The following is a 70,457-nucleotide window of genomic DNA, read 5'->3' on the forward strand; positions in this document are numbered from 1 at the left end:
AATGATAGTTTTTTAGAGACCCACACCTGCATGGACATCTCTGCCGGTCCCTGCAGGCTGGCACGATGGAGGTTAAAGGGAAATAAAGGATTAAATTCATGTTTTCCTCACTAATGGTTTTTACCCACCTGCAGCATAATCACTATTAATCAGAAATGCTCAATGTTATGACACGACTGCCTGGTGGATCAACCGCAGTAATGACTGCAGCATGTGCTTGACTCCAATTCAGCATCAGCACCCGCCGCTTTACATATTCAAAAAAGCATTCAAACTCAAACACACTCGCTGCCACGTTCCCCAACTGTCACAGGCCGAATCACTCGTGGTGTTGCACTCGTGAAGGGCACGGCTGCACGTCACATAAATAAGAGAGAGCTTGAGAGTTCAAACATCTTCTTGTCGGCTTCTGTTGGCGTCAGAAAAAACACAAACATCCTGATGCGGTCAAAGCAGCTGTACCGGGGGGACGGGGTGGGCTTTCATATGCTGTTAGATAACCACTCCACTTACAGCACCCTGAAACCTTTAGTGCAACAATGTCAAGTACCAACTCACAGCTCTCACGTTGCCTTGCACTCTGGGGGTGTGAGGACGAGCCAATGTCGCCCATTTCTTTGTTTGGTCTAGAGGGCGGCATTTCTCTGGGTTTTACTGGGGAGAGACACACACTGCTGTTGTGATTGACATGAATGGAAGCAGAATCAATGGAGAGCTGCAGGGTGACGTGCGGTTTTAGGCCAACCTGGAAGTTGGCATCATCCTGGTTCCCTCGACTAAAAAGGCTTTGGTGTTTTTCCACTGGATTTTGCATCATTGCAGAAACTAAGCAATTCGGCAAACATTTATCACTATCATGATTTCTTTCAAGCTTACATACAATCGTCAGTCAAAAGCAAACGCTGGGCTCCAAATTAACTACACAGTCGCATGATTTCAAGTCTCCATCACAAAGCGTCTGTGGAACCGTCTTCTGGTTCGGGAGGCAGACTGTTCCCACATTTACAGTTTTTTACGATTGTTTACACACTAAAATAAAAATTTCCACACAATTTGCGAAATTCTACTCCAAGGAGCAAAACACCTCCACAGATTTGCACAACATTACACACAATGTCTGCTTCACCCTTTTTGCAAAACATTACACAGGGATTTGTAAAACGCTACACACATTTTCACACCTTAGACACAGATAAGGGTTGTGAGGTTACTTCCTTGTCATTACAAAGCCCCGGATTGCCAACGACCACACTAATGAACACATTGGATAAACACATCCACCAAGTGTGGAAGCACACATGTGCTTATTTGAAAATGCAGCACTCAGGTGTGCTATAAAAGGCAGCCGGTGAGTTCACCTGTCTTCAACAAAAATGGAAGGAGCTAGAAGAAGAAGAAGAGTGGGAATGAGAGGGGGAGCTCAAAGAGGAGAAGAAGGAGATAGAGGAAGAGGAGAAGGAGGTAGAGGAGTCGGCCCAGGTAGAGGAAGAGGAGAAGAAGGAGATAGAGGAAGAGGTAGATAAAATAAACACTTGAAATATTCAGTCTGCAGCATCAGTGTTGTGCAGTGCTTGGTAAGTTTATAGTAGGCCTATTTGTGTACATTCTCCCTATATCTCAAACTAATCATGAAGAATGTTGTGGGTTTGACACTATTTTTTTGACATCTAAATTATCCCTTACATAACAATGTCTGGCCAAAAATCTAGCACATGCTATTTCCTAAAATGAGTTTTTTTACAAATGTGTTTTTTATTTATCACAGCAGTGTGAAACTGGCTGCAATAGTGTCTGATCATTGAGGACTGTGTTGGTTCAATGAAAACTAATAGCATTTTCACAAATATGTGTGTATGTTTTGACTGAAGTGTGTATGTTTTGCAAACAATCTAGGAATTATGCAAATTGAGTGTGGTGTTTGGATAATTGTGATTATATTTTGAAAAAAAGAACCCGGTTTTCAAAATTGCATGTAAACAATTGAAAAAAACTGTAAGAGTAGGCTTCAAACCTTCCTCTTTGACAACACTGGGAGGGAGGCCGGTCTCTCTCCCTCGACTCGACTGCTACTATTTTTAAGGCGGCTGACTATTGATTAAAGAAATTGACTACAATCTGCATCTGTACTGTTACCAACTTGACTACTCCTGGGAGTGTGGCTATGCTTTCTGGTCCAGCAGAGTCCACTGAGGTCCTGACCGATGCAGACTGCTAACTGGCCTGCTGGAAACTCCATATTGTTGCTCAACTACTGCTTTCTGGTCTACGGCGACATGGTTGGGATGGATCCATCTCAGGGTGCCTGCTGCCATGGACTGCTACTGTTAATACTACTACTAATGCTAATACTACTACTTCTTTCTGCCTAAATGCCTGTTAAGGCAGTTTTTTTCTCACCACTGGCGCTGTAATGCTTGCTCCTGGGTGATGAAGGGACTTTGAAAATGTATTGAGTCTGTTCTAGTCCTGCTCAGTGTGTTACGTGTCCTGAGATAACTTCTGTTGTGATACGACACTTAAATAAAATGGAACTGAATTAAAGGCAGACGAGTTCGGCGTGAGGACATTTTGCAGTCTCATTTAGCCACTTGTTACCAAACGCCTTTTTTAAGACGGATTAAAGTTTCAAATGAACGGACGTATTTTATGCCGTAGAACAAAATGTTAAAACCACAAACATATCAGGCAGCTCATCAAAACTGACGAGACGACGAGAGAACGGGAAGCAGAAAAGTGACGACTCATTTGCACTCGACCGACTCATTTCCAGGACACACTAAACAAAAATAGTCTGCTCTTCTGCGTCTCAGTCCACCGGTGCTGATCAGCCCACAGGTTTGCACTGAAACATCCGTTTGGACAGAAGTTACGTCTTTATAAGAGAGTCCACACAGGTAGAAGATCACCTGCAGGTGATTTTATGTTTGCTTGTAGTTGTGGGCATCTCATCGAGCCCTCCAATGTATCCAAAGGCCCGTTCAGTCAGGCTGCACAGCGAACAAGCGCACCCATCTCTTTGGAATACTCTGCACACTATGAGCCATGGGTGATGAATTAAACTACTCCTGTCCTGCTCTCTCACTATTCACTTCATTCATAAACCCAAAATATTGCTATGGCAGCCGATTGGCTGGGAACGTGGTACGCAAAAAGACGCCGTGCTCTCGGTAACCAATGAGAGGCGAGTAGTACGCTTTCCCTCCCTCTCTCTCGCTTTCATGCTCCCTCTTTAACCCTCTTTTTTTGTTCTCCCTCTCGCTCACTCCCTGCCTCCCTGCCTCCCAGCAGTCAAAACAACAGCCTGGCTGAAGACAGCAGCACAGGACCAAGTGATAGATTTTAAGGAGGGGGAACAGCTGGAAAAGACTATCAACCTCCAATTTCAGAGTGGATTGCACTTGCTCCAAGTCACTGGTAAACCCCCTCAGGGGACAGTCTTAAGTGGTGACTTTGTCCCGTCTCGCCTTTAAGCCCAGCCATCTGTAGATTTTTGTCCAGTGCTTTAAAACCTCCTACTGTACGTCATTTGCTTGTAGGCGACACGGAAAAGCACTCGAAAAATGAAACTTATTGAGCAATTGATTGTCTGATTGACAGCTATATTGACTGATCTTTAACTGAGTCCTCCTGAGACGGGACACGGCTGACGTCAGGCCTAATTCAATACGACTCAATTCAATATTCACTTAGGGGCTTCTTTTTTTTCCTCGTGCGCAAATCTTTGTGGCACATAGGACAGAAAAACAACAGGAAAACATATGAATCAATAATAGCAGCGATCCAGTGACTCTCCGTGAACTCAAAGTGTGACTGCTACCGTTTGTGGGGAACTGGGTTGACTGGGTTCAGGTAGGGGTTTTGAGGTGCAACACTGCCATCTATGGACGGGTCTGGACGCTGCAGGCTCCTGACAGATTACATCATCGTGTTGAGGGCACTGATGTGTTTTTCTAAGATGCTGTGGCTCAGACAAAGAGAGGCAGGGATGGAGATAGTTGTATTCTATGCAGGAATGATTTAAAGGAGAAATTAAAAATGTATATATACACAGAAAAAAAGAGTTTTAAATCCTGAATTGTTAACATCTGTCCAATAGTTCACATCTATAAGAGTTTAAAAAAATGATTTGGAACCATCATTAGGGGCAATACATGCCATCAGGGCTAACAAACACAACCAACCAGTGTTCTGATGATTAAAGGGTCATTTCTGTGTTATATAAATTCCTTCAGTGTGGACACCAGATCTAATATCTCAACACGGTTAATCAGCAGCAATACCTAAAAAAAGGTTCCTATTGAATGAGAGGATACGCTGGTAAAGATGTCTTTCCTGCTGATGCCCTACAAGCTTTGGAGCCGAGACCAAACTGCACACACTTTCTGCACTAATTCATTTTCACATGAAGCATTTCTATCACCGTGTTGTTATCTAGTGCAAGTAAGCAAGTCAGTCACTTTCACATGGAGGAGAGATTCATAATAGTAAATCCCAAGAAAGAGATGGACAACACTTGGTCAGAAAACATTACAGCAGTGCGAGTACGGCAGGGATTATGTGGGATCACACTGCCTCCTAGTGTCTCCATATATATTGCAAAAGAGTCGGACAGATTTGACAGCAGGTAAGTAAAGGTGGTAAAACTTCTACTCTATTATCGAGTCACATCAAATGCTTTGGACACCTTCATTTGGTAAAAGGTTCAACTGCATCTGTATCGATTTTGGAAGGTTGCACTTAAAAATAATTTAAAATGTAAATGCTGCTCATCCGTTATTGACTTAATAACATTAAATAATCATTTGCAAATAGGCAAGCGTGAAATAATTTTCCTATATGTAAAAACTATCACCATTATTATGAAAAACTAATTTAATAGTAACCGTAGACATCACTTTATTTCACTACCACTAACTAAACTAAACAATTGAAGTTATTGTAATGACTTGCATCATCTTTGTAGTGACAATATTGTTCAACAGCCAATGAATGTGACTAATGAAATAAGTCAATTAGTTCACACAAGTAAGCCAAATTATATTGTTCAATGTTTTATTTAATCATTACATTTGCCTGTTACGTGTTCATCTACTGGTTAAATAAACATTTCCGTTGCTTGGAGGACTCATTTGTTCTTTTCTGTCAAACTGACTTAAAACAGAACATTTGAGCAAGACCAAAGTTATCATCCATCAACCATCTTCCTCAGCCAGTCACTGTAAACAATTCTCAACCACATTCATGTTTTTTTTTTAGAAACGTGTTTTCTAAAGTTGGGAAATCTCGCCCTCCTCGCCTTGGCCTACCTATAGGACACATGAAGTCTGATGAGCAATAAAGTTTTCTGAATAACAATCTCACTATCAGAAAACAGCAGCGCACGCGGACATAAAGAAGCGATGACGTCATGACAAAGATGCATTCATGCTGCTTACTGCTAGATCGACCTGCGTCTCCATCAGCTGATTCATCAGGAACGTACGTGAGAACGTGAAAGTAGAGCCGACGATGAGATGAGGAGGGCGTAGCCATGGCAACGGGGACACAGCATCCCCAGGAGAACGGCAATGTGGTTGTTTTACTCTCTTCATTATTACTGATCTAGAAAGCTGTTGGTAATTCACATATTTATTGTAATGGTTTTGGAACGCCCTCTAGTGGACAGGAAGTAAAACAACCACATTGGTGATAATGACATTGGCAATGTATAAGCTTGTGTCGTGTAGTTTATATTAATAATAGGCTGAATTTGAGCATTAAATATTCAAATCTGGTTCAAATATTGCAAAAATATGGAATGGAATTTGAATAGTATTATGGAGGAACATTGACAGCTGTAGTGTGTTGTCAGTAGAAGAGTCCATGCCTCTAAACAGCGTCTACAAGAGTGAAGACAGTCATCAGCCTCCATGTTAAACAGGAAACTTAACAGGCACATGCAACTCGGGGTGGGCGATATGGCAAAAATACATCATCATTTTTTTTCAGGCAGGATCACGATCCACATCCACGATCTTATCCTTCCTTTTCATGTTGGGTTTTTTGACTATGACTTGCAAGTTAGTGAACAGTACAACCAAACTAATTTCCCTATTTAAAAAAATATAACCCTACAAGGTAACGCAACTGAAAGAACAACAGACCATTTAGTCCAAAGTACCTTTTTGAACTGATTTGAAACAAATGTGCAAGTGTAAATCTGCAAAGTATGAACATTCAACAAGAAGTGTGACATGGTTTGAACTTGTACATCACAACGTGTGACAACGCCTCGTTAAGGTCCTTAGGGTAACGGTTGTTGATGCCAAATTGTCATCACGAGTATTTATTGATCAGGCGTTCATAGCAACGGCAAACATCTGGTCAAGCAACATGTTTACTTCCTCGATGGCCGCTATAATAAAGTAGCACATTTGCTACTTTAAAACTAGCAAATCTGCGACTTTATAAACGTAACAAAATTGTTACTTTATACATTTGCGACTTTTTTCTCTGAATATTGGAACCTCTCTCGACTACGTTTTTTTTTTTTTTTTTAACTACAGTGGCCCTAATAAGCCATCGTACCTCTGCCACTACGCTGAGCTGAAAGGATTACGGACAGCTTGTATGCAGCTTTATACAAGCTTTCTGCACATGCTGCGTCTCTTCTCTGTTTTTGGTGTATTTTTGTAGTAGAAACAGCGCCACATAGGGGCCTGGAACATGCACTATTTATATTGTTTGAAGCTTTTCGTCATTGATGTTCTGTTCTGTTGTTTCTATTCTACTTTTCATGTTTATTAGAATGTTACATATTGCTACCTCAAAAAACAGAACGTGAATAGACTGGTTTTGCTGAGGATCTGTGTCTAATAAGCTACCTGACTATTATAATTCCTACCAATGTTAGATTTGTTTTAATGTTATGTAGCAAGAGTGCACTTTACTTGAGTGTTGTTTACCTTTTGAAACCAATGTTCATTTGGGAGTTATGCAAAAGTCTCTGATTGTACTTGAGTACAAGTCTAAACCATGTCAGACTTCTTGTTGAATGTTCATACTTTGCAGATTTACACTTGCACATTTGATTCAAATCAGTTCAAAAAGGTACTTTGGCCAAAATGGTCTGTTGTTCTTTCAGTTGTGTTACCTTGTAGGGTTATATTTTTTTAAATAGGGAAATTAGTTTGGTTGTACTGTTCACTAACTTGCAAAATAGTCTTAAAAACCCAACATGAAAAGGAAGGATAAGATAGTGGATCGTGATCCTGCCTCAAAAAAATTGTGATATGATATTTTTGCCATATCGCCCACCCCTAATATCAGCCATGACCTCATCTTTGTTAATGCTGCATTGTCATTATAAAATTCAGTGTAGCCAATGTCGGTTCATTCAGTCATGCCGGCCACAAAATAGTTTTTTAGGGCTACAGCTATCCATGGTTTCATGCTACCTTGCAAAATAATGTTTCCAACGTATTCCACACAGAGAGGTACATAGATTTTATATTTACAACAAAAAAAGAGCACCGGAATAGCATCAGTACTCAGTATCAGTCGAGACCTCAGGTTCAGGTGCTGAAATCAGTATCAGGGAAGAAAACGTTGGACTGAGCATCACTTTTAGCAGAGTCAAAACGACGCATGCAGATCTTTGCATTTTTTTAATGCTTTTAATCAACACTCCTTCACACTAAATGGGTGTCTAAATCAACAGGCTTTGTAGTGAAGACTCCTATCTGATCACAATACAAAACATCATCTTTCCAGTGACGCGGTCAAGAATAAGTCCTGTGTTGAGACAACACTGCACAGACCTTAAGAAGGACACTTAAGGACATCTAGCAATGCAGCAGATTAAAGCTCTGAAAAAAAGTGTCTCGTAGAACACCACGCATGTCCAAGTCCTAAAGATGATCAGGAAGTCAATATCTCACGCCTCCACATACCGTCAGTCCATTCCAGTCCCATCGTCCAGGACAGGCAAATGCAAATATAAATAACTCACATCAGCACTTTGTTCTTCTTGTATTTCCTTGATATCCTGTTTGTAGAAGGTGCAGAACTGCCTCCAAAATGTACTGAATGCACCTACGAGGTGCTGTTCAGAGAAGGGGCATATCTAGGGGCAACTGGTCCAGGTCAAAAGAAGAGAAGAGGTCAGTGATGCCCTCATCCTCAGCCAGGCTCAGGAGGTACTCCTCCCCACCAAGAGAGAAACCTAGAGGTGGAGTGAGGGTGACAAAGCTCTGTTGATCTTCAGAGGGGGGTTGGAGGGAGGTGTGCATGGGGGAGACGGGGGCGACAGTGGTGACAGTAACTGGTGATGAGAGTTGTGTCGGCTCGGACAACGGACTGGAGATACTATCAACTCCAGAAGTACGGGTAGCATTGTCTGGAAAGATAATGGGAGTGTGAGTAAGGAGACATGTGGGAAGAAAAAAAAAAAAAAAAAAAAAAGATATATATATATATATTATATATGAGTGGTGGAAACCCCAAAGCAAATGCGAGCCAACAGTCTGAAAGTAGGGTTTGAGCTAAACATCGTATCTTATAAGGATCCTGTGTTTGCATACGTCAGTGCCTCCTGTACAAGAGCAACCAGAATGACCATGGGATGTTTAGACTCACCTTTGGAAGACACCTGGACGAAAGATGAGCAAGGCACGAGTGGAGTGGAGTTGTTCTCGGTGGGGGAGGGGTGTAAGTGGCCGCCATTGGCCACAGAGTGGCCCCATGTGGCTTCCATCGGGAGGGGGTGATCAGAGCAGAGGAACGCTTCGATGGGCCCCTGGGTGCTGCTGAGATGGACCTGGAGGCTCTGAGAACAGCAGCAGAAGACAGAGTGCTTTTACTAAAAGGTCTCTGAATGTGAGCTGATGGCACACACAAAGTGAAAAGCGTCTTTGGAGGTTGTGTCAAGAACATGATTGAATTTTATCCAATGCTGCATCAGGAAAACCAAAGCTATTATCCACCCTGTATTGTTTAAAAAAAAGAAAAATATGTTATACATTAAATATCATGAAAAATGTACCTCTTCTGGGTGTGGCACCTCCAGTTTTGTCTCCACAGGAGCTTTGATCACAATTACAGTCTGTTCTCTCAAGCTGGGAATCCTTTGGACATCCTTGTAAGTCAAATAGGCAAATGTGATCCTCAGGGTTAAGGATCAGAATCAACCTGGATGACCAAACCTGACACAGTAGCAGTGGGTCGGAAGGAAAACTCTCATCCATCCGATGCACATTACATAAACATGCAGTCGGTTTGGATTAGTTTTCAGCAACAACACTAATTAAAACTGCAAACAGAAGATGCACGGGCCCTCGCACACACGCAAGTCAGGAGTGCTACAACCGCCTGCCAGTGTCGTGGCCTGAATATTCATCTGCCGATAACAATTAAGACATTTAAAGTCATCATGCCCGACTGGTGTACAAAACGACATTGGGACTGTAGCAACCCACTGGAAACATCACTTCCTCTTTTATGTCGAAAAAGCATGGCAGCATTTTGGTGATAATCGGATCTACGTTTTAGAGGGGGTAGCAAAAACGTGTTTTTCACAAAATTCAAAATGGTGGAAAATTTCAGTAGTATAGCCCCAATGTCCCAATGGCAACTCAATGACACTCATATGTGGCCAATGGCATGTGTGTGCAACATTTCGTGTCAATTGGAGTTAGGTGAGGGGCGTGGCCTAAAAGGTGCTAGGTGGTGCTAGCGAGCCACTTTTTTGTGGCCAATTACGAAACTAAAATCTCAACTTTTTCGCCAGTCCCCATGTGCACACCAATTTTTATGCTTATTTTAATGCTAAGAAAAAAATATCAATAGGATTACAATAAGCCTACGGGCCAATAATGCATTTCACATAATGCTTGTGGTACTGGTTTGATTTGACTGAATTGGGGTCACAGCAAGTGTACAAAACTGAAATGCTAATCTAAAAGGATATCTCTGGAGGTTTCTGTTGTCACACAGCTGGTGAACCTGCCGCGTACAGCTTTCGATCAACTCGTCCAGCTTGCTCTCCTCCTCCTCAAGAGCCTTCAGATCCTGATCCAAGTGTAGGCTCACGTGGCCCCCCCTGTGCACACACATCCACGAAGCAACACGGGATTAACATTAACAACGAAATTAAGGACAACCGAGAAAAACAATAATGTTATTTACAATTATAATAATTTTAATTATTTTAGATCTGAGTGCCGCCTTTGACACCGTAGATCACAACATTTAAATAGATTGTCTTAATCCCTGGGTTGGTATCAGGGACATTGCACTTGGTTGGTTTCATTCGTACCTTCTTAACGGAACCTGTGCGGTCACCATGGGCAACTACTGCTCTACAACTTAAATAGCCTATGGTGTACCGCATGGTATTATTTTAGGTCCACTTTTAATTTTCCATTTATATGCTTCCGCTCGGCCAGATTATCCAGCGGCACAAGGTTTCTTTTCATTGACGACACAGCTATACATCCCACTGAGACCCAACGACCCGAGAAGCATGGCTGCAGTCTCAGACTGCCACGATGACATAAACCGCTGGATTAGGGCTGGGACAACTCATCGACGTAATCGACTAGATACGTCAAACAACTAGATTAACTCTTGTCCCACACTCTAGTCCAGTGGTGGCGGTAATCGGGCCCGGACTGGACTAAGTTTTGTTTTTTCTTCAGTAATATTAACAGGTAATTGTAGAACTGAGCGGCGCTAACAAGCTATCATTAAATCCACACGGACTCCGGTCCGTCAGCGTCTCTGCTCGTCTGTCAGCAGAGACGCAGAGTGACCCGGGACAGCCCCCCTTCTCCCCTCTGTGAAACTCATCACGTCTGAGCAGCAAAGACGTTTTAAAAGTCTGTGTTCCGCTCTCAGGACGTTTGTAGCTTCTAACTGGAACTCTGTGGTCTGAAGTTTAGTTTCTCTGGTAGTACTTTCAGAAAACATCTATTTTATTTATTTTACCATTTTTGTGTTCTTTCAGCTGAATAGGACTCGTGTTAAGTTACCGCTCATGAAACCCGACATTTCCGGTTTCTGACACTTCACAATAAAAGCTTTAAAATAACAAAGTAAGGGGCACTTTTATATAATAATAATAATAATAATAATAATAATAATAATAATAATAGGGTAATAACAAAAAGAAGAAGTATCAGAACAAACTGTTGTGACGTCTCCCTCTTTAAGAAATGTTTAAATATTGAAATGTTAACAAGAAATGTTTTGATATTCATATTGTGTTAATACATAGATCAAGTAATGTGAAATAATTGATAACTGAAAAAAAAATCATTTGATTAATAGAAAAAAATTGTTAGATTAGTCAATTCATCGAAAAAATAATTGCTAGATTAATCGTTTGAAAATAATCGCTTGGGACAGCTCTACGCTGGATGGCTCTAAACATTCCACAACTAAATGCCTCCAAATCCAAAATAATACTGTTCAATCCCCCCCAACACCATCACCAGCCCCATCAGCCTTGGTCCACTATCCGTCAACCACAGGCCCACTGCCAGAAATGTAGGCATCATCTTTGATTCACATTCATCCCACATATTAATAAAGATGTTCAGTCCTGTTTCTTCCACATCGGAACAATTTAGTCTCAGCCAGATCTAGAAAAAATAATAATTCACGCATATTTTCCCATCTCGACTATTGTAACTCTTTTAACTGGCATCAAGCATAAATCCCTCTCCCGCTTCCAGCTGGTCCGGAACTCAGCAGCCAGGCTTCTCACCGGTTTTAACAGACGACATCACATCCCTCCAGTTTTAGCCTCACTTCACGGGCTCCCTGTTCCTTTTAGAATTCATTTCAAGTTTTTACGGATTACTTCTAAGGCTTGTCAGGGTCTCTCCCCCGACTTTATTTTAGAAATGTTGACCCCATACGATTCGCAGCCTCAGATCCTCGGGCTGGGCCCTTCTAACTGCCCCGAAGTCAAGGCTCAAAACCAGACGTGATCATGCCTTCTCCACCAGGGCCCCTCGGCTTTGGACCGACCTGCCCAACGAGCTACGGCTTGCTGAATCGGTGACTTCGTTTAAAGCACTTCTTAAAACACACTTTCATAGACTTGCTCTTTTGTGATGTCCCCTTTTTTCCTTTCCTGAAACCGGCTCATTCCCACTCTGACAAAGATACTTACAGCCACTCGACCAAGCTTTTAGACTTCTTTTTGATGAGTTGGATGCCTTCCAGGACATTTGTGACGTCGTAGACGCGTCTCTTTGGGGCATTGAGCTCCTGGGCGGCGAGGTTTAGGTCCACCACCCCGTCAGCAGAGCGGCTCAGCATGTCCGCAAACCTCTGCGTCAAGAAACCGAGCGAGGTGTCATAGCGTGACCTCTCGTACAGGGACTTGTGCGTTATGGTATTGGGGGTGGCAGCTGGAAAAAACATGTGAAGATTGAGAATTTTTCTTTATTTGTAATGACTCATTTCAAGATTATTTCATGATTCCTATATTTGCTCCAATGTGTCATCTTGCAGTGTGCTTATTCTGAGTTTCCACCTTCTAACATTCGAGTCTTCTGTTGCCACTGAGCAGAACACGGAGAGGGTTACACTACTATGTTCAATTCCATACGACATTTGACCCTGTTTTGTCATCATCCAGGACTCTGGCTGTGCTTTCTGGTCCAGCAGAGACCAGCAGAGTCCACTGAGGTCCAATGCAGACTGCTAGCTGGCCTGATGCTGGAAACACCATATAGTAGCTTGACCTGCCCGCTGTGTGACTGCTCAACAACTACTGCTGCTGCTGCTGCTTTTTGGTCTACGACACCAAGGTTGGGATGGACCCATCTCAGTTTGCATTCTGCACTATTGAAAACCTGCGTTTGACAAAAGTATAATAAGATTAGCAAAGTTTGTTGGACAGAATTTGGTTCTGATAAATTAACATGAGAACAATGGTTCAGCAGTGCATCGAGGATGCCAACGTTTCACTTGCAATATGGTGAGAGAAACTAGAAAAAGTGTATGGCAAACCTCTTTGAACTGATGGGGTTAAGAGAAAAACAAGTCGACTAGCAGCCACTTTGGACAAATCTAGACTACAAGTGATTCACAACCAACGCTAAAAAGCCATGCTGGTTAGTGCATATAGAGGATCTAGTGAGTTTTGAGCTACAATTAAACTCAACAGGTCATTTTATTTTCTTGCTCGCCTGTATTTTGGAGAATATATGCGAGACACCACTTGTTTATGTGCTTGCAGAGTGAACAAAGTAGTATGTGAACCGGTTACATCGTTGTTTGACGCGGGCTGGCATCTAGCCCTTCTGTTATCATGGTGAGCAATACAACATTGGCTATTACAAAAAAAACTTAGGAGTCTCACCCTTAACTGCTTTGTGGGACGGAGCGGCCATCGGCTTTTTGGTGGTCCAGCCACCATCCTGAAGGTCCTGGGGGTCACCGGCTTGCAGCTCCAGCCTTCTCTTTGCCTGCATGAAAAGAAAAGCAGCATGGAGGTTTTAAAGATTTTGCAGCACATCATCATGCAACTTAAGTTTGCCTCATTGAATTGAATCGTGTGGCTTACAGGGCAGCCATTTTGGCCAATAACACAATAATCTTAAATCATGAATTCATTGTGTTCACGTGTGACTTGAACCAGTGTGTAAGTAGAAAGCCACGGATCTGCCCTGCTTTAAATCAATGTCCTCTTTTCACCTCAAGCTGATTGTGACTGACTACCTGGGGTTGGGACAGCAGCTAGCTTCCCTCACCAGTGTTGAGCTACTTGGAACAACATCTCCCCATCCCCCTCCCACGCTCACCCAAGGCCTAGCCAGTAGCGTTAGTTTGCTACTGGCATTACTGAACAAAAGTGCAGTTGAGAGTTAACATCTTACCAGCACACAGAAACTCGGTCGTTAAACAGCGCTGTCAGCCTGTGCGGGACTCGGATACTGTGAAAGTGTGCCAAAAGTACGTTCCGACAAGGCGCGGTGTGTGATGCCTCCGCTCAAGGTAAAACAAGCGTAAAGTTACCGGAAACACACGAACGTAGCCGAAGATACAAACATTCACCTTAAAAAATAAAAGTGTGGAGTTAAAGCATATTTTGCCCCCTTTCACGCGGCCATAAAACAATCCTCACAGCGAAATTAAGGTAATTATATAATTATTATATTCATAGCATAAAAACACATTAGTGTGCAATCAACTATCACTATTGATCAGTGCGAACAGCAAACATTTAAATACTTTCCCTGGCTAAAGTCCAGGGAACGTTAGCAAGTTTGTTTTATTTTTTCCTCACTATCAAATTACCTACGCTTCTATTAAACGCTGTGTCACACATACCGGTACGTTGCATGCCCGCTGCTTTTATATGCTTATACGTTGGTTTCTTTTCGTTTACTTTAACATTTGGCCTTTCTTCTGAAGGCAGATTTAGCGCTTCCGTTAACAACCAGGGTAACCTTTGTGTGCTTGACGCAGCTCAGTAAAGTTGTCCAATGGTGTGAGTATCGCTGGAAATACAGTATCCTCGCGGTATGTTACTACCGGGTGGCTAGTTTGAGCTAAATACATGTTACCAAGCATACGACATCAGTATGAAAAAATACACATATCAAGTGAGTGAGGCTATGAAATGTTAAATACCATCACGTGCTGGCGTGTTATAATGGCTATAAATCTAGATTTAACGTAACATCAACGTTCATCTAATATAATCCAGGTGACATTGGCGGGTGTATGTGTTAAAAACAGTGTCGTAACCCAGCTAATATGGTATGGGACGTGTTATCACCCAGAAACAGCCGGGCATGTCAGCATTCCGTGTACGTTTACCATTCAAGTTGACCCAGCTTCTCTCAAAATGTTGCTGCCGGTTAATTCAAGCGTTACTGGAAGTCGCTGGTGCTGATATGTCGGCCGTGTCCCGGGCGGTTGAGGGTCCTTCGGGTGTAGCGGGAGTCGACTCGGAGAACGGGAGTTTTCACATTCACTGTCCGGCCGAAGAAGGAGGAAGGTACGGCCGAGCTATTCTCGGAACAACCCGCGTTACTATCGAAGGAGCCCTCCGAGACCGAGGAGAGCCCTCGTCTCGTTCTGTCCGGTAGCGGCTGCTGCCATCATTCTACCGCGTGCACAATATAAATAGAGCCATATTCTTGTCAATCTTATGTATTATCTCCATTAATGACGCAGATGAATATCATTTTAGGTGACTAGGAGCCCACCGCTGACGCCGATACGTCGAAACTGACTCCCCGGGACAATTTTAAACCTCATTTGCATGTCATATATGATTGGCTAACACTCGTTACGCAGCGCCGTGTACGTCTGACGCAACTAGAGCCGACCAATAGCTACAGAGCACTCCCACAAAGTGGATTAATAAATCAAATACATACCATGGTGGTGGATTTTAGATTGTATGACTAAAATAACAGTTTATGCTACATTTGATTTAGTTTTTCTTGGAATATAACCATTGCATGAATTGAATATTGTTTAACACATGTTGGCAAGAGAGGGACAAGAACCAAAACTATCTTAAACCAAAAATATGGAGAATATTTTTGGTTTAAGATACTGCTGCAAAATATAATATCATATAATTGATAATTTCATTTAATTAATTTCAGAGTGTACCATACAATAACTGGGCCCCAATTACCATTTGGTCAAAGCAGTAAAATTGTGTACAGGTTTATAAATACAAAAAAGAAAAACACTAAAAACGCAACAATCCAAATCCCCACCTAACAAAACTGCCATTCTTACAAATTGCTTGCTCCTTAAACTGCAGTTAACTGGTAAACCTATTTTATTAAAAATTACATGTTTCAGGTGATGCAATTCACAGTTTAGAATTAAATCGTTTTTAGAAATAAAAATATTTTAACAAAACTTTTCTCATGAGGTTTAATACTAAAATCTTCAGGTTTGTCGTATTTTACCAGCCCGTTTACATCCTGCAACACATTCGCCACTGAACTATACTGAGGTCATCGGCAATGGTGTTCACAACGTGTACAATTCACCAGTGTGCCAGGTAACAAGAATCACCCAAATATGGTATCGAAGCCAATCAAAGGAAAGCTATGTATTAGAATAAAACAAAAACAGTTTCAGTCATCCAAGTCAAACTTGATCTTCTTCCCCTGGAATGCCAAGATTTGTCCTTGCTGCTCCTTCCTTTTCTTACTTGCCTCCCAGGATGGATGCAGTGCCTGCTCTGGTGCCTTATGGGTAAAGACACCTCCACCGCCACGACCATTTTGCCTTATGACATCACCTCTGCCTCGCCCCCTCCCTCTGCCAAAAGAGGGAAAGCCCTTCTCCAGCTTTTGGAACTTGGATTGTTTACCGAACTCTCTATCGGGACCACTGCCACCCTTTGGTTTCCCTTGGCCCCTGAATCTATCCCCACCTCTCCCCCTGCCTGTACCTCTGCCCCCACCAGGCTTCGACGAAGAGAGGGAAGAACAAAAAACAGACTGAAGGGAGGTGGCTTTAGACTTCAGCCTGGACTCTAGCTCATTGAGTTCACTCTGGACCTGGTCTGAACTGCTCACTTCCCACCCCTTATCGGCCTTCTCTCCTTCTTCACTCTGCTGCTGCTTCTTCTTCTTCTTCTTGAATTTGCTCACTTTTCCGACAAAGAAGCCGCCATCGTCATCGCTCTCCTCAGACTGGGAGGACTGCTTGTGGAAACGCTCCTCTGTGCTGTCGTCAAAGTACTCTTTCTCTTCATCATCTGATGCCTCTAGATCACTCTCTACCTCATCCTTCTTTTTCTCAAGCACTTTACGTGGAGATTCTAGATCGGGTTTCCTTTCTGCATGTTTACTTTGAGGTTTATTTTTCACAATGTCTTTTATGTCACTACTTTTTGTTGACGCTGGTCTTACATTCTCAGCCTCTGGATTTTCTTTCGTTTGATCATCAGTGGTATCAGCTGTAGGACTTGTTTCCTGTTCAGGTTCAGCAACAGCTTTAGTGCCTTTTAGGCTACCGTCAGATTTCTCATCTTCTATGATTTCCTTTTGCTGCACTGTGATGTCCTCCTCATCTTTCTCACTCTTTCTTTCTACCATTTTGACTGGTGACTGTGGTGTCCCCTTCCCAGCTTTATTTTGCACTTTTTCCTTCCCTCCTTGCTTTCCAGCCTTCATCCGCTCCTCTTTGAAGGCTTTCACAGCTTTTTTGATGTCCTCAATCTTCTTGCTGAACTGAGGGTGGGTGGCGATGCGTGCCGTGGCCCGGTCAGATATAGTGGACTTGGGGTTTTTACACGCCTGTTCAAAGTTGATAATCTTCTGCAAGGCTGTCTTGGTTACCTGGTAACGGGGGAAAAGTTTCTTCAATTCAACATTTCACAAAGTGTCTCAGGATTTTGTAAAAGGGTCATAAGAAACCTACCAGGTCTGGTGAGAGGACCTTCATGGCGTGGATCTCCTCCAGCAGTCTGGCAGCTCTCCTCTGATTCCTCTCAACTTCCACGTCTTTCCCCTTCTTCTTCTTCAGGGCGCCAATTTGTCGCGTCAGCTTCCTGATGATCAAAGCCCTCACCCTCTTCACCTCCTTCCTCATCTTCACCACCTCGTTGTTGAGGTTCAGGCCATCATCCTGCTTTTTCTCTCTTGGTTTCACAGGCAATGGGATGGTTTTCCCAATTTGCTTTCCAGTCTGTGGCATTGCTTCTTCTGCCTGTTCATCTCCACATTCCTGTTCTTCATCTTCTTTTCCATCTATCAATTCTTCTTCCACGTCTTCCTTAATCTCTTCCTCCAGCTTCTCTTCTTCCTCAGTCGATGGCACCATATTCTCTACCGTGTCCATGGTGAATGGTATCTGTTGAAACATATAAACCATCTTAGATTAACTGGCTGTAACTCACTTCTGTTGTCACTTGCAACAACCACAACATTATTTAATGAAAAAGTCAAATAGCATAAGATTGTAAAAACAATAATAGTAGAAAAAAAACCCCACATATGACATATTGGTATAAGTTATATCCATACTATAACCAGGAGGCCGTAATACCAACATTTATTAAAAACGTGTGATGTTTTCATCACTGCAGATGTGGTTCTTGATGCATCGAAAACCAATAAAATTCATTCGCATAACACCACAGACCGCTTCATCGGAATGATGTGGGATTTCGTCATGTGACGTCGTAGCTGAATAAAGGTGAGACTTTATACATGTTTGCTAACGGAGATTCCCAAACAAACGTGGCTGAGCCAGCATGGATAACTTTTACCATACAAAGCCATGTGTACATAAGCTTATGTTACATAGCAAATACGTTAACGTACCAAACTACGGCGCGTTAACTCAAATCAGACCCCTGCGAGTCGCTTTTATTACACTTACCGTTCAGAAATATACGCTAAACCTTTAAAACCGAGAGCAACGTATCGACTCGTCGGGGGCAGCCATGTTTCCTATGCTTCCGACGACGACGACGTCATGACGTCAAACGTTGTCAAGGGGACGCAGCGTGTCGTGAGAAGGGGAGGGCCTTCCAGCGGACTGTTTTTATTTATTTCTTTGTTTCATGTGCATAAAACAACAACAATGGTGGATAATTGAAGAAGTGTGAACATTAGGATGAGCGGATGACACTTCCAGTTCCAGTTACCAGACCGATATCACAAGTGAATCAACAGGGGGAGGATGAAGCGGCGCAATGCGGACTGCAGCAAACTCCGACGGCCGTTAAAACGGAACCGAATCACCGAGGGTATATATAGCAGGTACAAAAGGGGGGCTGGAGGGACGTTATTGTATAACAATGGCGCCTCTCTGCATTTGCCAAAACGGGTCTGCGAGGTTGCTTTGCTACACTTTACATTTAAACGCGACTCGCTCGTAGCTACGTAACGAGCTAAATGAACATGCCCGCATATTGTCAAAATGACGGGCCTAACGGTACTCCTGTGGTATTTCGGACCTATTTCTCTCTGGCTCGATAGTTGGATTCAAATGTAGGGCTAACACGGAAGGTGGCCGTGAGACTCCGTGGGATTTCAGTGTGAATTGTGACACGGTCCGCTCAGTAGGAATCTGTACAGCTAAAAAACAAAAAGAAGAAAAATAAAAGACAGAATGAGAGAATAATCGCGCTCACGGCTTGAGATAACAGCAGCGATGTCAGAGGCGCTCGTTTTGAAGTGTGGGGAGACGCCGACGGCGGGGCTCTCACCTGTGCTTTGTCTGTCAGAGGTGTAAATTTGCATGTACGTCAACGAAACAATAACCACCACAGTAGTCAGGTCCAAATGGAACTTTTTTTAAATTAAATATTATACCATCATATTAGCAGCAAGGCTTTTCCTATAGATTGTTTGTTGGCAAGCCAAAAGAAAGAAAGCAGCTGTGCTTTAAGCAACATGTCCAGACATGACACCACTGACTCTCTCAACCCCTCCATGTCTCTTCTTTGGATGCCTCTCAACCATTATCATCTGATTCACTGTTTCTGATCAAAAGAAACGTATTATTGGGATTGATTTAGATTCGTATTCATGCTAACTACTACTGCTGAGTTGGCACGTATTTGCCTTGAAATCTAGCAGGAACTCGAGGTGACCCTGTGCAAACACACTGGGAGACGTCCTAACAAACAAAAGACTGATGTATAAACTTGTTATGATAACTTTTTTTGTATGTATTTCTTTATCTCGTCTTGTCCTGCAGCACATTCCTGTACCTGAAGTTCCTGGTGGTGTGGGTGTTAGTTCTGCTGGCCGACTTTGTGCTGGAGTTCAGGTTTGAGTACCTGTGGCCCTTCTGGCTTTTCATCCGAAGTGTCTACGACTCCTTTAGATATCAGGGACTGGTAAGAGCTCCTCACATGTGGCCCACTTTTCCCCCCGACATGAACTTGCACGTTATTACCGTAGCTGCAGCACGGAAACAACAAAGATGAAATGCCGTCCTCAATCCACACAGCATATATGCAATTTAAATTACGTATGTACTTGGTGGATGGGAAACTAGCAAGACCAGCTTTTTTGAGTGTCTTTCACAGCACACATTTACATGAAAGCCTCTATATTAGTGCATATGTGTGTGTACATCTTCTCCACACAGAAACTACTTTTTATATATACAGTATATATATATATATATATATTTATATATGTATATGTACTGTGTATAGATGCACTGTTATGGCGTATTTTATTTGTCTCTTTCTCCCACACCTAGGCGTTCTCTGTTTTCTTCGTGTGCGTGGCGTTTACATCGGACATCATCTGCCTCCTCTTCATCCCCGTCCAGTGGCTGTTTTTTGCTGCCAGCACCTACGTATGGGTCCAGTATGTCTGGCACACAGGTTTGTTTTTCTGTGAACTCTTTTATATCTCTGCCAACCAACGACCACTTAGCTCAAAGACTCACAGAAATATAATAGCTGCCAATTTTCTACAGTGCTAGACTCATGAGGGCTGATTTTTATAGAGAAAAACAAATTCTCATCTTTTGCTTTCATACAGAAAGAGGAGTCTGTCTACCCACTGTATCGCTGTGGATCCTCTTTGTGTACATCGAAGCTGCCATACGCTTCAAAGATCTGAAGAACTTCCACGTAGACCTTTGTCGACCTTTTGCTGCGCACTGGTAAACGTAATCCTAGAGTCTGTGATAATCATGATACTTCAATATGTATTGCCTAAAACTATAAGGATATCATATTATTAAAAGTGGCCTTTGTGTTTCTCTTCCCCCTCCAGTATCGGCTATCCAGTCGTCACACTGGGCTTCGGCTTTAAGAGCTACGTTAGCTACAAGATGCGACTGAGGAAACAGAAGGAAGTGCAGAAGGAGAATGAATTCTACATGCAGCTTTTACTGCAGGCGTTACCCCCAGAGCAACAGATGCTGCAGAGACAGGAGAGGGAGGCGGAAGAGGGTGAGACGCATGCGGGAAACCTCTTACAGTGTCAGTGGTACTCTCATTCAGAGGCTGACAGGAGTTCACTATCTATTTATAACCTAATCCTGTAAATGGTCAGCTTTGCTTTCAAACAACAAACACACACAGAACCAGACCCAAACCTTTTTAGGGGGTCTCGGCTCAGATGTTTTGTCTGCACTAGAGTTCAACTGCCAGCTTGTAGACGGCAGAATCAAATGGGTTATGCGTAATAAAGCATTCCTAATATCTGTTTATTTTTAAGTTAATTGAAAGGCAAGGCAATTTTATTTGTGTAAGACCTTTCAACAACAGGGCAATTCAAAGTGCATTACATAAAACATTAAAAGCATTGGAGAAAAACACATTAAAACAAGCCAATAAAATGAAATTTAAATAAAAAATAAAAACAAGAATACCAAGGAATAGAATTTACAGTGCAGTATAAGTTCATACATTTTACTGAAGTTTACTGAAAGGCAGCAGCAAACAAAAAGTATTCCTGTAAAAGCCTGCCGGCATGAAGCCATCAAACACCATTTAATCTAGGATCATGGTCATACATGTTCCCAGGTTTCTGTGTACTTTGGTCTCTTGTGTCCAGTATGTTTGTATGTGTCTTAATGCTGCCTACATTTTGCTCTCCTGCAGCTGCGTTAGCCAAAGGGATCTCCGAGGTAGAACCCACGGTTATATCTCAAAACGGAGCACCTCCAGGAAAGAAAAGCACCTCAGTCCCACTACCAGAACTGGAGTACCGGGAAAAAGGGAAGGACAGTGCTGCTAAAGAGGGCAAAAAGCAAAATATGATTGGAATCAATAACAACAGTATTATACATGCACTGGACTCCAAACTACAGGAGACGGAGTATATAGAGAACTACGTTGGGGCAAAGAGACTGAATAACGACCTGGCAGGAGAGAGCACACACGCCGATACCAACACACACTCTACTTCTAAAGAGGAAATGGGGGGGACGGGGAAGAACTACAAAAATGCCAGTGGAGGCGGGGGTAACGTTTCCAACTCGTCTCCGCGGAATCACAGCTCTTCAAATGGCAGCGTCCCGTCAGGTTCCTCTACCAACAAGAATGAGAAGAAGCAGAAGGGGGCAGGGAAGGGGCAGAAGGACCTGGTGGAGAACTGCATCCCCAACAACCAGCTGGGCAAGCCGGACGCTCTCATACGGTAAGACACACTGTTAGAAAAACCCTTTCTGCTCCTGCCTGTTCACTTCGACTGTGTGACATGAATGTCATCAGTTTTATTGCATCCGTTCTTACAACACAACTTCAGCAACTCTACATATAATTAGAGTTATTATACAATAATAAAAAACAACTGTGTCTCTACTGGAGTAGTTACGGGAGACATGTTTGCCTTTTTGATGATGCCATCGCCCCCTTTTTTTCCTCCCTGAAAGGCTGGAGCAGGATGTGAAGCGGCTGAAGGCAGAACTTCAGGCCAACAGGCAGTTGGAGTCCGAGCTGCGGAGTCAGCTTTCCTCTCTGAGCAGCCAGGACCGCAGTCTGCGCTCTGAACTGGGCCAGCTCCGCCAGGACAATGAGCTGCTGCAGAACAAGTGCGTACATGTGCAGGGTTGTCATTTCTTGATGGGATGTTGAGGTAGAATGCCGGATAGTGTGTTGGACTGTGTGGTGCCGAAAACCTAAATATATCTACTAATACATTGAACTGGAGTAGGTGTAGCAATTCATTTTCATCCCATCTACGTTTTTTCCTTGATAAAGAGACAGAGTGCATCAAACTGAAAAGGCCCGCCGTAGGGGAAGCAGTCAGTGGCACAATATGCAACCAAAGGGCTGAAGACCTACAAAATGCCTGTAGCTAGCTAAGAAACATCAGATTCCAGCATGTCAAAGGGTCATTTTAGCACCGTGTGTCTCCCAGGGGTGCAATTGACCATTAGAGTCCAGATGAATGATGACGGTAGCTGTTAGCAAGCTAATGGTAGCTGTGTGTTAGAAGGCTGCTGTATTTAGCCACATTCCACTCTAACGCATATATGTTTTATATTTATGTGATTTGCCGTAACTTACCAAGATACAGTCATCCGAAAACTGCCATTTAGGCAAACTGCTTGCTGCACATGTAACGTGTCGGGATCCCATAGTTTCCCCATTATTCCTGATGATGCCTCATTCTTGTCTTCTTGACTGACAGCACTATTGTCAGCTCAGCTCTGAGTCACAGCATGTAACGTCTCCTGAAAAGCTTTAGTACGGATTAAAAAGGTCATTGTGATGAGTCAAATCTATTTAACGTATAACTGTGCTTGTATAGGCCCGTTTGAATGGAGGAGTTTGAAATGGATGAAGGGTTCATGGGGCGGTGACGATCCGGCAGGTGCTAGCAGAGAGTGTAACGTTAGCCAGAGCTCGTAAGATGTCAGTAATATGGCAATATTTCATATGTTATATTTAGTTTCACTGTCAAACTGCATTACAAAAGAACGGCATTCATTCTCTCTATGTATTTATTCGTGTTTCACGATGGGTTTAACCTGAGCCAGGCCATACAACAATAACAATCATCATCTTGTCCAAAGGAACAGTGTTTCTCTTCTTATCCAGCTATGTTGACCATGTTCCCCTCCATACGTCAGGCTCCACAGTGCCGTCCAGGCCAAGCAGAAGGATAAGCAGACCATCTCCCAGCTGGAGAAGAGGCTGAAGGCTGAGCAGGAGGCTCGAGCCCTCGCTGAGAAACAGCTGGCTGAGGAGAGGAAGAGGAAGAAGATGGAGGAGGCAACCGCCGCCAGAGCCGTAGCACTCGCTGCTGCCACCAGGTACTCGTTAGAGGAGCGACCTCGAGGCCGGCTTTGTGTCATCGACATGAACGTTTTACTACCTGAAACAGATCAAATCTGCAAATAGCAATACAGGAAGTTTAAAGTGTTTTTTTCCAACAGGGTGGAGTCGACCGACTCTCTGCGCGGCCGCATCAGAGAGCTGGAGAATGAGTGTAAGAAGCTCAGCATGGACATGAAACTGAAGGAGGAGCAGATTAGAGATCTGGAAGGCAAATGTCAGGTGAGAAGGAGAAGCACCACTCTCTCATCTCATTCCGATAAGATAATACTTTACTTCTAATGAGTGCTCCTCAGAGATAGTAAAATACATTATTGAAATTCTGTGGATGTAACCAGGAGCAAGCTCTTATTAAGGCTACTGCTGAATTCCTAAATACACCAAATGGTGATCACTTTACTAAATATGCACACACATATGCCATGTGAGCTTGAGTAATTGATGTAATTGAATGAATAGACCCCCGTGCCTTCTGATTTGTGGAGCACACTTTTGTATGAAATAAGAAAGCTTCTCTAACCTTTTTGGAGAGCTAATTTGACGAAATAACGGTGTCCCGAGATTCCTGTCTTATGTTTATGATCCTTTTTAATGGCGCTGTAATCATCATCTGTATTACAATCCCGCCAGAGGTGAAGAACTTTTTCAGAATATCAGAATCAGAAACTTTTTTAATCCCACAGGAAAATGGACCGCTGCAATTCCTCCATAAGTTAGGAAGAATGAACTTCATTCATGTACTCATAAATGAAGAACCTATAAACATAGTAATGTGACCAGACCTATACACACATAGTAGTAGTCAAAATACAAATAATGACACCAAATATAAGTTATGTATGTACAACGTATGCGTATAAAAACAACACTATATCATCCATTTGTGTATTTGCTGTTGAGGGAGTAGTCTGTAGAACTGATGTAGTAGTCTGTAGTATTGAGGCAGTAGTCTGTAGTACTGATGTAGTAGTCTGTAGTATTGAGGCAGTAGTCTGTATTATTGAGGCAATAGTCTGTAGTATTGAGGCAGTAGTCTATATTATTGAGGTAGTATTGAGGCAGTAGTCTGTATTATTGAGGCAATAGTATGTAGTATTGAGGCAGTAGTCTATATTATTGAGGTAGTAGTCTGTAGTATTGAGGCAGTAGTCTGTAGTATTGAGGCAGTAGTCTGTATTATTGAGGCAGTAGTCTGTATTATTGAGGCAGTAGTCTGTAGTATTGAGGTAGTAGTCTGTAGTATTCAGGCAGTAGTCTGTAGTATTGAGGTAGTAGTCTGTAGTATTGAGGCAGTGGTCTGTAGGATTGAGGTAGTTGTCTGTAGGATTGAGGCAGTAGTCTCTAGTATTGAGGTAGTAGTCTGTAGTATTGAGTATTGAGGCAGTAGTCTGTAGTATTGAGGCAGTAGTCTGTAGGATTGAGTATTGAGGGAGTAGTCTGTAGTATTGAGGCAGTAGTCTGTATTATTAAGGCAATAGTCTGTAGCATTGAGGCAGTAGTCTATATTATTGAGGTAGTAGTCTGTAGTATTGAGGCAGTAGTCTGTAGTATTGAGGTAGTAGTCTGTAGTATTCAGGCAGTAGTCTGTAGTATTGAGGTAGTAGTCTGTAGTATTGAGGCAGTGATCAGTAGGATTGAGGTAGTTGTCTGTAGGATTGAGGCAGTAGTATCTAGTATTGAGGCAATAGTCTGTAGTATTGAGTATTGAGGCAGTAGTCTGTAGTATTGAGGCAGTAGTCTGTAGTATTGAGGTAGTAGTCTGTGGTATTCAGGCAGTAGTCTCTAGTATTGAGGCCGTAGTCTGTAGTATTGAGGCAGTAGTCTGTAGGATTGAGTATTGAGGCAGTAGTCTGTAGTATTGAGGCAGTAGTCTGTAGTATTGAGGTAGTAGTCTGTAGTATTCAGGCAGTAGTCTCTAGTATTGAGGCAGTAGTCTGTAGTATTGAGGCAGTGGTCTGTAGGATTGAGGTAGTAGTCTGTAGTATTGAGTATTGAGGCAGTAGTCTGTAGGATTGAGTATTGAGGCAATAGTCTGTAGTATTGAGGCAGTAGTCTATATTATTGAGGTAGTAGTCTGTAGTATTGAGGCAGTAGTCTGTAGTATTGAGGTAGTAGTCTGTAGTATTCAGGCAATAGTCTGTAGTATTGAGGTAGTAGTCTGTAGTATTGAGGCAGTGGTCAGTAGGATTGAGGTAGTTGTCTGTAGGATTGAGGTAGTAGTCTCTAGTATTGAGGCAGTAGTCTGTAGTATTGAGTATTGAGGCAGTAGTCTGTAGTATTGAGGCAGTAGTCTGTAGTATTGAGGTAGTAGTCTGTAGTATTCAGGCAGTAGTCTCTAGTATTGAGGCCGTAGTCTGTAGTATTGAGGCAGTAGTCTGTAGTATTGAGTATTGAGGCAGTAGTCTGTAGTATTGAGGCAGTAGTCTGTAGTATTGAGGTAGTGGATAGAGAGTGCACATACTGTAGGTATAAAGTTAGGTACAAATAAAGTAGACAGTTGTACTGTATATGGCACATACATAAGTTAGATAAGTGCACGTAGTAAGTGGGTGGGATGGTTACTAATAGTGCAATGTCACTATTTAGCAGGAGGAGTTGTGTAGTCTGATGGCTACAGGTAGGACTGAGCTCCTGTGGCGTTCTGTAGTGCATCTCACTAGAATGAGTCACTGAAAGTACTCCTCAGAGTTCTCTAACAAATTCATGAGGCTCTGTTTCACTGCTGCATTGGCCTTCTTTGTCAGTTTTGGTTAACAAGCTGCTATCTTTTAAATGTTGTTTTCAGCTCCTTTGCCTTCTGTTTGTAGACTTATACCAACCTAAAAGTCATCAATCCTCCGTTACCCACTCCTTGTGAAAATAGTTCATTGGCCTGACTATTTGCTGCAGACTCGTTGTCTAATCTGGTGTGCCCTTGCTGACGGCGTAACAAACTGGCAAATTGAAGTTTTCTCACAAGGGGAAGTTTGGCTGTGGATTTAATTGGATAGAAGTTTAAACAGGTTTTCAAAGTGACTTTGCGTAATTACATTTCTGTGCATATTCTTTGAGCCACCTGTTAGTGACCCTTGGTGTCAAATATAAATGGTATGTAAATGCTTTTGTAGGGTAACCACCCTTTCGTCTCTTTCCTGATTTAATTCCTCTTTCTGACACCGCCATGCACAGGAGCTGCGGAAGTATAAAGAGAACGAGAAGGACACGGAGGTGTTGATGTCAGCGCTGTCAGCCATGCAGGAGAAGACCCAGCACCTGGAGAACAGCCTGAGTGCTGAGACCAGGATCAAACTGGACCTCTTCTCTGCACTGGGAGATGCCAAGAGGCAGCTGGAGATAGCACAAGGTAGGGAGGAAGTGATTTACTGATGTCACATTCATTTTAGATGTCCCTGCCGTGCAAAGCTCCTGAATCGGTCAAGACTCACTTTTGCTTGCAAGGGATACATTATTTAAAAGGCAGAATATGATGAAGTGTCGCGAATTAATAGTGTGTAAATGTTTCTGAAAATGAGCAGAGGGTTGTTGAACAATAATAGTAACTGACTGGCAAGATGTGCTTCTGATAACTGCACTGATTCTGCACCCCATGTTTTTGTGTCCAAGAGATACATTTTTGGGATATTGGTGCAGTATTAACTAGGCTTTGGCCGGTTTAAACAAGTTCAAACCGGTCTGATACGAAGCCAAAGACCAGACCGACCCGGTGATACCGACCTTTCCCACGAGGCGTTGCACTCGCCATAGAAGAATCTCCGGAGTGAAACATTCCTTTTTAACACAGGAAAGGAGAGTCAAAAATATGCCGCGATCGTACCTTTTTATAAGAAATTTGCTTTGTGACGTAACGCTGCAGCTGTGTCTTTTTACAAAACATCCCGGCTTTGTGGAACCAGAGAGACGAATACGGCGCCGCCGGCCGTGTGACGTATTCAATGAGCGTCAGAAATCCAAATAGACTAGCTCGTGGCTTCTAACAGCTGTGAAAGGTGAACTTTTGCTCGTCTTGCATAATTACACCACTCAACCGCAAGCATTTACATGTTGGCAGCCTCGTTTGAGCAACTAGTGGCTTTTTGCCTTCTTCGGATCGACGTTCTCAGCTCGTTAATTGATCTGGCGGGGTGTCTCCTAGTAACACGTCTTCAAAACGTGGATGTAAACAAACACAAAGTACAATGGGCATCTCCCCTCCCACCTCCACTGAAATGTGATCTGTCTTCCGGCCTCGGCTCGCTGGGCGGCTGCACTTTACGCACCGGCCGACTGGACACTCGCAGATCCGTTTATGAAAAAACACACTAATATTTTAAACACTTATCATTGCTGCTTATTACTAATGCAATACAAGTTGTATTTAGTGCCGTGACGCCGTCGGCACAGGTCGCTGATGTTTTTAATTTTCCAGAAGTGTCATAAGGACAAATGCCGGTTTAGGCCCGTACACCGAACCTGGGTCCTTTTCCATGTTGTTTTCAGACATTTATAATAAGAATCTCAGTCTGTTGAAGGCAGAAATTGAGGAATTTTCCCAAGAAATTTCATTGAAGCCCATTTTGCGGCTGCTTTTCGCAGCATTCTCCCACAATACTGGACCAGTTTAAAAAAATAATTGTCTTCATTATTGTGATAAAATCATAGGAATGGAGGGTCCAGGTTGAAAAAAAGCAACAATTTAACAATCTTTATGCTTTTGGAAACAGAATCCAACCCCCTTTTATCATCATGTACATGTAGGCAATGATCAGTGATCAGGAATTTTTTATGTTGATTTGATGAAGAAGCTCGATTTAGCAGGATAATTTTTTATTTTGCTTAAATTATCAAAAACAAAGCAAATGTACTATATTGATGATTATTGTGACATGAAATGAATGACATACACCATGCTAGGATGTCATGCATGTTGCCCACCCATATGCCCCTGTGTAGGGAGGACTCCCTTTACCCCCCTCCACAGCCAGGATTCCCTTTACCCCCCTCCACAGCCAGGACTCCCTTTACCCCCCTCCACAGCCAGGACTCCCTTTACCCCCCTCCACAGCCAGGACTCCCTTTACCCCCCTCCACAGCCAGGACTCCCTTTACCCCTCTCCACAGCCATCCAGCTATCAGAGATTCAGTTTGCAAGGCCACTTTCAGAACAAACATCCCCCTACTCTTCTTTCAACGCGGTGACATGAACGTCTTCCTTTCCCTCCTCTCCTGCAGGCCAGATCCACCAGAGGGAGCAGGAGATCGCAGAGCTGAAGCAGAAGATAGCGGAGGTGATGGCCGTGATGCCCAGCCTGTCCTACTCTTCAGATGGCAGCAACCTCAGCCCCGTCACCCCGCACTACTCCTCCAAGTTCATGGACAATAGTCCCTCCTCCCTGGACCCCAACGCCTCAGTCTACCAGCCCCTCAAAAAGTGACTCTGATCTCCTCCTTTTTGTCAGACAGAACTTTGTCTCTTTCTTTATTTCAGTGAAGCTCTCAGTTCCGGTTTGGGTTGTTTTTGAGTTCTCCAGGCCCTGACAGTTGTTTTTTTTTGCACTCTGATGTGCTACAGATACACAAACAGTGCACACAACCCCTCCATACATATGTGTATTTGGCTCCTTTTTTTGGTTCTATTCTGAGAACTGTTATTTTTTAGAGGGTTGCGTACAATTTTTGTTGTTGTTGTAGAGTTTTGGGATTTAGCCATTAGACAGCGTGATCTGTTTTTGAAGGGGGAGAAAGGAACACACAAGTTGTTGTCCACCGAAGAGCCGTCGTGCATCGCTTCATGTCAATCTTCTTTTGGTGTCCGTATAACCCTACTCCCCGCCAGACATACTTTCCTCTGGAGTGAACGGACACGCTGACCTTTCATTAAAAAAAACCTCAAAACTGGCTTTTCATGATGAGGCATGTTTTCAGTTCAATTTGAGTCTGAAACTCACCTGTAAAGTAACGCCCAGCGAAAAACACATGGATGTAAAACTATTCATGTTTTGCGACTTAAATCAGTGATTGTTTGTTTTGTAATGTTTCAGTTCAGTTATGAAAATGTAAAAAAAAAAAATAGTGATATTGAACAGAGCGCTGTGTTCTTCAAAATATTCCGATACAATTTGTCCTCTAAATGAATCTCCAGGATGACCAGTTGGTTGATGAAGCAGATGTTGTTCTGTCCTAAAAAAAAAAAAAACTTAACAAAAACATAAACTGCTACTGTTAGATTTGACCTGGCACTGCCAAAATGTTAACATTCACCTGTTTGCTGCAGACACCTCTCCTCTCCCTCCGGACCAAATTAGATCCTGCTAGGCCATAATGTTCACCAGATTTAATGATGTCGAGGTAACTGGTCGTTACCATTATTTGCAGATTTTACAGTGCCTTGCAGTTTCTCTTTTTACGATGAAGAAACCACACACTTTGCAATCCTGGGATCTAAAATCATCAAGCGTCAACGCCCTTTTTCTCTCTCTAGCTCTGATTTTTGTCTGATTTTCATTCAAGAGTTCTCACATTTCGAATCCAGCATTCAAAGGCTAAAATGATTAGGTGTCAGCTCAGACACATTTCATCTTTTTCCACACTATTACAGACTTAAAAAAGGGAAAAAGTAACACTGGACATGTCATTTCATTGTGACGAGTCTTGGTACGCCAAACGCCAACCAAACTGATTGTCTATCATCATGCCCTCCAGTTGGCATTTAGTCGTTTACAACAATGTACATTAAATTACTGAGGAATGTTTGTTTATTTAATTTCAGTTCTCAAGTGCCAAGTGTTGATGTTCGGTTTCCATCCATACTTAGATCGATGTTCGCGTAACGTTTGCAGAAGAGTGCTGTTATAATTTTTTGTCATATTTGGATGGTGATGTGTTTACAAGGTTCTGGGCTGCTCACGGCGTAGCAGCAGGGTCAGTTGGACCGATTGTGTTACTCACACGTTTATTTATTTATTTGACTTTTACTGAGTGGCACTTCCTTGATATTTCCCATCATATTCAGTTGATTTCCTATATTTTCTACCAGGAAGGATTCTGTGAATGTGTTGTGTTGGGGGGGGCCAACCTGGGCAAAAAAGGGGAAAAAAAAGTATTATTTGTGGATCGCTCTGGTGTTGTGAATTCAGTTCTCGAGTTGCTTTTATACGTTTGTGTAGAAGGACAAGAAGGTTTAAAAAAAAAAAAAAAAGTGCTTTGTTTGTTCTTTTCATTGTTCCACCTTGTTTGCTTTCTTTACTCAGAGTGATGGCGGCTGTGTCACACTTTTCACTTTGGCCATCACTATTAAAGAGAGTCTGGCTGGTGGCGATGCAAGCCGTTCAGTCTGTGTATGTGTCGTAATCTGTGGCTCGTTTTCCTTTTTTTACGACAATCTCATGGCAAACAAAACCTTTTAAGATGATGGCAGTGTGGTCCATAATATAAATAAATAAAATAAATTTAATGTCACAGGACGAATTAAAATTTACTTGTGATGGTACAAATTTACATTTATTTGCAAAAGACATTTCTGTTTCTCACTTTATTTTCAATTGTCCTTGATTTATCTGGTTGGCACCTCCCGGACCTGCAAGCCAGCTAGATGAATTTTGTTGACGTCCTCTATCTAAAAATATATTACTCTACCAGTGTTTAAAATCAGAAAAAAAATGTGGCTGCCCTGTGGTTTGGTGGTGCCTTCATATGCTTGTAAATCCCACAGGGAAAGTCACATACAGACAAAACAAACAAAAGCTATATATATATATAGCTGACTTGCATACAGGTTGTCTGTGTTGTTGGGTTTACATAAATGTTAAGTAAATATTTTCAGCTGCCCAGTTCCAGTAAGATAACGCTATATAAGTCCAATTCACAGAATAGTTTGACATCTGTGAATGTGAAGCAAAGAAATACAAACACACAATTAAAATCAGAATAATTATTGTTTATCTACAACTATGCCGTATTAAGTATAATGAATAGCAGACTAAACTCATACACAATAATAATAATAATAATAAAAAACACACAAAATAACATACTGAAAATGTGTTTGTCCTGGTGTTTTCATTGTAGGCTACTGAACTCACGCGATCTCCAATGTCCCATTTTACCCTAAATGCACCATGACTTCTCCGGTGGGCTCGTTCACGTGCGCTGACCTCGTAAATAGCGGTATTTCTGACATCACTGGAAGGCACCACAAGTCCATCCTCCCGTCGGCAGTCCGATCAACAACAGTTCTCCTGGAAGACTCCCAGCGAACTTCACCGACTCTTTCGCCGTTTAACACACCGACATGGATGTCCTCAAGTCGGCCGGGAGAGCGATAATCCGGAGCCCGAGTATGGCGAAACAGTCGTGGACCGCCGGCAGACACAGAAGTAAGACAGTCGTTTATTTGAGAAGGAAAACGTTGAAAGGACGTTGTTAGAAAAACAACCTTTAGCTCGGTTTTCCCGTTTCACCGTGACGAAGTTGACTTTAAGCTCAGATTTAACTTCAGTGTCCGTTATACTTTGAGCTAACAGCATTTACGTAGATTTAACGTTACATTTGTAAGCTAACTTTTATCCACTGTGGTTCAAAAGTGAAACGTAGCAAACTTGTTACGTTAGCGGATGTTTTTCAGCAAAGTCACAAGGATGAAACGTATTTTTAAATTTGCGTAGGTGTCATTTTGTTTGACAACAGGGATTAAAGTGTACTACAGGAACAGATATGTTACTTTAAGAAGTGATTTTTTGGTTTCCGTTTTGTGGAGAGATGAGAAAAAAACATTAACCTATAATTTTCTGGTATTTTAAGTGTTTGCAATGCGGTTTAAATTCCTGGTTCAGGTATTTTCCGGAAAAAAATGTTATCTTGAAACCAGGCGGAATTAAATAGACCCGGCACCAACGACAAAAAAGTGAATCCCTATGGGATACTTTTAATTAAGTTATTTTATTCACCTCAGCACTTTTTGTTGTTGTGTTAATTCCCAGTCTACCAGAACCCCCCTCCGCTTTTCTTTACAGAAGGAACTGCAGAGCCCAGGGTCAGTACTAGAACCTCAGTGATTTTTTTTTGTATCTTGCTAAAGGGCCCTTCAGCAGGTCAGGAGCTTGCCCATGCTGCAACATTAACAAGTAAAAACTCTCACAAGGCATTCTGGTGCCCGTTGTAGTTCTTCAAGTGCCACTTTGTAAAACTAAATCTCACTTGATCCCGGCCGTAAAGTCCTGGGGGGGCTTAGACGGCCTGAAAGGTCTCCCCTGCTGCAACCAAGAGGACTAGCCAGGAATGCCTCGAGTCAGCCAGTGCAAGGCTCCGTTGGCTTGAGTTCAAGCCTGTTTTAAATTCCATCAGAGAGGCCATTATGAAGTGTACGATCATGTGAGAATGTAGGTTGGATTAAATGAATATCCCCATCACTATGTAACACTAGAAGCTCACCTGGAGAAGTAGCACTGCCTCAGGAATGTGAGATGCTCTCTCACATGCAGATGGATATCTTTCATGCATTTCCGTGTTTATGGACGAGGGCCAGACGTTTATGTATTTGCTTCTGTGCAGCTTTATGGAGCAACTTTTTGTTTCTTTTCTTAAGTGAGATCAATTTGACTGATAATCCCCCACCGGTAAATGAGGTTGATAAAGCCTTACAATGTGTCCTGTTTAAATGCCCAACAGTTAACAATCAGACCAGTGTAGCTCTGGCATGCACCGCCTGAGTCGGAGGCACCATCACTATTATTATATAGCAACACAGAATCACAGCATATCTAGGCATTTACCCAACGTTTTGAACCACCCTGTTCTTTAAATGCTGTCAAATGAAGTATGTTTATTCTCACTCAGGTGTTGGCATGATGCATGCTGTACTTTAATTGGACTCTGACTGTTAGTGAAAGTAAATGCATCAGCTGGTGACCCACTTGTTGTAGAAGCAGTGTATTGTGGTATGGATTACCAGGTCTTCTCTAGAATGCAGGGCGCACATTCCTCACCAGCGCTGATCCGTATCGCCCATGCCAGACCTCCACGTCTGATGGGACATTGTCAGGATGAGCCGGCATTTATTTTGGTTGTTTCTTTTTTCGGGGACTTCCTTACACGTGGGATATCAGGTGAATGCAGTTAACTGGGCTGGAGAGAACAGAGCTGTAGCACCTGAAGCATTTCACACAAGTGTTTATCTGCATAGAATGAGTGAGTTTGCATTTAGGAGAAACCTATTCAACCATTAAGAGGACTGCACCGTTTGTTTAAATGGCAAAGCTCCTTACCCTCTTCACTGCTCCCATTGCCCTGGTTTGGTCGCCCTAGACGACCCACACCGGCACCCTGCCAGTGTCCAGGAGCAGCCAGGGGGTGCCTGTCTGCAGCAAAGGGCCTTTCTCTATATGGGGACCTTCTCAAATGTGGTTATGCCAACACGCAGTCATGGTCATGTCTTTGCCAGGAGGGCAACATTTCGAACCCTGATTTTTGAAGTTTGTTATTTCACCTGAGAAGCTCTTCTACTTTTGGTGAGGAATCTGCTTGTTGATGTAACTTTCCCCCCCATTTATTTCCACTGGTACTCTCTTCCAATGGAAACGCATCGTGGTGAAAATGGATCATAACGACACGGACACAACTTTCTCATTAAATCTGATGAAACGCAGTTAAATACCTACTATTGTATAAAACTGACTACTCCATATTTGTGTGCATGAAGACGTAGTCGGCGTATAGCTGGAAATATGCAGTACTTTCTCTACAGTTTCAATGTTCATTGAGCAATTAAATTAACAAAATGAGACAATACTCAATAGTTTTTAATTTCTATCTGTATAGATAGATAGAATAAAGAAAGTCAGACTCTTGATTTGATTGGTTCCCATGGCTGTGAACCAGTTAAATATATCTTTCCATTTTAACTTCAATTGTTATTATATTTCTTTATGCTACAATACAATACAATACCCCCCCAGTGATCAATAAAATATATTCTGAGATTTATGATCTTGGTAAAGGTTCCTGCATGTTGAGTGGGTTGAATGCACCGGCTCTGCAGCTGCCATAATAAGAAGGAAAAGCTGTGGTTTTATTGGTTGATGGATGATCTTTGGTGGACAGACTTTTTTTTTCCAAGCTAAATTGGAACAAATCTCCATTCGGAGGATCAAGTCCGGTGTCATTTGTTAAAATATATGAAAACACCAAATGCACGGCTCCTCTAGCAGTAATCAGAATGCTGTTGAACCAAGTAACTGGTGTGAAGGAAGTAACATTCTGTCACCTAATTGACAGGTTTCCTGTCTGTCTAAGAGCCTCCTAAGTGACCTGGTAAGATGACTCTGTTTAGCCTCTTTGAATTCTGCTCTGTTTATTTGGCCCCTTGACTCCTCAGCCTGATAAGTGAACTTGAGGCTAAATGCCTCTGAAATGTTTGTTTAACTTTGCAGCTGCAGAGACTTGCAGGCCAGAACGTCCTCCCTTTCCATCTCTGCACCAGGAGACACGCGGCCTGGGACGGATCTGGATTATCCGGGTTCAGGGAAGCCTGTTTTGTTGGAGCAGTGTGGATGGAGACCGGCGGAGTGGAAGGAACAAGTTAAATGGTGGCCGGAGTCTTTTGGCTCTGGAGTGGTCCTAAGTTGTAGGGCTGCAGTTGGTGGTTTCCACGGCGATTCTGTGTTTGGTGTAGACACACAACTCAGCCAGGATGTGAATTGCCCGTCAGCACGTTTTGTTATCACAGTGTTCAACAAAGACTCTTTTTTATTTCTTTTTTTATTTCTTTTTTTATTTCTTTGATAGATGAAATGGACACCGCTCCATTAGTGTTGGACCTGATGGAGGACGAAGGATCTGGGCCTATTATTTGATCTGTCTTTGTCTCCTCACACTAACAGACGGCGAGGCCGACTCGTATGGGCAGCTGGTTTTGCTCCCCCTTCACATGTGCATACAGCTGTTTCCTGTCAGGTGTCTCTGACCTTTGACCCTCCACATTCTCTGGCTGCGAGGTGCCTGGTACTGCACCTGCACTGTTACTGTTTTCTCCCAGCGCTCTGACACCATCAGTCCAGAGCGGTGTGAGAGGATCTCACCGAGCCGTTGGAACCTGCTTCAGTCGGCCTTAAAGGGTTTAAATGCGACGGTTTGTTGGTTCAGGATGTTTGCGGTTTCAGAGCCACCACAATGTTTGTTTTGGATCGTGGTTCAACTGCGGTGCTGAGAAATGACACCCAGGTGCCACAAAGTTCCGTTCCTCAGATGGTCCCCATATACCCCCATGGGGGGTTTATGGCTGTTGACGGTATTTTCTGATTCATGGAGTGCTAAAAAGAGATATTCATAATTCCCTCCGTACAAACCTTTGACTGAAATGTGTCAACGAAATGGAGTAAGAATTTAAATCCAATCCTTAATCCAGTGTTCTGTTTTCTGTGTTTGAAAATGAGCACATATCCAATCAGATAATGCAGGACATATGCATTTTCAGAAAACTTAGTAATTGTGTAATCGGCTGGGGAGGTTTCATTGTGCAAGTCTTTTTTCGTCTTTTTTTTCTTCTCCTCTTTTTTATAAACCATATTCACTTGGAGTTTCTACCCTTAAGCTATTTTTAATGGGTGTTTTTCACATAGTGGCATAAATATTTAATTTTGTTTGAAATGTTGTACATTTTTTGGCATGAAAATTATTCTCATGTTTCATAAAAATGAATTCTGCCCCTTAAAAGCATAATCTTTTAGCTGCAGTCCTCTTCCATTCCTGGTGTGTGTGAGCACGTGTCTGTGATGGGTGCGGTATCTCCCAGAGGAGCTGGACGCTGCGAGGATGGATTTCTAGGAATGGGGGGGAATGTTGTTCTGCTCTTGCCTTCCTAACCCCTCTCCCTCCTTCCCTTCCTCCTCTGAGGAAATCTCTGTAAACACAGTCAGAGGGTCAGGGCCGGCCTGATAAGAAGGTCATGCAGATAGCAGCCGTTCCTTCACCAGTTGCAGTGTTTTTCACTCCTCGTTCTTTCCCAGTGAGCGTGTCGGGCGTGTCCTAACTTTGCAGTTCTTTGAACACAAAAGTGGAGACCGCGGCGATGCCCTTTTTTGCGAGAGACGTCTGTGGCCTAATTCCAGATAGATCTGTGATGTTGACAATATGTCAGAGTCCATGTATACTCACCCTACATGTATACAAACTCTTTGCCTTTTTATTGTCAAACCCTATAAGTTGTTTTGGAGTTGAATGATTTACTTTCCATAGACCTCTGACCTAGATGCCCTGTTTTTGCTTCTCCACTTGAGGGAGCGAACGCATGAAATGTCTCCACTTTTAACAGACTATTTACATTTCCTCTGATTTCTGTTTTGCTCCAGCTCTTTGAATGTTATTTATTTTGGAACATGAAGTAGAAGGGGGGGAGGCGGCACATCACATCGTCCGTGAAACTGGAACCCAACAAATATTTCATGTTTTGAACTTGAAGCATGGGTACAACGCAAACATGGTTATCAAACCATTTATTGACCTTTTTTTAAAAGTGGGTTTGTTTTTTGTTTGTTTTTGATTTCTTCTGTAGAGCTCCCAGAGAACTGGACTGACACACGGGAGACCATCGTAGAGGGCATGACCTTTAACCTCCGTCACCTCGGCATGACACTGGTGGACCAGCCCAAGGGAGAGGAGCTGTCAGCTGCTGCAGTAAAGAGGATCGTGGCCACGGTGAGAGCTGGGGATGATGTCATACAGTAGAGCTGCACCAGCCAATCAGTAGCCGACTTAAACTGGCTGATCTATCTCATATTTCAGTTTTTTTTGTTGTTGTTTTTGTTTTCAAATTTACACACGTGATGCACAATTTGGTTTTGTGATGACACCTACAGCGACACACACACACACACACACACACACACACACATGGACGTTATTAGAGAGAAAATCTCGCTATTTGAACCACCAACTTAATCAGACACTTATTATTTTCTGAATGATTGAAAGCTAAGAGTCACAGGTGCAACTGGTGATTAATAGTTCATAGATTAATTGTTTAAAACCAGAAAGAGGGATGAGAGTTCCCATCCTCATCTTAACTTGCAGGTCATTCCAAGACCAAGTAGGAGAGGGTCCTCATCCCTGACTCTGTCCTCATTAAGGGAACCTTAAATCTCAACCAGCTATTAGTTCTAAGATCATGTGTAATTTGAACAGCAGTAAACTTTGAGCAGAGGTATGAGGCAGTTTTCTTAAAATAGCCTTATATATATTAGAGTTTATATTAGAGTAACCTCCGGGTGGTAAGGGGAAAAACCAGCGAGTGTATATAGAGTGCAATGGTGAGTCCTGTAAGCAGAGCCTGTTATGTACCTCAAGGCAGCATGGTAAATGGGATCCAGTTTGGCTAGGGTGGACGGGCAGGCAAATCTATAGAGGGTATCGCCAAGTCAAGCTGTGATAGAAATAAACTGGTGACAAACATTAAGAATAGGATAACATTCAGTATTTTTACACCGACTTGGCGTTGAAATGATTTCTGGTTTTGGGACGGTGATGAGAATAAATGAGTCTGCTGTCAATTATAGTTCTTAGAAAGAAAATCTGAATCGCCAGGTAATAGGAATTACTCCTAACATCTAAATGTACATTACATATTGATTTCTTGCACAAAGCATTTGCATTGTTAGAACTAGGGCTGTTGGAATGAACTTCAGGAATCATATAATCATAAATAATCAAATAGGAAAACATTGTTTTTTATAAACTTGTTTTCTAACGTTATTAAATCTCGCCCACCTGTAGTTAATATTAATAATAGGCTGAATTTGAGCATTATATATTCAAATTAAATTAGTTGATTGAAAAAAATATGGAATGAAATTTGGATAGTATTATAGAGGAAAATTGACAGCTCTAGTTGATCTAACAAAACCTCAACATCCCCAGACATTAGTGACAATGATGTCGAGAAGTTTATTTCAAAATGATGGATTTCTTTAAATGTTTTCACTCCACAGTAGTTTGTACGTTGTGGATTAAGCTGACTTTAAAGCCTTTTGAATGTACTGAGCACACAGCATGCTATTACTGTGAACAGGCTAAAGCCAGTGGCAAGAAGCCTCAGAAGGTTGCGCTGAAGGTCTCCCCTCAGGGAATCGTCCTGTACGACAGCCTGACCAACAAACTCCTGGAAAACGTGTCTATATACAGGTGAGTTCAGAGCAACGGCGTTGCTCAACGCTGGCGTGTGCATACCACATGTGGTACGCTGTGAACTGGCCTTGACTCTGCTGCTCTGGCCTGCAGGATCTCCTACTGCACTGTGGACAAACTGCACGATAAAGTGTTTGCTTACATCGCTCAGAACACCCTGAACGGGACCCTGGAGTGCCACGCCTACCTCTGCTCCAAGAGGAAAGTGGTGAGTACAGAATCAGCAGCTCATGTTTAATGGATGATGAATATAAATTCAAATCCTGTGCAGTTATTTTTAACTTAGTCGGTTTGTTTTGATTTTCCAGACTCCATTAGTTTGAAGGGGCTGTAAAGCTCTCTTCATGGTTGGGTGGGTTTATCTAATCTAGCTTTAGTTTCACTTACCTGAGTTTGTGGCCTCTTGGTCTATTTCACATAAACCTGCGACACCCAGCGTGTCCCAAGTGCTTTGTACTTATTTTCCTGTCGGTAGACCTCTTTTCCTGCAATTGCTGCCAAACAGCCGTGTGTTGCGAGTGCTTTCGGGGTCAGTAAATCCCTCGTTCAGTCTGGAGAGTCCAGTTCTGACTCAGAATGCAGAACAAAATGAAAACGGCCACGAGAAGTCGTCTGTTTGTGGACGATACGGAAACAAATCTGCCTCCTGTGTGTTGACATGGAAAGCGATGGCATGGTCGGTGTTGTATCTCTGTTCATCTTTTCTCTCCACACGTGTGATCATCTATAAACGTGTTTGGTCGGCTTTATTCATTATTTATAAACATGCGCTGCAGTGTGCCCTGAACACGATGGATGTTCTCATTTCCACAACGTGTTTTGCTCTAATGAAACATCCTGCTTCGATCCATATGTGTTGTCATTTTACCTTTTTTAAAACAACATTTTCACTTGGGTCACGTACCGTTTGCTCTCATGCACACAAAGGGAGGCTCTCGCCTGTTAGCAGACCGCTCAGGGATTCTAAGCTTTTTTCAAGAGAATCATTGAATGTGAAAAAGAAGTGACATTCATACAGCCGTAGTGGCTCGGTCCGATCCACCTGGCTGGACGACAAGTGTCTTCCACTTAAATACGCCTGGGGTGTGTGTTATTACAATTTCAACAAATGAAATTAAAATGACTGGGAGAAAGTCCAACCACTGCATCCTCCACCTGTCTAGTCTTAATGGATTAAAACTATTGGCACTACTTTAAATAGTTCCAGGGAAAAGTCTTCACTCTGCACATGATCTATGTCAGGATATAGTGACAGTGAGCAAATACCACAGGAAGTTGTTCCTCTCAAAGAGTCACTGGGGTCGGTAAACACTGCAGCAACGCTCTGTAACAGTGTGTTTGTCTCCCGTTGTCCAGGCTCAGGCGGTGGCTCTGACGGTAGCCCAGGCCTTCACTGTGGCCTTTGAACTCTGGCAAGTGGCCAAAGAAGGTAGATCCTGCATGTTCTAGAAGTTCTGCATCTCCGACACACACGTTTTATCAGCATAGAGGCTGCTTGTGTTTGTACCGAGTCAAGCTCAAGGACGCTGACATCTGCTAACGGTTGCGGTCAACGAGGTTGTGTCCGGCTTGTGTAACGACTCTTCTCTGTTCTAGAAAAAGGGAAAAGGGCGAAGTCTGGTTCAGCTGGAGAGGCCAGCAGTAGTTCCCATTCAGAGAGATCCAACAGCCTGGGGAGCCTGAAAGGGACCGGTAACATCCCCTTTTAATTCATTTATTTATCACTATAATGATACAAACGTAATTACAGCACAATTTAAAATAAAGTGAAATATCAAGGTGCTTCCCTCAAGCTAAAGTACAGCATTATAATAATAATAATTGTCCCATTATTGAATGAACATCTATAATAATTTATGAAACCACCAATTTATGGGGCCAATGTGACAAAATGGACATTATTTGAAGATTTAAAAACACACATTGAATACTTGCACACAATCAGATGAGTCACACACAACCATCAAAACACCAGACTGCTTGTGTGTAACACAACAACTTCCCTCCTCTCACATAGATGTTGCCACAGACAATCTGTTGGACTTTGAGGACAGTGTGAATGCAGCAGCGGAGACCAATGGGAATGTAGAGGAGGGTCAGCTGGATAATCACAGGCCCCCCGGGACCAACAATAACCCTGCCTGGGTAAGATCCTCCTCCTGTTGCAGCTATGGACTAGTGAGGCGTCTTTCCTCGGTTCTCTTAAAAACATGTCTTCATATCCATTTCTATTTGAACATTTGGATCTCCAGTGTGCTACATTTCAAATTGATTTCTCTTGAAATATCTTTTAAAAAAGTAATGGCTTTTCCCCCAAATCAAAAATGCATATTTTTCCTCTTACCCGTGCGTTTTACCAATCTAGATTGTTTTGGTGTTTCCTTGTGGAGTAGATGTCTGCCTTCTCTCCAATATCATGGCAAAATATGGTCCAAAGTAAATGCATTAGAGAACCTCAACAATAGCGTCTCTTTCCCGATGACTCAAGAAAAGCTGCAGACGTTGTAGCCCATTCATGTACTATACGTTCCTACATGAAACTGCTATGTTATTAAGTTATAAATATGCCATGATCATATCCCTGACCAGGGATCTAAAAAGGGTTAAAGAGGCTGTAGTTATGGGAAACACCTGTCTATACAACATTCAGTGGGTGAATATGAAGCCATGACTCTTCTCTCTTTCCAGGAAATGGAAGATGGTTTGGATGAAGCCTTCTCCAGGTGAGATATGTCTTAATATTGTTCTTTGTACATTTAAAAATAATCCCCGTTGATTCTCTCTGCTGCTTGTATAAATACCCATTCCTCTGCCTGCCGGTCACTCTCCCACTGCCTGGCTTTACAGCGCCACTTACTTATGATTTCTGTGTACTGCACAACACAAAATACCTCCTGATTTTTATATGACAAATAATTTGCTAGCAGAACCTTTTTAAAACTGAATCTATTGTGTGTTTGTGTCTCCAGCTGTGCTCTGGATAGCTATGGTTCATGTGCAGGTAAAGTGGAGTTACCAGCCTTACGTAGCGTAGTAGTCCTTCTTACTAACCCGACTGTAACCATTCCATTCTGTCACCACCAAACCCAACACCCCACCAGTAGCTTCCTGTGGCCTGCATCTCCTCCAACATGGATGAGTTGTGGACTGCGTTCAGACATGAAAGCTGATCGTCCCATCTCGTATCAGCAGAGATCTTCTTGATGGTCTTGAGCTGAATGGGTGTGACTTCACTGGCTTTGTTGTCTTGCTTCGGGTCGGCGGTGTGAAGGCGGAGCAGTGGGTCACTCCAGCCTCCTGCTTCAAGTGAACCGAATGTCTGGAAGTAATCCCGTTGAGCTCCGCGCAGACTTTGCATACATTACTGTCCCGGAGAGAAAAGGCAGTTTGCAGCCAAAGGGATCTTAATTAGGAGAGATTGAGGCTTTAGTTCCACAAACATGTCTGTGAGGCTGAGCTGCTGTTGAGGCAGCATTAAAAAAAAAAAAAATCACTACTTGATTTCAACTTTAAAGAGAGAAACTGAAAAAGTACTTGTGTTGGGAATCCAAGAGTCCAAGTGGCTGTTCACTGGAACGCTCGTTAAGCAGCTTTGTGAACTTTTTCTCACTTCCTGGCAGCTCTTACTCTGGGACATGTTAGTGTTGAAATGCTCACTATGAACAGACTCCTGCTCCTGTTTACTACGTGGCAAAAAACAAACCGATGTTGTTTTAATGCATTTCAGTCTTTTCTGGAGAAGGGTGTGATTTTCTCTGGAAGATTCTGCTCAGTGGAACACATTTCGTCTTCATTATATCATGACTGTATGCATTCTGCTTTCTTAAAGGAGAAGGTTGGCGTTATCTGGTGGTTTTCTTAGCCAACAAAATCCAACTGATGAGTTTTTCAGTTCATCTTTTCTTTCACTAGCACGGACATGGGGCATAGGGGCTGCGATTACTGAGATTATTAGAAAGGATGGACATGAATGCGTCTGCCAGAATCTCTGAAGGGGTGGACTTTCTCCTCTGGTGCTGTGGGAAGCTTCCCAACGAGGGGCGTCACCACCTAGACTCCATCAGATGGAGCAGAAGAACCGATAGCATTGTGAAGGAGCGTTAGCAGCAGAGCAGGTGTGACACGGAGACGTCAGGCTGGTGAAACCTGACCTCTGAACATTTCTATTTCAAAGACATAGTGAAGTATTGAGAGATGGACTAACTCTTCTTGGCTTTGCTGACAAATAGAACAAAACATTTAATTATATATCCTTTTTTTAAAAAGGTTGAACTTTTTAGTTTTTTGAAGTGGAACAGAGCTGCTTGTTCAGTGTGTCCTTCATCTCTTTCAGACTGGCAGTGTCGCGTACTAACCCCCAGGTCCTGGACATTGGGCTGACGCCCCAAGACTGGCTCGCTGACCCCGACTGGGACACCGCCAACGGAAACTCTCCCGGCGGTCTGGGTCTGTGCGGAGACGATATGTTCGGCTTCTGACCACCGAAGGGAGGAGGGGCGTCTTCCTGTGAATTAACGAGGTGTCACTGTGTATTCAAGACGCGGCTTCAGTGAGTCCGTAAGGGAAGAATAACGTCGTTGGCCTCCTCGCCTCGTCGTCGCACACTTCACTTGGACAATTGTTCCCTTCCTGGTGGAACGGTGAAGGCTGCGGCTCCTGCACACCAAAGCAATAACACATAAGAGCATCCGTCCCGTCAGCACACCCACACATCCTCAGTCACCAGCCGGCTCACGTTGTCTGCTTCTATCTCCAGTAGGTTTGCCATCTTAATCAGTGTTCTTTTGTATATGTTTGGAGTTATAATAAAATAATTTTTTATGGATGAAGAGTAGGATGTAATTCTCCCTGATGTACAGATGTATGTGTGTAACAGGCCTTAATAACAGCAGGACAATCAGCCGTGCTGTATCTGTAGGTTTCAATGGCAGGATTTGGCCCGTGGCCACCTCGGATGGAAACCCAAGATTGTTTTTTGTCTAAAAACCTTTTTGTTTTTTGTAGCAGTGGCTCCTTCAAGATGTGTTAACAGGCGGTACTTTGTCACTGCAGTGTGACGGCGCCGTCTTGACCGGAGCCCAGATGTGTTCGAGGTTATCAGATTTATTGTGACCATTTCATGTATGTTTTATAACCTTTGCATTGTAAAGAATTAAAATATATTCATGAGTAAGAAATCTACTCTTCTGTAGTATAATAAGTTATTAACAAAACAGTGACTTCATTCACATACTGGCATGTGGGTCAAAGTTCATTGACAGTTTTACCACAAGGTCGGTTTAGTGGTTGTGCTGGAGCTTTTCAAACCGCCAAGGCTCAAAATGGATGAGATGCACCTCCAAGTCCTATTTAACGTTGCATCAAAAAATAAATTGCAATGGATTAAAATGTGTCACACAGATCATTTAAAATAAAACATGGCAGAAAATGTAAACAAAATGAGCAACGGACGACAACTTCAGCATTAATTCAAGGTAAAAACAAAAATCCTAAGAGATGCGTATCGAACAGAGGTGTCAAAAGTAGACCTTCACTACTCCAGTACAAGTACAGATACTAGGTGAAAAGTAGAAGTACTGATTCATCTTCTTTACTCAAGGAGAAGTACTGAAATATACTGAAAATATCTCTATGAAGGACATTCCTACTGGCTGTATTTTTGGAACTGAATCTCTCGTCATATTAATAAGAAAGAAAAATCACTAATTCCCCTCCAATGCATTAAAGTTAAAGTTAAATGTCAGGAGTAGAAAATACAGATATGTTATAAAATGTAGGAAGTAAATGTAAAACGTGAGAAAGTAAATACTAAAGTAAAGTACAGATATCTCTAAATCCTACTTAAGTCCAGCCCTGTCTTACCTCCCACGTCTGTATGGGTGTTGATGGGAAGGAAGGCTGCCTCTCCTCAGGCAGCAGTTTGAGTGTAGCGGGAGGGACGGTTCACTAAACCATTCGGAGCCTTGTAAACTAGTCACAAATAAAATATTCTAAAACAAAAGGTCATACAACTTCACATGAGGCTGGAGTCGGTGCCTCTCCCTTCATGAAGACGAACCCCACCTGCTGTCTGAAGCCTGCGTCTGCACCTCTGTGGCCGACTGTCTCCATCGTCTCCACTGTGTCGTCCCACTGCCAGGGTTACTGTGTGTCTAGTGTGTGAACAGACCGACAGCAACCTCTGACAAAGCTCTATACTTGTTCTAGGGTCCTATCTCTGTCATACCTCCATGTTTGTGTCTCCAGGGGGACAACAGGACAATGTAGTCCAACTCTTGGGTCTGAAACGTGAAGCCCATGCTGAAGTGCCACGATCTTATTTTCTCAGTAAACTTTGTAAACATGAGTTTATGGTCTCAATTGGTTTAAAAGTCCGACCCGTTCATCAGTAAAATAGTTCAATCAATTACACAGAAGTCTGGGCCAAAACAACCGACAAAGCAACCACAGCAACACCCAGGCGGCAAACTCTGGGTCTGAAAAGTGAAGCCAAAGCAAGCGCCTTAAACTTGCATTCTTTTTAAGGCCAGCAGGGGGCTGCAAAAATAGAAGTCTGATTGTATAGAAGTCTATGAGAAAATGGTCCTGCTTCCTACCTCTTGATGTATTAGTAAACATTGTAAACATGAGTTTATGGTCTCAATCTCTAGTTTCAAGTCTTCTTCAATCCAGCATGATGTTCATTTAGTACATTATGGTCCATTTAGAGTCCACCAGACCAGAAAGCAGGGGATGCTTTAGGGGGCGAGGCTACCTGCTGATTGACAGGTTGCTACCACAGCGTTGTCCAGTCTGGGACTTTGTGTTTTCATCTTACAGCTTTAACCCTTTTAAAGAGTTTTCACTCCATGATAGTGAGCTGTAACCTTGTTGCACACCTAAAAATCTCTTCTTCAGCTTCCACTCGTACACTATACTACTGTATATAGTACTGTATATAGCTATACATAGTCAATGAATGGGAGACTGATTTTCTTCTTATACCCAAATGAGTTCATATAACTTGATAAAATGGAAAAAAAAGGACTATGGTAATGTTCTCAGTTGTGAAACAGAAAAAGTACCTCTATACTTTAAAATGTCCCTTGGGTGCTCTCAGTGTTGTCTACCTTCCCCAAGTCATTATCTATGGAGCCGTTTCAGAATTTATTCCTGGTGACACTGCACATTTAAACTTGTATCACTGATTTTTTTGTGGGGGAAGCAAGTACTCATATTTTTGGACCATAAAAGTTCTATTTATGAGGGTGCAGTTCGTTTTTACCAGCAGCAGGGGGCAGCCATGCACTATCTAATGAAGTGAACACAGTACAGTGTTTGAGTAGTAGCTGTATCTGATGATGCTGATCACATCTTCACCTCTGGATAGCCGATGGAGAGTCATTTGTTCTCTCCACTGGCGGGCGATGGTGTTGTAATGTCTGACTGTGTAAATAAGCACATCCTCTGTATTCTAAGTGACTGTACGGCGACAATAACATTTCATGAGGAGGAAAAACCAAAAGGATTCCTTTGTGACCGACTGATCTATAAGCCACCAGCGAGACGACGTGATGGCAGGTTTCCTCATCACTTCCTCCCTCACACACATGTTCCATGTTCTGTATTCCAGCCCTGTGTCTGTCAACACTCTGGAGGGCTGGAAGGCATGCACTTCTCCCCCTTCCTCTAACAGGCTCTGCCTCAGTGAAGCAGGGACTTTTTTTTTTACACAATTCATGCCGACATTACTTTACCACTTGCATTATTTAACAGTCTCTCCTCAAATGGAGCTCCAGGTCTCTCCCACTCTTTGGAAGTTTGATGAAAGCAAGGCAAGACCCAGCCAGGAGAAAGTGTGCTCTCAGTGGGAGGCAGGGACCGCTCTACATGTCTCACTGTGATAGACTGGTTACCTGTCTGTCTCTACATGTCTCACTGTGATAGACTGGTTACCTGTCTGTCTCTACATGTCTCACTGTGATAGACTGGTTACCTGACTGTCTCTACATGTCTCACTGTGATAGACTGGTTACCTGTCTGTCTCTACATGTCTCCCTGTGATAGACTGGTGACCTGTCTGTCTCTACATGTCTCACTGTGATAGACTGGTGACCTGTCTGTCTCTACATGTCTCTCTGTGATAGACTGGTTACCTGTCTGTCTCTACATGTCTCACTGTGATAGACTGGTTACCTGTCTGTCTCTACATGTCTCCCTGTGATATACTGGTTACCTGTCTGTCTCTACATGTCTCACTGTGATAGACTGGTTACCTGACTGTCTCTACATGTCTCACTGTGATAGACTGGTTACCTGTCTGTCTCTACATGTCTCCCTGTGATAGGCTGGTGACCTGTCTGTCTCTACATGTCTCACTGTGATAGACTGGTGACCTGTCTGTCTCTACATGTCTCTCTGTGATAGACTGGTTACCTGTCTGTCTCTACATGTCTCACTGTGATAGACTGGTTACCTGTCTGTCTCTACATGTCTCCCTGTGATAGACTGGTTACCTGGCTGTCTCTACATGTCAGCCCTGTGATAGACTGGTTACCTGTCTGTCTCTACATGTCTCCCTGTGATAGACTGGTGACCTGTCTGTCTCTAGATGTCAGCCCTGTGATAGACTGGTTACCTGTCTGTCTCTACATGTCAGCCCTGTGATAGACTGGTGACCTGTCTGTCTACATGTCTCCCTGTGATAGACTGGTGACCTGTCTGTCTCAACATGTCTCCCTGTAAAAGACTGGTTACCTGTCTGTCTCTACATGTCTCCCTGTGATAGACTGGTTACCTGTCTGTCTCTACATGTCTCCCTGTGATAGACTGGTGACCTGTCTGTCTCTACATGTCTCCCTGTAAAATACTGGTTACCTGTCTGTCTCAACATGTCTCCCTGTGATAGACTGGGTACCTGTCTGTCTCTACATGTCTCCCTGTGATAGACTGGTTACCTGTCTGTCTCTACATTCCTTGTGATAGACTGGTTACCTGTCTGTCTCTACATGTCTCCCTGTGATAGACTGGTTACCTGTCTGTCTCTACATGTCAGCCCTGTGATAGACTGGTTACCTGTCTGTCTCTACATGTCTCCCTGTGATAGACTGGTGACCTGTCTGTCTACATGTCTCCCTGTGATAGACTGGTTACCTGTCTGTCTCTACATGTCTCCCTGTGATAGACTGGTTACCTGTCTGTCTCTACATGTCTCCCTGTGATAGACTGGTTACCTGTCTGTCTCTACATGTCAGCCCTGTGATAGACTGGTTACCTGTCTGTCTCTACATGTCGGCCCTGTTGGTGCGTGTACAACGCGAGGCTCAGCGTCTCTCCAGTTTCTGCAAATTAACAGTGATTGGCCTAGTTATTGCAAGTCTGTTCACTCAGAACAGTCTTGCACATACTGCATACAGCCGCCAGGAACTTTTGGATCTGAGAACGAACTTTCCTGGCAACTTTTTCGGCGATCTACGGCTCATCCCAGAGATCGAAAGAACAGCGGATCCCACCGACTCAGCCCTGCCGACCGGAAGGGCTCGCAGGCGGCGTCGAGACCGTAAACAAAGGCGAGGAGCCCGAGGAGGGCTAAAGGCTAAGCTAAAGCTAACTCCTCACCGGCTTTCTCTACCTAGCATCTTCCTCGCCAATGTTCGGTCCCTGGTGAATAAAATGGATGAGCTACGACTGCGGATCACCACAAGCAAACGGATTATGGACTGCAACGTCATGATTTTAACAGAAACATGGCTCAACAGCGGCGTTCCGGACAGCGCTATTCAGCTTCCCGGGCGGCAGACTTTCCGGGCAGACAGATCAACAGATGACTCCGGTAAGTCCAGAGGAGGAGGTCTGTGCATCTACGTGAACGAAGCATGGTGCACGGACACTACTATTACCGAGAGTCATTGCTCCGCTAACCTGGAATACATCATGGTTAAGTGTAGACCGTTCTATCTGCCCAGAGAATTTACATCTACTGTTGTGACTGCAGCCTACATCCCCCCTGATGCTAATGCTAAGCTAGCTATGAAGGACCTTCATACAGCCATTAGCAAACAACAGACTTTACACCCGGAAGCTGCCTTCATTATTGCGGGTGATTTCAATCACTCCAACTTAAAGACAGTACTCCCCAAATTCCACCAACATGTCTCCTGCCCCACAAGAGGTAACAAGACTTTGGATCATGTTTACACCAACATGACTAATGCTTACAAAGCAGTCCCCCTCCCCCATCTTGGACAGTCTGACCACCTCTCATTGTTCCTGTTCCCCAAGTACACCCCCCTCATCAAACGCATCAAACCCACAGTGAGGACAGTCAAGGTGTGGCCTGTGGAAGCTGACTCTCTGCTCCAACACCAGTTTGAAAACACTGACTGGAGTGAGTTTGCCACCAAGGCTACCCGAGACTCCCATACAGACATCAACTCTTACGCCTCCTCAGTTATGGACTTTATCAACTCCACCATCAACAGCATCACCACCCTCAAACAGATCACAACATTCCCGAATCAGAAGCCGTGGATGAATAAAGAGGTCCGCCTTCTGCTGAAGGCACGCGACACCGCTTTCAGATCAGGTGACGCACAGGCCTACAGCTCATCCAGGGCTGACCTGAAGAGGGGCATCAGGAAGGCCAAGCACGGCTACAAGCTGAGGCTCGAGGAACACTTCAAGTGCAACTCTGACCCCCGACGCATGTGGCAAGGCATCCAGGCCATCACGGATTACAAAACCACCAACTCCAGCCCCCCTACCAGTGACGCCTCCCTCCCTGAAGAGCTCAACAGCTTCTATGCTCGATTCGACAGGGACAACCAGGAGGTTGCCATCAAGGCTGTGCTCCCTGCGGACCACCAGCCCCTCATCCTCTCCTCCTCTGATGTGTGTGCTGCACTGAGCCGGATTAATGCACGAAAGGCTGCAGGTCCCGATGGCATACCAGGACGTGTGCTCAGGGCCTGTGCTGGACAGCTGACCGGAGTCATGACCAACATCTTCAACATGTCTCTAGCCCAAGCAGCTGTCCCCTCGTGTTTCAAGACCACCTCCATCGTGCCGGTGCCTAAACACTCCACTGCAGCGAGTCTCAACGACTACCGCCCTGTTGCACTCACCCCCATCATCATGAAGTGCTTCGAGCGGCTGGTCCTGGCCCAGCTCAAATCCTGCCTCCCCCCCACACTGGACCCCCTCCAATTCGCCTACCGCCATAACAGGAGCACGGAGGATGCCATTTCCACGGCTCTACATCTCGCCCTTTCCCACCTGGACAATAATAACTCCTACGTTAGAATGCTGTTCATCGACTTCAGTTCAGCATTCAACACCATCATCCCCTCCAAACTGGTGTCCAAGCTCTGCGACCTGGGAATCAACACCTCCCTGTGCAACTGGATACTAGACTTTCTGACCAACAGACCCCAGTCTGTTAAACTAAACGGCCACATCTCCTCAACCCTCACCCTGAACACTGGCGTTCCACAGGGCTGTGTGCTGAGCCCCCTCCTCTACTCCCTCTTCACCTTCGACTGCACACCTGTACATGGCTCTAACTCCATCATCAAGTTTGCAGACGACACAACGGTGATTGGCCTCATCCACAACAACGACGAGGCGGACTACAGGGAGGAGGTCCAGCACCTAGCGGCGTGGTGCGCCGACAACAACCTGGCCCTCAACACCAAGAAGACCAAAGAGATCATTGTGGACTACAGGAAGACTAAACCGGACACGCACACTCCAGTCCGCATCAACGGGACGGAGGTGGAGCGTGTCTCCAGCTTTAAATTCCTGGGTGTCCACATCTCCGAGGATCTTACTTGGAACCTCAACACTTCCACTCTGGTCAAGAAGGCTCACCAGCGTCTGTTCTTCCTGAGGAGACTGAAGAAGATCAACCTGTCTCCCCAGATCCTGGTGAACTTCTACCGTTGCACCATCGAGAGCATCCTCACCAACTGCATCTCAGTGTGGTACGGTAACTGCTCTGTTGCGGACCGGAAATCGCTGCAGAGGGTGGTGAAAACTGCCCAACGCATCACCGGTTCTTCACTCCCCACCATAGACAATATCCAGTGCAAGCGACGCCTGCGGAAGGCTCATTGCATCACCAAGGACACTTCCCACCCCAACCACAGACTCTTTACCCTCCTCCCCTCCGGCAGGCGCTTCAGGTCTCTCCGTTCCCGGACCAGCAGGTTCAGGAACAGCTTCTTCCCTGCTGCTATCACACTGTTGAACTCTAAACCACGGTGATAGCAGGACTCACTCCACCCATAGCACCCCTATTTATTTAGCTATTTATTCTGACCATAATGTACATTCTTGTTCACTGGAAATCATATTCATATTAGTATACTCTTAAAGTGTTTTCCATTTATTAGTGTATTCATACTGCCTTAACTTAATAAATGTATATATAGTGTATAATACTGACATAGTATATTCATATGTAAATAGTGTAATCATACTCACCCAGCGTACTTAGTGTTATAGTGTATTTTTCATACTGTTTTCTGCCATATTGCACTCGCACTCATCTAGTGCACCTCCCATACTTGTTCCTAAACTGTATATTTGCACATACTTGTACATACCCCACTGCAATACTCTTATTCTTATTTTTACAGTGTACATTTGCACATACTCTGCACTTTACTGCTGTTTTGCACTTCTGGATGGATGCACTGCATTTCGTTGTCTCTGTACTTGTACACTGCACAATGACAATAAAGTTGAATCTCATCTCATCTCATCTCATGAGTGGCGGAGGCATCGGTGCACTGCCAGCTGAAGACCTTTCTGCCGCATGGACGTGGTAGAGATGGTTGCGGCTCGATCATCTGGCTGTGGTGGTTGGAAGGCAGCCTCTCTGGTCATCAGCTACGGTGGGAGACAGGGTCAGGTGGTCACCAGCCCATCCTCCTGGAGGGGACCCGGATCCGGAGTCTGGAGTGGAACTGAAGCTTGGAGGGGAGCCTGAGGTGAGGCGTCGTCAGCCAAGTTGTGAGTCGAGGCCACTCGAGGATCTGAAGTCCATGGATCTGCAGTCGCCCTGCCGCTCGGCCGATCGAGGGCTGGGTCGGGAGAGTCACAATCCATTGGAGCTAACAACCCCTGAGAGCCGGCGCCGGAGCATGGATGGATGGATGGATGGATGGATGGATGGATGGATGGAGGGATGGATGGAATACCCCAAACATCAGCCCTGCAGCAGTAATCAGGCAAACATACAGGCATACAGCGGTTATGCACAAAAACAACTCCCCCCCCCACTATTTGCTCACTGCTATTGTTTGTTCAAGCGTGTAAACATTTAAGCAAACTAATCCGTCGCAGACGATTAATCTACACCGGCTGCAAATCGATTCCATTGTCAATTCACGTATCTCATGAATCTTGCCCATAACATAGCCCGCCAGCGCAGACGAGAATGTATTGGAGAAATGGTGGCATTCATTTTACATTGTTTCTCCATCTAGATATTCCGATAACAGCAGTGATACAAGCAACTAGAGCGAGGGGATTAGAAAGACTGCAAAGAAGGCAATTCAGCTGAGGTTAGAATGGTTTGTGTATGTGTGTGTGTGTGTGGGTGTGTTAGGGGTTGTTATATTGGTGCACGGCGGCTGCTGATCCAGCCTCATAAACCAGTCTTGAGTCTGAAGGCCTGGGCCACATCCATTGCAATCCAGCCTTGTCACGACCCGTATGCTGGAGGGCTCCGGCCGCTCACACCCTTCATTAGCATTCACACCTGCAGGTCTGGAAAGTGAAGCCACTGCTAAAGTGAGTGTGAGGGTTAGGCTGAGGGTGAGTGTGAGGGTGATTGTGAGGGTGATTGTGAGGATGAGTGTGAGGGTGAGGATGAGTGTGAGAATGAATGTGAGGGTGAGTGTGAGGGTGAGGATGAGTGTGAGAATGAATGTGAAGGTGAGTGTGAGTGTGAATGTGAGGGTGAGTGTGAAGGTGAGTGTGAGGGTGAGGGTGAATGTGAGGGTGAGTGTGAATGTGAGGGTGACTGTGAAGGTGAGTGTGAGGGTGAGTGTGAATGTGAGGGTGAGTGTGAATTTGAGGGTGAGTGTGAAGGTGAGTGTGAGGGTGAGTGTGAATGTGAGGGTGACTGTGAAGGTGAGTGTGAGGGTGAGTGTGAATGTGAGGGTGAGTGTGAATTTGAGGGTGAGTGTGAAGGTGAGTGTGAGGGTGAGTGTGAATGTGAGGGTGAGTGTGAATTTGAGGGTGAGTGTGAGGGTGAGTGTGAGTGTGAGTGTGAGGGTGAGTGTGAGGGTGAGTGTGAATTTGAGGGTGAGTGTGAGGGTGAGTTTGAATTTGAGGGTGCGTGTGAGGGTGAGTTTGAATTTGAGGGTGCGTGTGCAGGTGAGTATGAGGTTGAGTGTGAATGTGAGGGTGGGTGTGAAGGTCAGTGTGAGGGTGAGTGTGAATGTGAGAGTGAGTGTGAATTTGAGGGCGAGTGTGAAGGTGAGTGTGAGGGTGAGTGTGAATGTGAGGGTGAGTGTGAGGGTTAATGTGAGGATGAGTGTGAGGGTGAATGTGAATGTGAGGGTGAGTGTGAGGGTGAGTGTGAGTGTAAGGTAAATACATCACCATATTGCAGAAGGATCTGCTCCTCTTTGATCCGCGTTCTCGGCTGTGTGATCAGGATCCCTTTTCTGTCTGAACCTTCAGCCCAGTTTGACGTCCTGAGCCCTCTGGACCAGGTTTTCATGAAGGGCACCTTCTCATCCCTCAACCCTGAGCAGACGCCATCACAGGTACGACAGCCTCCACTGTGCCTCACCGCTGGGATGCTATTGCACACAGGTGATGAGCTGCTGATTCCCGGCAGACATGAGGTCAAACAGTTCCATCGCGGCTCGATCAGCGTCTAACAATCCTCACGTTGTTCTCCTTTCTTTCACAATCCTGTCTGTGATTTTGCTCTGATATGTATCGTGAGCTGCAGGAGCGTTTATAGACTATATGTTATTAACTCTGGGTCTTTCATAATCATTTCTAATCAGCTTTATTGACCACAGGTGGGCTCCAATCAAGGTGGAGAAACACGATGCTTGGGAGGCAACTGAGCTCAATTTCAATTAGTAAAGGATCACTTAAGTAAATGTAATGTTTTACTTTGATGGTTTTAATTTGAAAAACATTTATTCGTTAAAGAAGTTCACTCTGTTATCATTGGGGAAATTTCAACATAAGGCTGCAAAATGACAAAATGTGACTCAAATCAATACAAATGTACAAGGCCATTTTTAGATACTTGTACTTGTACTTGAGTATTTCCATTTTACACTTTAAACGCAAATGTACTTTCCCCTCCAAAACATTTCTCCAACAACTATTGTTATTGCAGACAAAGATTCTACAAACAAAACACCTGCAACAGATTACTGTGTATTAGCCTTTGACCTGCCACATTATAATATAAGACAAAAGCATACTAATAAATAAATATTTAAAATGATTAATAAAGCGTTGAATCATGACACTGATAGGAGCAGTTCTATTTCGCTGAAAATACTGCACTGTATTCAAACTTCAATATACAATTCAATTGAATGATTGTTTACTCAGCTATTGTTGCCAAGGTGATGAATAAACTTTGATCCACATCTTTTAAGCCAATGTGGACAAAAAGTCCTTCAAGTGATAACGTGGGGAAACTCCACTTGCTGATGATCATGTACTATGACTGAAAGCCCCAGAATGAGCACCAAATGAGCTGGTGGTGTGATTATTTGAACTAATATTCCATTTACATTAATGTAAAATCAAGACAAAATATTGACATTGTTGTGGATTAATCTTCTGTTGATCCACTTATCAATGAATCATTTTAGCTTTGGCCTCGATGCTTTTAATATTTGAACTGAACTGATCAAATGTACAGTAAACACCAAGGCACATAAATGGTGCATTGAAAATATTTTATTTCTTTCCTGTGTTAATACATAATTAGACATTTATATTTTCATAGAAATAGCATATATACCATGGGTGTGAACAATAGCAGAGTCATGCTAGCCCTCATGAACAGGTTTTATCCCATGAACATCAAAATGGTTCAAACACAGACGTCATGATTGTACATAAAACACCGACTCCATTATTCTGCTGTAAATCCATGCGTCTTGGTTATTTGCTTCAACATTAAGTACAAATATACGCCATAAGTAAACGGCCCTATTCTTGACTATGTGTAGGACCTTGGGGAGGGGGAGGGGGGGTACTCCAGGTTCTCAACAGTCACTCATCCAGGCATGTATACGGAACAGGCAAACCAGGGTGAATGGGGAGGACTTCAGCCGTTTCAGCAGTCTTCCATTGGCACATGATGATTCGGGGAGCAGGAGTTTGGTTTAAGGCTGGGGGGGTTCATGAGAAGCTCATTGTGTTGCAGTGGGACACATTGCACTCTCAATTCTTACATTACGTTTCATAACTTGTATCACACGCATAATGAATGTAAGAAAAAATTCACATTTGCTTCAGTGATGAGCCTCGACGTGCACATTTTGACTCACTTTATGTCCAGGTGGAGGTTTAACACTCCTCAACCAACCCTCTCTCTCTCTCTGTGTCCGTCACTTTCAATTGTATTCCTCCTGATTCTCTGACTCATCTTCCCTTCTCTCTCTGTCTTTGAGTCTCCGTCTCAGCCTCAGGCTCCACATTCGCACACACCTCATTGGATGTTCACCTTGAGCAGCTGTCGAGTCGCCTCCTGCTGCCTCCGATAGACAAAGACGGAGCTGTCTGCCCACCCCCCATGTGACCGTTTGGCCCGCAGCCAGCTGGAGAATGGACTTTGCACAAGTGAGAAAAAGTGTGTGTGCACTTCTATAATATTGCAGTTATTAAGCACGTCCGTGATTGTAACGGTTTAGAGAAGTTTACCTCGTCACGTGTGTGGCAACGCCATGCTTGTTTGACGAATCGCAAAAGAGAGAACAAAGTTTGAGCGCTGTCCGAGGAGGAGAGAGGATGCGGCTTCTCATTGAAAGGAAACGTGTGTTTGTTGACTGTCTAAACATGTTCTGGATACAGTTCATTCGTGTGACAATAAGACTGACTGACCTTTGATAAGTCTTGTCACCTGCTGCTGCTCTGTCCAGCTGTCCACACTGTCACTAACGTCACTCACTGAATAAATATGACCGCAGTCACCTCCTTAGAGTCCTAACTTCAGGAATAAAGTAAACACAAGGTCCAAGTGTGGCCATAACTGCTACACGTTAAGCATACACACTTTCTTCTTGGTGGTGGTCTTGACGACGGTTGAAAACGAAAGTTCTTCACTGTGTTCTCCTTCCCCCATACACGACGCTGCAGCTCCGCCATGAATTCTGCACGCTGACAATCACTGGATTTTCCGTTCAGTATCACACAAATAAACAAAAAAGAAGAAAAAAACACATTTGGGTTGTAAAACAGTAAAACAAAATAAGTGGCCCGTTTATTGTTTTTCAGATTTTGTTTTAAAACTAAATAACCAGAGAATGAATGGATTAACAGATTATCCAACCAGAGGTGCTGGAACAACACCTGATCTTTTTGACTCAAATCACAAACTAGCCTATCTTTGCACAAACACTAACTTTACATCCGTCTGGATCTGGCAAACAAGCACATTCTGCAAATTTGTAATCAAGAAAGCCAAAGTGTTGTTCTGAGAGGTTACGCAAAGGCAGAAGGAGTCTCCAAGGGTTGCACTTGGTTATTTATATGAAATGTGACTGAAAAAGTTGCATCGAGAATGATAAATGGAGCTCCACACAGCTGAAATGTGGATGACCGAAGGTATTCAACCATCCAACAAGCACGTCTGACGGAGCATCCTATACTGACCCCTTAAGAACCCAGAAGCAAGCTACTTAAATATGCTGTGAATAATGAAGAATGGAAAGGAGGGTATGTGTAGGCCTTTACTCAACGACAAAGAGAGTGTTCCATGCCGACATCTGTGCAACAAGAATCTGGTTGTAGTCCCGTTGTCTTCTTGAAGACAGAGAGATTTAACGCACAACGTCGAAGAGACAAGATATTTGCTGACGGGAGTCTTTCCCTGCTTTCACCTGTCCATCTGTGAGCAACAGCTGCTTCTAACAGGCGCCCTCAAACACTACCGGCTCCTCTCCACTTGAAAAATCCCTGAAATTCTACTTTTGCTGGAAGTGCTTGTTCTATATTGTTGCTGTGTTTTACAGGCCAGCAATGCGGCCCTGCTTCATAAGTCACTTCCTCTTTGTTTGTTTGGACGGTTTCTCCCGACAACCACCGCCGGAGTTGCTGATTCATTCTACGTAACCCTTTAAAAGTAACTTAACAGGCTGAACCACACCAGGTGTGGTCACATAATGTGCTTTGTTGCACCAAGAGGTGATGCCACGGTTCCCCGGAGTAGCCTTCATCACTGCAACTCTGCCTTTCAACCACTTTGAATGTTTTCATTGACCTTCTGCTAAACCCCAACCGCCTTGGTCTCAGCATACGGCATTCATGCAGTTGATAATGAAAATGGTGGCACAGTAGCACTCATTTCAGACTGAGACACACAAAAGCAGGGTTCTCATGTCTAGCTGGCAACTAGCTGGAGTTTAACAGCTGTGGCTAGCTAGACTTTCTTGAAAACGCTTTCTCCGGCGTACTTTTGAATGTTTCCAGCTTTAGAATAAGAACCATCTTAAAGGATCTTGAATAATCAATGATGTTGTATGATTATACATGATAACTGAGGAAAAAGCTACATGCCGAAGGCAAACGATGGCCAGTTGATGATGCTAACCATAAAAGTATGTTCACACCAACGCGGAGCGAATTTTTCGCTTACCTCCATGTAGATACCGACAACGTTTCATCAATCACGGCTGAAATATCCACTATTGCTGCTTTTTGCAAACGACGTGCAGTCTGAGTTCAGGTTTCGTTGAGTCTCTGTACCAATGTGAGCTTCTATCGTAGAGCTCTGGGAGACCACAGACCACGACAATATGTTTTGTCTCCATTTCTGATTCAGTGATGACAGGAGGAGAATCTTAACACTGCTTTTGCTTCACAACGTCACGCCACCAAAACATTTGCCATTCGCACCGCAAACGCAAATTTGTGTCTATTCCCATCTGTGCATGGAATTTCTACACAAAAAATACGCTTCACGTTTGGTGTGAACACACAGTAACTCTTTAAATGCATCACTCTGGTGGTAAAAAGGTATACTTCAACATGTGGAGAAATCCACTCAAAGCATGGCTGTTCAGGGCGGACTTGAGCAGATGGTCAGTTTCATCCAACACATCTTGTTCCTTTGAAAGCAATTATAAAACTCAACCTTGTGCTTACTAAAAGTGTAAATACAGTGTCTTTGTTGATATCTATCTCATCTGTCACTCTTTCATTGATGCCTTAAACCTCCGCCTCCCTCCAGTCTATTTCACCTGACGTGGTGAAGGTGAAGTGTCCGTCCTGGCTGGAAAAGGACCCAAAGTAGACAATGAGTGGATGAGCGAAGGAAAGGCAGAAGGCCGGGTGGCGGATGAGGGAGAGAAAAGCTCAGAGTGGATGTAATGAGAAACAAGGGAAAGGAAACTGTATTGGGGGAAGAAACCAGGGAAGGGTGGAGTCATGGATGAGAAAGAGAGCATTGCGACAAAGGGACAGAGAGTGAAGGAAGTCATAAATGGCGGACGTGCGTGGCTGGAGATGGATGAGGCAGATACAAGAGGGAGAGGGTGGAAAATAAGGTGCGCTGGCAGGATGATCGAGATGGGAACATGTTAAATGGCTGTCTCTCTCCACAGCACAGGGCAGTATTTAAATACGCAAGGCAGCGGCAGTCTATAAAACCCAGCATGTGTGTATGTGCTGCTGATTAGCAGTCATTCCGACCGGTGAGGCATTCAGACATTCACTCATTATCTCTAATATGGCTGAAAGTCTGCTGAGTTCAGCGGCGCAGCGTTGTTCTCTCTGACTTCTTATTGAACTCAGTTGGTGAGCGTCAGTATTCAGGGGTGGTACAATATATCTGCAATTATGTGGATAAAATATGATAAGTTGCTGATATATATGAAAAGACCAAGAACCAATGATATGTAAGTTTGCCTCATTACTGTCCAACTTCCCTCTCCTGTGTGTATCCCTCAGCCCGTCTGTTCTTACTAATGATGTGAATCAAGAAAGGTCCGCCATGTGAGAACATATTTGTGAAAGGTGTTTCTATTTTTTTCCGCAATAGAGGAAGTTTTACAGAATTGTGTCGTCTCCTTACAGCTTTTCTAATGTAATACTTCAAAATGAAGTAAATGTGTGTAAGAAATATGAGTCCAACAATGTGTCTCAGTGATGTTGCTCTATGACACAAAGGAATAACCCAACAACACTAGTTTTAACAATAGCATCAATTCATTATTGATACTGACAAATGCCATCACAATGAACATCGACTGAAAAGATAAGAATCTCATCCATCAGCATGTAGATTCCATATTCATGCTAGTTGTAACTGTGAGCTGCATAAGTGCTACATACAATCTGCAGTGCATGTTGCATTTGAATTATTTTTCAGAAGGGATCTGAGAGAAAACTTTTACATTTCAAAAGCAGCCACACTGCCGAGTGGACTATCCGTGAGCTTCTACATCCTGGCATCACTGTTGGCATAGCTGCTGGTCTCCAGCCAAAAAAACAGGCTGGTAACGCAGCTTATTGATTTCATCAGAAGTGGCTCCCCTGCGTGTCTCCATCCTGATTCCCCAGCACATCCTGTTGCAGACCACAGATAGCATATGGTGCTGAATATACAGCGATGAACAACAAACCTCCATTTGAACCCAAAATCACTCTATTTCCAACCGTGCCAGTCTTTTCAAAGTTTGTCACTGAAGTTAACTTCCCGATTTCAAAACCTGGAAGTCAACTTCTGTTTGGGGTGAGAGGACACTGTGATGAGGGATTGCCTGGTCAATCCCCGACCTTTGTCTTAATCAAGGCTGTGCTCGGACAGCGTCACGCAAACAAAATATGCTTGTGCTGTAAAAAGTTTCATATTTTTCGCTGAACTGACAAGGGGGTTAAGGTTCCGGTTCAGGGAGGAGGGTGGAAAACAGATGAATCATTGAACAGATGACCCGGAGAAGGAGAGGCAGGAGACAAGACTCAACGTGCAATATTTCTCACCCACTAACAAAATGATACTGTAATCAAGACCGGGACTGTGAGGGCTCGGACAATCACAATAGGAGGAGCACCAGACGTCAATGTGCTTATTAGAGAGACACCGACACAGACAGACAAAGAGAGAGGGAGATGAGCCGCTTCACAAAGTGCTGGAATAAAGACAGAAAGGAGGGAATGTGGATGGAGGGATAGAAAAAGAGAAAGTCCTTGGTTTTTTAAACAGAGCTTAGCTTGTCGAGTTGTGTGCTAACTGGACCCGAAGGAGCAGATATCTATTCTTGCGAGGCAGCTTACAGTTCTGCCATCGCTGACCAGCGATACAAACCAGAAGTGGACCAAAACAAAAAAAGAGTCAGACATTCATGTTTGATGATCTGCTCCTGGGATTGGTAACCAGAATGTATGAAACGAGCAGTTCTCGTCTCCCAACAGCCGTTTGCATGCCTCGCGTCTGTATCAACCGCCAACTCAAAGTAGGCTACAGTCCAGTTTTGGTCACCACAATGGTTTTGTCCTCTTCTGTTTCCCATTTGACGGTTAGTCTTTGATTCTGCAGGTTCAGATTTGTGTCCGGTGTTTTTTTGAAGAGTCCTTGAAGAGTTTCTGGAACGGGTTGGTCGGTTCTTCAGTATGATGGTGTCTGAGAATGGCTTTCTGTTGGTCTCAGGGTCTAGAGGAAACACATTTACTGAACTTGATGTGAGATGAAGGACAGAAAGCAATCAGATTATTGTGAGGACTGGAAATAACAGGACTAACCAGGTCCAAAATTAAATGGCGTCGCTGTATTCTTTCTTATTCCTAATCGTCCGTTTGCTGCTGTTGCGACACCTTTTTCCATTTGATAATTGTTTCAAACTACTAAATATCCTTATTAAATGAATGAAGAGACAGTCCATTCAGGATAAAATAAAAAATGTGGTTGTTGCAGAAGCTTATTCACAACATGGACCAAAGAAAAAAGGCATAGAAATATATAGAAGCACTAAACAAAAACAAAGCATTTATACGCGGCATCACGTAAGATGAAGATTTCCTGTTCCTCACCTGTCCTGAGGTTGGAGGAGTTGGTTATTGCACAAGGCTATGCAGGGCTGGTCTTAGACATTGCTGCGCAGTAGCCCCCCCTGTGGGTGCTCTGGAGTACTGCACTCTGAGGAGTTCTTGGCTTTGTCCTTGTTGTTGTTGGGCTCATTGTCTTTGATGATGTCATACTGACGACAAAACAGGGCGATCACCCCTGGAAGTCAAATGGACATGAAATTCATGTGTGAGAAGAATAATGGCTCCCTTTTTCCCTTTGGTTTATTTTGTTCTCCACCAAGATGAGGTCAAAGGTCAGGATCAGCTATATGCACATCTTTGCATCGACTGTATGCAATTGCATCACATAATAATATGTATTTAGTTTCATAGAAACAGGTTGCACATTTTTTAAATAATCACATCTATCTTTTGACAAAATGAAATATGGTCTCATTCTATTGAGTGTAGAATACATTACCTATCGAAATGGAACGGGTCCATAATTGTTTTTCTCTGTCATAATATTTTGTTCGATGTCTCACTATGGGATGCACGCCTTGCTGCAGCCCTCAGAAGCATTAATCTCATTACGCTAATCCTGATTGGCTGGTGAACGTGTGCGTCCGCCTTAGGTAGTCCCACCTACGATAATAAATAGTGCAGGTGGACGGCACCACGTCATTCAAACACCTCTTCTCACTCGGAGCATATCTCGCGTCCAGGGCTAACTAGCTAAACTGTCCACAGACAGATCTTACCTAGCTTCTGTCGCCGGGCGCTACTAGCCTTGGATATATTTTCTGCTTCGTCGGTCACACCAGATCGAACCCAGTGCTTTCCTGTCACATGGGTTTTGGGAAGCAAACAGCGAAACAGTCTTCAGTTTGCCGTTTCATGAAGAGAGCGTGCAGGCTTCTCCCCGTGTCCAGACCACTGGTACCACCGTGGGATCTGGCTGTGGTTCTAGATGGATCCTCTTTTTGAGCCATTGGAGGGAGCAGACTTGAAACACGTTGTTATAATAATTTTGTATAACCTCATGTCTTAAAGTTTTCTTTGTTCAGGTTACAGCTTTATGTGTTGAACTGTTTATTACTTTAGTATCCCCATGGCTGACCTAAATGTTATCAGAGGCCTGGTAGTCATGATGTCTTGTTCTACATGAAGGTTAACTGTCAGTGACGCGTTATCTCCTGTGCCTTTAAAAGACTCAAGTCACAACAATGATTTGAGCACTTCCTCTGTAGCATCCTCACACGTTGTTGCATTGTAACTGCTCCTCTTGTACAAGATTAAAGTCAGACGTCGACTTTACTTATGTCTCCGATTTCCTGCTTGGGTGAATTTATTCGTTTACAGGAAAATTCTTTTAACACACGTGTCTCTCAAGACAGTGTTGTTGACATCCATGCGCTTTCGGTGCATCCGTCATGCGCTCAGCTCTTCCCGGGGGATGTAAGGATGATTTTGAGGTCCAACCCGGCCTTCGTACCGAAGGTGGTGGGCTCATGTTCTCCGATTGACCTCCTGGCCTTTGCTGCCTCACCAGGAGATCAGCGGTTGCGTGCGTTGTGTCCAGTCCGTGCGGTGCGCACTTATATGGATAAAACGGAGGGCTTCAAGAGGAGCGATCAACTGTCCGTCTCCTGGGCTAATCCTCATAAGGGAAAACCTATCACAAAGCAGCGCCTATCCCACTAGGTGGTGGAGGCGGTTGCTTTGGCCTATACGAGTCAGGGTTTGCAGCCACCCGTGGGCCTGCGAGTGTACTCGACTCGGGGCTTGGCCGCATCCTGGGCCTTATTCAGGGGAGTTTCTGTTCAGATCTGTGCTGCAGGGAGTTGGTCCTCGCCTCTCAGTTTTGTCCGTTTCTATATGTTGGACGTCTCTGCTCTGTGCGTGGTACGGGCGGTTTTGCTGTCCTGATTGGAACAGAGCATTTTTTCCCATGCGAGTTGGTGGACGCTTGATAAGCTTGTCTGGCAATACGGGAGCAACCACATCCCATAGTGAGACATCGAACGAAATATTATGAAAGAGAACTTTAGGTTATTTACTGAGTAATATGAGTGAGATGTCTCACCAGACAACCCTTCTTGCTATGGCGAGTGAGAAGAGGTGCTTATTTTGAATGACGTGGTGCCATCCACCTGCACTATTTATGGTAGGTGGGACTACCTGAGGTGGACGCACACGTTCACCAGCCAATCAGGATTGGCGTAATGAGATTAATACTTCTGAGGGCTGCAGCGAGGCGTGCATCCCATAGTGAGACATCAGCATGCCGATCCAACGACACTTAACATGCAGGAAGTAGGAGCTGGGGTCGAACCGGCAACCTTGTGGTTCAAGGACGACTCACTCTACCCACATTAGTTCTACATCACAGTTTCCCCCGCTGTCACGCATGCCCCACCATCTGGCTCTGCACCTTGAGCACAACTGGCTGAGGATATGTTCTATTGCATTGACAGACCGTTTATTGTAGTCATTTTACAGTCTAGTCAGTGAAGAGGAGATGTACGATCTCAGTGTAACATGGAAAAATAAATCCGAAAAAATTGTGAGAAATAACGGCAGGTTTAAACATCTACAGTTGCAAAAAATCATCTGCTGAGGAGGATGATATAATATGACCAAAAGGCCCAGAACATGCAAGTAAGTGGACACTGAGTGGAAACAGGATCACCATAAGGGTTCTGTGATTCTGTGTTCTTTTAATCAAAGTGTTTCTCTGCTTTTCAGCCTCGTTTCTACTTCACTTGGTTTCAGGCCCTACAGGCCTGCACCGTGCAGTACACGCAGTTCAGCACCAGCTGGGCAAGGTATTGATATTTACTCGTTGTTTATCTCTCTTCATGCAGCTGTCTCTGATATATGTAATTAAAGCTGACCAAACCGAAGCGAGAGATATGAACTTGATGAAGAGATAGATGTGCCTTCAGCCAGAAAGATTAAAAACGTGGCGGGAGGAGAGCCAGATGCAGAGGGCGATAGAGAATAAGCACCAAAGAAGAAGAAAGGGAATAATTCATGATGGCGGCGGCGCGGGTGGAGGGAACGTTGACGTGGCTTCAGTCTCGGCTCTTCTGCGTGTCAGACTTCCGCTCGTCTGTTCGCCGCCGCTACAAAAGGGCAAGGTGTGATATCTCACTGTGATATCCCCCAGCATGCCCCACAGGCCCAATTAAAACACAATTCAACTTCAGTTTCACCGTCCTGCCTTGCTTCTCCCTCTTTTTGAGGCTCGGCTGCTTCTCCGTCTTTTCCCTCCCTCTCCAACTCTCTCTGAGCCTCTCTCGTTCTCTCCTGGGTAATTGGCGAGGGAGATCCGGCCCGCTTCCTGTTACTGTATATGGCATGTACACTATTTGGGGCCATATTTGCATCGCTCGGTGACGTGGGTGAGTAGGTGATATTTATAGCACCTCAGTGCATCTTTAAAACCTCATCTTTGTGCTGAGATGCACAAAAGGATAACTGCAACACAGAGCTAAGGACCGGGAAGCTTCAATAACACGCAGTCACAGTGTTGGTGATGGACATGTGAGATTGGACGTGGCCACACACGTATTAAAGCTAGATGCTTCTGGAATAAAGCAGCTGAGTTATATATCCTTATAAAGGAACAAGTTGACAGATTGCTTCTTTTCATAGATGTTTTTTGCCCATGTGAAAGAAGTAATAGCTCTCCCTCTCTGACGGACATATTCTCATTATAATGTGTGAGTCAGAGCTTCTGCAGCTGGTAATGATGGTTTTCTGTCAGAGTTTATGGGAGTGCACCAGGCATTTTAAGTGACTGAGCATGTTGCGGTTCTAAATGAGCTCATGCATGCAAACAAAGAAGTGTGTGCATGGATAAACACCTACGCTGGCTTCATGTTGTCTTTTTAGCCAGCTAGCAGCACGGCTAGTCTCGTCACTTAAATATCTCAACAACATTTGGATTGATCGCCTTTCAATTCTGTGCAAACCTTCATCTCCAGAGGATGAACCCTTTGGTGTTACCCTGACCTATCTAGCACCATCCTGATATGGTTTTAGTGTTTTAGTGAAATATCTCAACAACCCTTGGATGGATTCCTGTGAAATTAGAGACATTCATGATCTCCAGAGGATGAAGCCTCACATGTTTTGTGAAACATGACAAAGCTAGTGCCATCATGAAGTTGAAATTTTTGCTGTTTTAGTAAAATATCTCGACAATATTTTCAATAGATTGCTGTGACATTTTGTTCAGACATTCCTGATCTCCAGAGGATGAACAATTATGACTTTTGTTATCCCCAGACCTTTCTAGTGCCAACATGAGGTTAAAGTTTTCACTTACTCGAGACATCTACTGGTTTAATTTTTTTCCAAATATACCAATTCCAACAAAACTAGTGACAATCCGATTAATTTAATCGATACTTTTTTCAAGTAGTAATTAGCACGTTAGCACGCTAAACAAGTTACACGTATAAACTACTCAATTCCTCCAAATAAAAAACTAAAAAAACGTATGCTTTCCTAAAACTAAACTGAAATCAAACAAAATAATCATTTTTAAAAAGTGTAATAAGTTTTGCCCCGATCCTGATTAACATTGAGTATCTGTCGATATGAACCCCTTCAATCTGAATTGCAGTCAGAAAAAAAACTGCGCAAAGCTTTTCCTTAATGTTGTACAATCTGTGCACCACACAAGAGTCTCTATTCTCATTTTGAATAAGGAATATTATATATTTTGTGTATTACTTGTAAGTATCTTATGTATGTTTGTGTTCTATGTTTCACCTGCAAGACACAAATTTCACTCAGGGCCAAAAATAAAGTTAAATGTAAATATTTTAACCTCACTATAACTTTAACTTTGAGGGTCCAAACCAGTCATCAGAGAGAGAGAGATGACAGTACTACCATCGTGTCTGTTTGCCCCAAAGACAGCGGATTCCTGTAAAGTGTGCCGTGATAAACGCTGAGGAGGGATATTACCTGCCCACATGATGAGCACCACGACAATGATGATGAGTTCTCCAGCCCTCAGCTGAGCAGCCTGACCGACCTCCTCCATCGTCACCTCGTCTGGAGAGGAACACGCACACACACACACACACACACACACACACACACACACACACACACACACACACACACACACAGAATCAACAAAAGCGCCATCATTGTCCCCGAGAGAAAATGTGAAACTGCACAGCGCTGTGAAAACTGTGGGAGAGATGAAAGAATGAAGCGGGGCGACGGAGAGCAGAGAGGCCGGCTACATCTTCCACTCCGGTCAGTGTAATTAGAGTTGAGTGAGAGCAGAGGGCTACAGACACAGAGGGAGCCGGATTTGCCAGACCTCATCACTCGCTGCGTTCCTCTCGCTGACGGGAGTCTGGCAGCTGCAGCTTCACACCAATCACAGGGTTAAAGGTCCCACCAGAGGGCCGGATCACAAGCTCCCAGTCTCCTGGTGATACTGGTGATTTCCATGGCATAGCCACATTAAGACATCACTGTCACTCAGATGTTTTGATTTGCATTTTTACGGGGGGCTTTCAAAACTATAAAACAGCAAATACAGCTATATTTTACTATAACGGCTCACTGCTGCAGTTTATTGCCATGGCCGATAAAATCACACTGTAATAAAATACTAACATTTCGTTTTGTTATTACATTTAGGAGTGAATATGAAATACTGTGGGGCTGCACTGTGGTGTGGTGGGTAGCACTGTGGAATCACAGAGAGAGGGTCCCGGGTTCGATTCCACGTTCAGGTTCCTTCTGTGTTTGCATGTTCTCTCCAGGTTCTCCGGCTTCCTCCCACAGTCCAAAGAGGACATGGACCTGTCTGTCTCTCCATGTCAGCCCTGTGATAGACTGGTTACCTGTCTGTCTCTACATGTCTCCCTGTGATAGACTGGTTACCTGTCTGTCTCTACATGTCTCCCAGTGATAGACTGGTTACCTGTCTGTCTCTACATGTCAGCCCTGTGATAGACTGGTTACCTGTCTGTCTCTACATGTCTCCCTGTGATAGACTGGTTACCTGTCTGTCTCTACATGTCTCCCTGTGATAGACTGGTTACCTGTCTGTCTCTACATGTCTCCCTGTGCTAGACTGGTTACCTGTCTGTCTCTACATGTCAGCCCTGTGATAGACTGGTTACCTGTCTGTCTCTACATGTCAGCCCTGTGATAGACTGGTTACCTGTCTGTCTCTGTCAGCCCTGTGATAGACTGGTTACCTGTCTGTCTCTACATGTCTCCCAGTGATAGACTGGTTACCTGTCTGTCTCTGTCAGCCCTGTGATAGACTGGTTACCTGTCTGTCTCTACATGTCTCCCAGTGATAGACTGGTTACCTGTCCAGGTGAACCCTGCCTTCATCCAATACTGTTATTTATTGAATACATTCTTTATGATTGCCGTTTTTGATATACATGTCGTTAATTCTTGCATACATAATGAGGTGAGCAGCAACCAACACCGACAAAGCATTTCCTAGAAGCTGATCGTTTACTTCCATATAAAAACCCAGGTTCCTTTTCCACAATTCACAATTCATCTTCACCACAGAAAGGCAGTTTTCAGAGAGTTGACGATGACAATGGTGTGGTCAGCGTCCTGCCTCATTGTCTGGACGAGTCGAGGAAGGCGGTACTTCTGCGGTCAGGTTTGCTCTCAGCTCTCTTGTTGCCATGGTGATGCCTCTGAGCTGAAGCCACAGGCTTGGCAGAGGGGAGAGTAACGGTAATAGCAGAATGCATGTTTCTGTTGTGAGGGCAGAACTCTGATGGGTAGCTCTCTGAATAAGATAAAGTGAGTCCGCTAGAGGGCTCCGTCTGCACTCGTACAACTCGGCTTACAATATTGTGACCTCGGGAGTGTTTTTTCTGATGGATAGGGTAACAATCAAATCAGAAATCTTGTGTCAAACTTCAGGCGGACGACAAACTTATTTTTGCGACCAGAAGAGTCGCCCCCTGATGGCCAGTATAGAGAATGCATTTTTAAGGCACTTCAGCGTTGGCTGGTGTGAGCCAAATCCATTCTCTACTTCCGTTCTAGTCCTACATTCTCTCACTATTCACAACGTTATCTTTTGTTCAGATGATGAAGATTCCTGCAGCGGCACTGAGAAGACTATGGGATTTTTCCGTATTACACAGTATGTGAACCCTGAAGCAGGCTGCTGCTGCTGGGCTGCTGTCAGAGAAGAATTAAAGGTTGAACGCCGTCTTGATGGTAAGGAGTCTCTGTAATGTTTCACTGCTGGCAAAGACTGGGGAACAGAAGTGCAGATTTTGCAGCTCCTTGTATAACCAACACAAGCCATCAAAGGTTTTACCGCATTATGAAAACATGAATGCATTCGGGGTTTCTGTAATGTTTTGCTGTTATTGCATATGAGCTTCAGACAGAGAGAGGCAGATAGAAAGGAAGATCATATAGTTGTGTGTTAAGTTGTGTGTTAAGTTTTGCCTGCAGATACTAAATGGTGTCAGGCTGATTAATACCTACTTCGAAGGGGAGGAGAGCTGGGAGATTTAATCAGGATAGCTAATGAATGCTTCCACACACACACACACACACACACACACACACACACACACACACATACACACACACACACACACGCACACACACAAGCTATTTGCACACAGCTAACTTTAATCAAAGTCTGAGAAAACAAAACGAGCCAGCCCCTCAACATCAAGACGAATTGTCCTATTCAGTATTTTTTGCACATATTTTCCCCTGACCCTTGATCCCCCACCTGGATGAATAATATAGCTTATTTGACTCTTAAACCTTGGTCACCTGACATCCCTTAACTCACAACTAAAAGCAAACTACCAACCCAGCTCACTGCGTCTCTCGTATTGTGTTCCAGAAGTTGGAAGATAATATAAAATATGACCCTGACTTAGTCCAGCCAAATCGACAAGCAAACGGCACGGAGGGAGAGAGAGCTGTGTGAATGTTTGGCAGCAGCGTCCAGATTATACCTATTGGCACAACGGACAGAAAAAAACAAAATGGCTTTTTAAATATCATTTTTTAGAAATGAACAGGTCCTGATGGGTCCCTGCACACTGTATAGCCAACATGCATTCTGGGTATTGACAGCCGCTGAGAATCTGAAACACAGTGAAAGCGAGCAGGTGTCTTCTGTAGGGACTGTGAAGAATCTGATGAGTCAGCAGCACCGGCTACGTCCGGCCATTTCCTCCAGAAGCGATGCCAGCGTGAGCTTACGCACGCTGTAAAGTTAAAGTTGCAAGTAAAGCACGAGTGCCCTCCCAGTGCCGAAAACAACAACAAAAAAGATTGGACACGTCTCCCCTGTTTTGGAGCCATCCTGGCTCAGGAATAATGATGTAAAGTCCCCCGTTTCCTTATCAGCTCGCTGGCATTGAGCATTGAGCGTTTTCTGAGTTCCCCTGAAGCAGCTGCACTGTAACTGGGTCGGACGCCACCAAATTGGATGTGCTGCGAGCCGATCCAGATACCGGCAGCGCGTTTGCATTGCAGTGTCTAACAGTCCTTTTCTCTTGTGGTGATGAAGCGTGAAAACGCATGCAGCCTCTGGTTGAAGCTGTTCAGACAGGAGTGTACCTGCTGGATGACGTGTGAATGTGAATGTCTGTCTCCTCCCTCTGAGCGCTTGTGTTTCCGTGTGCTCTTGTATTGAATTTGAATCATCTGACAAAAAAAACTGGGCCTGTCGGTGTCAGTCTTTTTTTTGTTTCTGGCTTTTGACAGTTTTCACTAAAAAATGTATGATTTTTTGCAAACGAGTACACAACTTGAAGGCTGATTTAATGGAACGTGGTCCTCTTGCATCTTTACCAGCCTGCTCTCAGTAAGTAAAACACAACAGAGTACCAAAACAATGTCTGTGGTGTAAATTGACTCATTATAATAATCACAAATGCTGATAGCAGGTACATAATGTGCAGCCGTCCCTCACCTGGACTCTTGGACGCCATCTTCTCCGACTCTTTGGGCGTTCTGAAGAGCACCGGCTCGCTGGGGGGGCTGCTGCCCCCCATGCTGATGCTCTGAACATGCACGATGTACTCCGTGTCCTCATCCAAATCCCACAATGCACAGGAGCGCGTGGTGGTGTTCACTTCCTGGATGAACCTCAGCATGCGCACATCTTTCTTCTGCAGAGCAGTGAAGGAACAGAAGGGCAGAGAGAGGAATGAGGGCCAGGGGACTCGCTGTAATGTGACACTTTATTGATCCCTGCAGGGGAATTCTCTTTTCTTTGGCACCGACGCAGCAGAGGAGTTACATCACTCTGATGTCTGATACTTTGGAAACGCACATTACAGTTTTTAATGCCTCACGATTCTGAAGACTTTCC

The 70,457-nt window shown here is 43.8% G+C and overlaps 5 protein-coding genes across 8 annotated transcripts in view; 2 read left to right on the forward strand and 3 right to left on the reverse strand.

Annotated features, from left to right (window-relative positions):
* Nucleotides 1-5,080: 5,080 nt before the first annotated feature.
* Nucleotides 5,081-14,829, reverse strand: e2f3 (E2F transcription factor 3). The gene is made up of 7 exons (XM_084032159.1): nucleotides 14,777-14,829; nucleotides 13,355-13,460; nucleotides 12,158-12,398; nucleotides 9,945-10,078; nucleotides 9,023-9,135; nucleotides 8,617-8,806; nucleotides 5,081-8,377 (listed from the first exon to the last, which is right to left on the reverse strand). Exons 1-7 carry the CDS (start codon nucleotides 14,792-14,794, stop codon nucleotides 8,088-8,090), a joined length of 1,092 nt encoding a protein of 363 aa, XP_083888285.1. The 5' UTR covers nucleotides 14,795-14,829; the 3' UTR covers nucleotides 5,081-8,087.
* A 758-nt stretch (nucleotides 14,830-15,587) lies between these two features.
* On the reverse strand, nucleotides 15,588-18,444 carry srfbp1 (serum response factor binding protein 1). 2 transcript variants are annotated; one of them, XM_084033016.1, is made up of 3 exons: nucleotides 18,361-18,444; nucleotides 17,398-17,829; nucleotides 15,588-17,315 (listed from the first exon to the last, which is right to left on the reverse strand). In XM_084033016.1, exons 2-3 carry the CDS (start codon nucleotides 17,815-17,817, stop codon nucleotides 16,104-16,106), a joined length of 1,632 nt encoding a protein of 543 aa, XP_083889142.1. In that variant the 5' UTR covers nucleotides 17,818-17,829; nucleotides 18,361-18,444; the 3' UTR covers nucleotides 15,588-16,103. The 2 variants fall into 2 exon arrangements, with proteins under 2 accessions (XP_083889142.1, XP_083889143.1); XM_084033017.1 differs by having other exon boundaries at nucleotides 18,303-18,440.
* Nucleotides 18,445-18,657: 213 nt separating this feature from the next.
* maco1a (macoilin 1a) lies at nucleotides 18,658-31,176 on the forward strand. The gene is made up of 11 exons (XM_084032603.1): nucleotides 18,658-18,743; nucleotides 19,687-19,828; nucleotides 20,200-20,326; nucleotides 20,487-20,610; nucleotides 20,724-20,902; nucleotides 21,557-22,094; nucleotides 22,330-22,488; nucleotides 23,533-23,715; nucleotides 23,839-23,959; nucleotides 26,906-27,080; nucleotides 28,946-31,176. Exons 1-11 carry the CDS (start codon nucleotides 18,664-18,666, stop codon nucleotides 29,146-29,148), a joined length of 2,031 nt encoding a protein of 676 aa, XP_083888729.1. The 5' UTR covers nucleotides 18,658-18,663; the 3' UTR covers nucleotides 29,149-31,176.
* A 704-nt stretch (nucleotides 31,177-31,880) lies between these two features.
* On the forward strand, nucleotides 31,881-44,072 carry ldlrap1a (low density lipoprotein receptor adaptor protein 1a). 2 transcript variants are annotated; one of them, XM_084032522.1, is made up of 10 exons: nucleotides 31,881-32,088; nucleotides 37,260-37,402; nucleotides 38,772-38,884; nucleotides 38,981-39,095; nucleotides 40,244-40,316; nucleotides 40,484-40,579; nucleotides 40,905-41,032; nucleotides 41,576-41,610; nucleotides 41,857-41,888; nucleotides 43,221-44,072. In XM_084032522.1, the coding sequence occupies exons 1-10, from the start codon at nucleotides 32,004-32,006 to the stop codon at nucleotides 43,265-43,267; spliced, it is 867 nt and encodes a 288-aa protein (XP_083888648.1). In that variant the 5' UTR covers nucleotides 31,881-32,003; the 3' UTR covers nucleotides 43,268-44,072. The 2 variants fall into 2 exon arrangements, with proteins under 2 accessions (XP_083888648.1, XP_083888647.1); XM_084032521.1 differs by lacking the exon at nucleotides 41,857-41,888 and having other exon boundaries at nucleotides 31,882-32,088; nucleotides 43,221-44,071.
* A 10,727-nt stretch (nucleotides 44,073-54,799) lies between these two features.
* fndc5b (fibronectin type III domain containing 5b) overlaps nucleotides 54,800-70,457 on the reverse strand; it is a 21,220-nt gene continuing 5,562 nt past the window's right edge. Inside the window, exons 3-6 of one of the 2 annotated variants that reach the window (XM_084032631.1) lie at nucleotides 70,056-70,254; nucleotides 66,068-66,157; nucleotides 61,109-61,301; nucleotides 54,800-60,749 (exon numbers count right to left, since the gene is read on the reverse strand). In XM_084032631.1, the coding sequence (XP_083888757.1) occupies nucleotides 61,162-61,301; nucleotides 66,068-66,157; nucleotides 70,056-70,254 (429 nt within the window). In that variant the 3' untranslated portion in view covers nucleotides 54,800-60,749; nucleotides 61,109-61,161. The remainder of the gene's footprint in view (nucleotides 60,750-61,108; nucleotides 61,302-66,067; nucleotides 66,158-70,055; nucleotides 70,255-70,457) is intronic. The other variant, XM_084032630.1, reaches the window with a different exon arrangement.

The sequence above is a fragment of the Eutrigla gurnardus genome (assembly GCF_963514095.1).
Source record: "Eutrigla gurnardus genome assembly, chromosome: 17".
NCBI lineage: Eukaryota > Metazoa > Chordata > Actinopteri > Perciformes > Triglidae > Eutrigla > Eutrigla gurnardus.

Excerpts from the sequence above, each read along its gene's own strand:
- e2f3 (XM_084032159.1), bottom strand. Across the intron at positions 10,079-12,157 it reads AAAAGCTTGGTCGAGTGGCT|GGGGGGCCACGTGAGCCTAC; the intron begins GTAAGTATCTTT and ends GTGTGTGCACAG. Across the intron at positions 8,378-8,616 it reads CGTCCAGGTGTCTTCCAAAG|ACAATGCTACCCGTACTTCT; the intron begins GTGAGTCTAAAC and ends TTATCTTTCCAG.
- srfbp1 (XM_084033016.1), bottom strand. The coding sequence starts at position 17,817 with ATGGACACGGTAGAGAATATGGTGCCATCGACTGAGGAAGAAGAGAAG. Across the intron at positions 17,316-17,397 it reads AGGTCCTCTCACCAGACCTG|GTAACCAAGACAGCCTTGCA; the intron begins GTAGGTTTCTTA and ends CCCCGTTACCAG.
- maco1a (XM_084032603.1), top strand. The coding sequence starts at position 18,664 with ATGAAGCGGCGCAATGCGGACTGCAGCAAACTCCGACGGCCGTTAAAA. Across the intron at positions 19,829-20,199 it reads CCTTTAGATATCAGGGACTG|GCGTTCTCTGTTTTCTTCGT; the intron begins GTAAGAGCTCCT and ends TCCCACACCTAG. Across the intron at positions 22,095-22,329 it reads AAGCCGGACGCTCTCATACG|GCTGGAGCAGGATGTGAAGC; the intron begins GTAAGACACACT and ends CCTCCCTGAAAG.
- ldlrap1a (XM_084032521.1), top strand. The coding sequence starts at position 32,004 with ATGGATGTCCTCAAGTCGGCCGGGAGAGCGATAATCCGGAGCCCGAGT. Across the intron at positions 39,096-40,243 it reads TCTGCTCCAAGAGGAAAGTG|GCTCAGGCGGTGGCTCTGAC; the intron begins GTGAGTACAGAA and ends CCCGTTGTCCAG. Across the intron at positions 41,611-43,220 it reads TTGGATGAAGCCTTCTCCAG|ACTGGCAGTGTCGCGTACTA; the intron begins GTGAGATATGTC and ends CATCTCTTTCAG.